We start from the raw sequence: 72,089 nt of genomic DNA on the forward strand, positions 1-72,089 counted from the left end.
GAGCTGACTCCCACAATGCTTACTGCGAAAGCTTTTTTCCGCTTTTGAATTTTTTTTTTTTTTTTGAGTTTTTTTTTTTTTTTTGCCTACTGGATCACTCGTTTCTATACATAAATTTTATCTTCCGTCTTCATATAGAACGATTACCCTAGATATGCTATAATACATGCTCTACATTTCACGATTAGGATCTCGTTCCATTTGTTGCATATTTTTTCACCGGCGGGATCCACGCTGGCTGCATGAGACGGTTATTTAAAGCTAGACAACGTTTCATGCCCAACTGAGGTCGCATGTTCGAATCCAGCCCTCACCACTTCGATCGAATGGAGCTTTAAGTCAGATGATTTATCACGTACACTTGTATAGCTGATAGAGGGCGGTAGTTTACTCCTAACACCCATAAACCTGATCGCCTTCATCTAAGCAAAAAAAGTCGTTAAACACCAATCAAATAAAGAAATAAATATTTGTCCCAAACTGTATTTGAGCAATAACTGAACCTTATATGTAGCCTTTAGTGTCATAGCACGAGTTAGGCCCAGGGTTATGCTCATTATTTACTGTGGCAGTAAACAAAAAAACAAAAATAGGCCTTTTAAAATATGAGTAGTTACCTATATATTTATTTATTTCATTTGTGTTTTTTCTATTGTGTTTGCCGTGCTCAATAATATTTCACCTACTCGACGACGGCCAGCAAACTGGTGGGGGGAAACCGTCAGTGATCGTGGAAAATTACCTATCCTATATCCAAAGCTACCTTTGTTATTTATTTATTTATTTATTTTTCTTTTTTTGTCCACAGCACTTTTTTGGGCGGTCAGTATACCTTAGAAGATGTCACCTGTCATATTTATTTACCTATTAATTATTTATTTGTTGACTGTATGTCTATATTTATTTACCTTACGGACACCGGTTTCTACAAGTATTTGGCCTGTCTCCTTATTTTGAGAAAAAGCTAGGTATGCCGACCTTAAAGTGAGTCTGCGTTGAACCCTGAGTCTGTTGTTCACTAGGCGAATACTCCATGTCACCAGACCATCACTACCTGGTGCTGACGAGGTCTGGTTGTGAGAGCCTTACTAGGGTTGGAACTCTCCTGTGTTTGGAGATAATAAGTAGCGCTAACACGTGCGTGTCAAACGAAAACGAAACGTATGCTGGCTCAGTCTTTTCATGTATGTGACCTTAAAGAGATTAGTTCATGATGGGAGAGGAGCCGAGAAATCTCATGATAAATCTGTCAACAGAAGGAGAAGGCTACTTGCCTCGCAGGAAGAAAATTACAGGAAACAGGGTACGTTGAAAAGTTTTATCCAAGTTGGCAGAACAACAACAACATGGTGTAAAATATTGCATGGAGTGTGTTTTTTTTAATTGGTACACTCCCAATATCTTTCTGACTATTTTTGTAGTTATGATTTATTTCTGACTTCTTGCAATATTGCTACATGTTTATGTAACAAATTGAGGATATCAATTCTTTCTGTTGGCATCCAGTAAAAATCTTCTGATTTCGCATGGATTAGCATCGTTTATTTTGGTCCATTTAGATGGACTCAGTGTGCTAATTGAAAATTCTGACGTTCATCGTAACACTGCTTTCATCATAGCTTCATGAGTGAAGCTAACACCTTGGCTAGCAATGTTCTAACATACAGACCAGGTCATCCTTATCCACTCCTCCCTGTGTTGGAAGCAGAAAAACCTGCTTCCTGTCACAAAGCTTCAGAAGTGCAATAAAACAAGAACTGAGCTGGTATATTTATATGTCGACGACAGGATTAAACCTATTTGAGCATTTTGTAAGTTCCGAATAATATATACAGTAAATCCATGTGATTTCATTGCTGGGTTCCCCATCCCCAGGGAAGAAAGCCTCGTTTCTATTTGTCATAACCATGCAGTCTCCTGTAATGTCATGTGACGTGCTTGGAGGTGTAATTTTGCCCATTGAAGTCATCGGAGAATGAAGATGATTGCATATGACCAAGTTTGTAAAGTTGTACTGCTAACAGCTCTAATTGAGTTGTTTCGTCTGGTATCGACAAGTTCAATCATATTTGCTGTATTCTTCAAAATAGTAGTACTTGCCATGATATAGCTGAGATATTGTTAATGTGGTGTTAATCCATAATCATTCATTCATTCTTCAAAATAGTCTAAGTTATCAACAATAGCTCTACCTGAATATCTATGAGCTACTGCATAAGCCACCTATCCCGACAGCTGATGATGTCTCACGGGAATTGCCAAGACACATGACTGCAAGGAAGGGCTACTTTATAGTCTTGTCTGATTTCTTCTAGGTTTGAGTGTGGCTCTGTACTGCGTGGTGTGCCAATACAACATCAGATCAGCTGTGACATACACGTGCAGCTAAGTCCATCACTGCATCACAAACAACAGGGCCTAGATTTTAAACTCCCAACTCCTTCCTACACATTGCAACCCAACTCACTTTCTGTGTTCATTTCCATGTTATTTGCGATGGAGTCTTGACTACTATCCTTTTAATTTACTATCCTCACGGATGAAGCTAATAAACTCACTGTCTTGTAGTCACATTGACTGCTAGAGCTTTGACAACCATTTTGAAGTGTCATGTGACCTACTTCTGGGTTTGAAATGTAACTGTGTTTTGGCATTGAAATCCTCCAAAAAAACTATTATAATTTCTTTGTCCTCAACCCAGAAAGGCAAAGAAAAGTATTTTTAGTGCAGGTAAGTTGGGTGTCATAATCTCGGAACTTATTGAGATCTGTTCCCTCGAGCTGGAGTTTAGAAATCTGTAGAGATTTTTTTTGAGAGGTGGTATGATGAATGTTAGAATTTTAAAATAGCAAACGGAGTCCATCTAGATGGACTGGGTTTATTCTATATCTGTTTTACTGACCATACTGCAAACCGGTATCTCCAGCTTTTGTGTTTATTTAACGAATATCCCACTTTTGTTTGTAGCTTATGTGACAGCCATAGTAATTAAGTAATGTAATTTTGTAAGAAAAAGAGAAGTAAAATGTAACTACTCACTATACATGTAGGTATATGGAGGAAATGTTAAAATTAATGAAAGGAGAAACTGTTTGTAGTTCATATCTGCCACATTTTGTCAAAAGCAGGGCAGCCGGACGTTGACGCCATTTTGTTTACGTCAGATGTTCCATTCCAAGCTCGTCATGGTGTCATGTTTAACACAGGAGGACGTTACAATAGAAGCTGATACATTGTAACATTATAGATGTTGTGTTACAGTCCATTTTTGGCGAACTAATGACTCCAGCTCCTGCTTCACGAGATTAAAAAATATGCCGCCTTCCCATTGTAGTTAAATTGAGACCCACCATGCTGCTGTAGCCACTATTCTGAGTCAAACATGTCAAAGACAAACTTCTGTTTTAATTGGCCAGCATGTCCTGAGTCAAACTAATGGTTAAACTCCCTTTGTGTTTTTGATAGTTGTTGACAGCCATCCTATAGCTTTGACTCGCCTTTCATAGAAAACTTCTTTTGTGTATGTCACATACATGTGCTTCTTTTTCGGATAGGGTCAAAGGATAAAAGCTAGGAAAGCAGCCAAGATCAATGACAAGCTCCAGAAACAAACAGAGGACAGATCCTTCAGCGAACACAGATCAGTAACGGAACCGAAACCAACATCAGAACATGCAGAGTTCAAAGGTCAATCGTCACGTGACCTCCTAGATGTAGTCCAAAAACCAAGAGGCCCAGTTATTTCTTCATTGTTCAACAGAAACCCGGAAATTCCTCGAGTTCCACAGTATGTATTGCTAGTGAAGTGATATTCTTTTGTAGACATTTAGTCATACATTTATTAACTTATACGGGTCAACGCTGCTTTGAAGGCTTTCATTCTCGGACATGTAGGAGGGCTTGCATCCTGCATAAACCTTGTATAGCAATATGATGTCACAAGCTGCTTGTGTCTTTGTTTAGGAATAATTTTTTTAATCATTTTTTTTAAGTATCAAACTATAGTCTGTGATATAAGTACATGTGTTCTGTAAAATGTATAAAATGTGTAAAATGTATGTGTTAAATGTCACAACAGAGGAGCCTGGCCAAATGGTACATTGAGAATTTGATATTTATCAGCAGTATTACAAATTATACCATCCGTATTATTTTTTCTCATCCAGATCCACTGTCAATCCTGTGAAGGAAGAAGTCTTCTCATCAGACTCTTTTCATAGCGTTGATCTGCATCCTTATATGGTAAGTCTCACTTCTGAAATTGCATTTTCATGGTAGAAATAGAAGTCTCTGAGGGGGTTAGCATGCCAGGGCAGCACAATGATCCAGGAGCCAATCTTACCAGTGCTGTGAGTTCAAGTCCAGCTTATGCTGGCCTCCTCTCTGGCCCTATGTGGGAAGGTCTGTAGCAACCTGTGGATTGTCATGGGTTCCCCCGGGGCTCTGCCCGGTTTCCTCACACCATGATGCTGGCTGCCGTTGAAATAAATGAAATATTCTTGAGCACGGTGTAAAACTCCAATCAAATATTAAATAAAATGAATCATAATAGAAATACCTGGATGTTAACCAGTTCAATATTTGGGTGTTCAGTTTCTCAGAATTACTGGTTTAATTCCACTTCTCAAATAATAGGGCTTTCAGTTTCTCAGAAATAATACTTTAATTCTATTTCTCAAATAATAGGGCTTTCAGTTTCTGAGAACTACTACTTTAATTCCACTTCTTAAATAATAGGGCGTTCAGTTTCTCTCAGAATTACTGCTTTAATTCCACTTCTCAAATAATAGAGCCTTCAGTTTCTCAGAATTACTACTTTAATTCCACTTCTCAAATAATAGGGCTTTCAGTTTCTCAGAATGACTACTTTAATTCCACTTCTCAAATAATAGGGCCTTCAGTTTCTGAGAATTACTGCTTTAATTCCACTTCTTAAATAACAGGGCGTTCAGTTTCTCTCAGAATTACAGCTTTAATTCCACTTCTCAAATAATAGGGCCTTCAGTTTCTCAGAATTACTACTTTAATTCCACTTCTCAAATAATAGGGCTTTCAGTTTCTCAGAATTACTACTTTAATTCCACTTCTCAAATAATAGGGCTTTCAGTTTCTCAGAATTACTACTTTAATTCCACTTCTCAAATAATAGGGCCTTCAGTTTCTGAGAATTACTGCTTTAATTCCACTTCTCAAATAATAGGGCCTTCAGTTTCTCAGAATTACTACTTTAATTCCACTTCTCAAATAATAGGGCCTTCAGTTTCTCAGAATTACTACTTTAATTCCACTTCTCAAATAATAGGGCTTTCAGTTTCTGAGAATTACTACTTTAATTCCACTTCTTAAATAATAGGGCGTTCAGTTTCTCTCAGAATTACTGCTTTAATTCCACTTCTCAAATAATAGGGCCTTCAGTTTCTGAGAATTACTACTTTAATTCCACTTCTCAAATAATAGGGCTTTCAGTTTCTCAGAATTACTACCTTAATTCCACTTCTCAAATAATAGGGCCTTCAGTTTCTCAGAATTACTACTTTAATTCCACTTCTTAAATAATAGGGCCTTCAGTTTCTCTCAGAATTACTACTTTAATTCCACTTCTCAAATAATAGGGCCTTCAGTTTCTCAGAATTACTACTTTAATTCCACTTCTCAAATAATAGGGCTTTCAGTTTCTCAGAATTACTACTTTAATTCCACTTCTTAAATAATAGGGCTTTCAGTTTCAAAGAATTACTACTTTAATTCCACTTCTCAAATAATAGGGCCTTCAGTTTCTCAGAATTACTGCTTTAATTCCACTTCTCAAATAATAGGGCCTTCAGTTTCTCAGAATTACTAATTTAATTCCACTTCTCAAATAATAGGGCTTTCAGTTTCTCAGAATTACTACTTTAATTCCACTTCTCAAATAATAGGGCTTTCAGTTTCTCAGAATTACTACTTTAATTCCACTTCTCAAATAATAGGGCCTTCAGTTTCTCAGAATTACTACTTTAATTCCACTTCTCAAATAATAGGGCTTTCAGTTTCTCAGAATTACTACCTTAATTCCACTTCTCAAATAATAGGGCCTTCAGTTTCTCAGAATTACTACTTTAATTCCACTTCTTAAATAATAGGGCGTTCAGTTTCTCTCAGAATTACTGCTTTAATTCCACTTCTCAAATAATAGGGCCTTCAGTTTCTCAGAATTACTACTTTAATTCCACTTCTCAAATAATAGGGCTCTCAGTTTCTCAGAATTACTACTTTAATTCCACTTCTCAAATAATAGGGCCTTCAGTTTCTCAGAATTACTGCTTTAATTCCACTTCTCAAATAATAGGGCCTTCAGTTTCTGAGAATTACTACTTTAATTCCACTTCTCAAATAATAGGGCTTTCAGTTTCTCAGAATTACTACTTTAATTCCACTTCTCAAATAATAGGGCTTTCAGTTTCTCAGAATTACTACTTTAATTCCACTTCTCAAATAATAGGGCTTTCAGTTTCTCAGAATTACTGCTTTAATTCCACTTCTCAAATAATAGGGCCTTCAGTTTCTGAGAATTACTACTTTAATTCCACTTCTCAAATAATAGGGCGTTCAGTTTCTCAGAATTACTACTTTAATTCCACTTCTCAAATAATAGGGCTTTCAGTTTCTCAGAATTACTACTTTAATTCCACTTCTTAAATAATAGGGCGTTCAGTTTCTCTCAGAATTACTGCTTTAATTCCACTTCTCAAATAATAGGGCCTTCAGTTTCTGAGAATTACTACTTTAATTCCACTTCTCAAATAATAGGGCTTTCAGTTTCTCAGAATTACTACCTTAATTCCACTTCTCAAATAATAGGGCCTTCAGTTTCTCAGAATTACTACTTTAATTCCACTTCTTAAATAATAGGGCCTTCAGTTTCTCTCAGAATTACTACTTTAATTCCACTTCTCAAATAATAGGGCCTTCAGTTTCTCAGAATTACTACTTTAATTCCACTTCTCAAATAATAGGGCTTTCAGTTTCTCAGAATTACTACTTTAATTCCACTTCTTAAATAATAGGGCTTTCAGTTTCAAAGAATTACTACTTTAATTCCACTTCTCAAATAATAGGGCCTTCAGTTTCTCAGAATTACTGCTTTAATTCCACTTCTCAAATAATAGGGCCTTCAGTTTCTCAGAATTACTAATTTAATTCCACTTCTCAAATAATAGGGCTTTCAGTTTCTCAGAATTACTACTTTAATTCCACTTCTCAAATAATAGGGCTTTCAGTTTCTCAGAATTACTACTTTAATTCCACTTCTCAAATAATAGGGCCTTCAGTTTCTCAGAATTACTACTTTAATTCCACTTCTCAAATAATAGGGCTTTCAGTTTCTCAGAATTACTACCTTAATTCCACTTCTCAAATAATAGGGCCTTCAGTTTCTCAGAATTACTACTTTAATTCCACTTCTTAAATAATAGGGCGTTCAGTTTCTCTCAGAATTACTGCTTTAATTCCACTTCTCAAATAATAGGGCCTTCAGTTTCTCAGAATTACTACTTTAATTCCACTTCTCAAATAATAGGGCTCTCAGTTTCTCAGAATTACTACTTTAATTCCACTTCTCAAATAATAGGGCCTTCAGTTTCTCAGAATTACTGCTTTAATTCCACTTCTCAAATAATAGGGCCTTCAGTTTCTGAGAATTACTACTTTAATTCCACTTCTCAAATAATAGGGCTTTCAGTTTCTCAGAATTACTACTTTAATTCCACTTCTCAAATAATAGGGCTTTCAGTTTCTCAGAATTACTACTTTAATTCCACTTCTCAAATAATAGGGCTTTCAGTTTCTCAGAATTACTGCTTTAATTCCACTTCTCAAATAATAGGGCCTTCAGTTTCTGAGAATTACTGCTTTAATTCCACTTCTCAAATAATAGGGCCTTCAGTTTCTGAGAATTACTACTTTAATTCCACTTCTCAAATAATAGGGCGTTCAGTTTCTCAGAATTACTACTTTAATTCCACTTCTCAAATAATAGGGCTTTCAGTTTCTCAGAATTACTACTTTAATTCCACTTCTTAAATAATAGGGCGTTCAGTTTCTCTCAGAATTACTGCTTTAATTCCACTTCTCAAATAATAGGGCCTTCAGTTTCTCAGAATTACTACTTTAATTCCACTTCTCAAATAATAGGGCTTTCAGTTTCTCAGAATTACTACCTTAATTCCACTTCTCAAATAATAGGGCCTTCAGTTTCTCAGAATTACTACTTTAATTCCACTTCTTAAATAATAGGGCGTTCAGTTTCTCTCAGAATTACTGCTTTAATTCCACTTCTCAAATAATAGGGCCTTCAGTTTCTCAGAATTACTACTTTAATTCCACTTCTCAAATAATAGGGCTCTCAGTTTCTCAGAATTACTACTTTAATTCCACTTCTCAAATAATAGGGCCTTCAGTTTCTCAGAATTACTGCTTTAATTCCACTTCTCAAATAATAGGGCCTTCAGTTTCTGAGAATTACTACTTTAATTCCACTTCTCAAATAATAGGGCTTTCAGTTTCTCAGAATTACTACTTTAATTCCACTTCTCAAATAATAGGGCTTTCAGTTTCTCAGAATTACTACTTTAATTCCACTTCTCAAATAATAGGGCTTTCAGTTTCTCAGAATTACTGCTTTAATTCCACTTCTCAAATAATAGGGCCTTCAGTTTCTGAGAATTACTGCTTTAATTCCACTTCTCAAATAATAGGGCCTTCAGTTTCTGAGAATTACTACTTTAATTCCACTTCTCAAATAATAGGGCGTTCAGTTTCTCAGAATTACTACTTTAATTCCACTTCTCAAATAATAGGGCTTTCAGTTTCTCAGAATTACTACTTTAATTCCACTTCTTAAATAATAGGGCGTTCAGTTTCTCTCAGAATTACTGCTTTAATTCCACTTCTCAAATAATAGGGCCTTCAGTTTCTCAGAATTACTACTTTAATTCCACTTCTCAAATAATAGGGCTTTCAGTTTCTCAGAATTACTACCTTAATTCCACTTCTCAAATAATAGGGCCTTCAGTTTCTCAGAATTACTACTTTAATTCCACTTCTTAAATAATAGGGCGTTCAGTTTCTCTCAGAATTACTGCTTTAATTCCACTTCTCAAATAATAGGGCCTTCAGTTTCTCAGAATTACTACTTTAATTCCACTTCTCAAATAATAGGGCTTTCAGTTTCTCAGAATTACTACTTTAATTCCACTTCTCAAATAATAGGGCCTTCAGTTTCTCAGAATTACTGCTTTAATTCCACTTCTCAAATAATAGGGCCTTCAGTTTCTGAGAATTACTACTTTAATTCCACTTCTCAAATAATTGGGCTTTCAATTTCTCAGAATTACTACTTTAATTCCACTTCTCAAATAATAGGGCTTTCAGTTTCTCAGAATTACTACTTTAATTCTACTTCTCAAATAATAGGGCTTTCAGTTTCTCAGAATTACTGCTTTAATTCCACTTCTCAAATAATAGGGCCTTCAGTTTCTCAGAATTACTGCTTTAATTCCACTTCTCAAATAATATAGCCTTCAGTTTCTGAGAATTACTACTTTAATTCCACTTCTCAAATAATAGGGCCTTCAGTTTCTCAGAATTACTACTTTAATTCCACTTCTCAAATAATAGGGCTTTCAGTTTCTCAGAATTACTACTTTAATTCCACTTCTTAAATAATAGGGCGTTCAGTTTCTCTCAGAATTACTACTTTAATTCCACTTCTCAAATAATAGGGACTTCAGTTTCTCAGAATTACTACTTTAATTCCACTTCTCAAATAATAGGGCTTTCAGTTTCTCAGAATTACTACTTTAATTCCACTTCTCAAATAATAGGGCTTTCAGTTTCTCAGAATTACTGCTTTAATTCCACTTCTCAAATAATAGGGACTTCAGTTTCTCAGAATTACTACTTTAATTCCACTTCTCAAATAATAGGGCGTTCAGTTTCTCTCAGAATTACTGCTTTAATTCCACTTCTCAAATAATAGGGCCTTCAGTTTCTCAGAATTACTACTTTAATTCCACTTCTCAAATAATAGGGCTTTCAGTTTCTCAGAATTACTACTTTAATTCCACTTCTCAAATAATAGGGCCTTCAGTTTCTCAGAATTACTGCTTTAATTCCACTTCTCAAATAATAGGGCTTTCAGTTTCTCTCAGAATTACTACTTTAATTCCACTTCTCAAATAATAGGGCCTTCAGTTTCTCAGAATTACTACTTTAATTCCACTTCTCAAATAATAGGGCTTTCAGTTTCTCAGAATTACTACTTTAATTCCACTTCTCAAATAATAGGGCTTTCAGTTTCTGAGAATTACTACTTTAATTCCACTTCTCAAATAATAGGGCCTTCAGTTTCTCAGAATTACTACTTTAATTCCACTTCTCAAATAATAGGGCTTTCAGTTTCTCAGAATTACTACCTTAATTCCACTTCTCAAATAATAGGGCCTTCAGTTTCTCAGAATTACTACTTTAATTCCACTTCTTAAATAATAGGGCGTTCAGTTTCTCTCAGAATTACTGCTTTAATTCCACTTCTCAAATAATAGGGCCTTCAGTTTCTCAGAATTACTACTTTAATTCCACTTCTCAAATAATAGGGCTTTCAGTTTCTCAGAATTACTACTTTAATTCCACTTCTCAAATAATAGGGCCTTCAGTTTCTCAGAATTACTGCTTTAATTCCACTTCTCAAATAATAGGGCCTTCAGTTTCTCAGAATTACTACTTTAATTCCACTTCTCAAATAATAGGGCTTTCAGTTTCTCAGAATTACTACTTTAATTCCACTTCTTAAATAATAGGGCGTTCAGTTTCTCCCAGAATTACTACTTTAATTCCACTTCTCAAATAATAGGGACTTCAGTTTCTCAGAATTACTACTTTAATTCCACTTCTCAAATAATAGGGCTTTCAGTTTCTCAGAATTACTACTTTAATTCCACTTCTTAAATAATAGGGCTTTCAGTTTCAAAGAATTACTACTTTAATTCCACTTCTTAAATAATAGGGCGTTCAGTTTCTCTCAGAATTACTGCTTTAATTCCACTTCTCAAATAATAGGGCCTTCAGTTTCTCAGAATTACTACTTTAATTCCACTTCTCAAATAATAGGGCTTTCAGTTTCTCAGAATTACTACTTTAATTCCACTTCTCAAATAATAGGGCCTTCAGTTTCTCAGAATTACTGCTTTAATTCCACTTCTCAAATAATAGGGCCTTCAGTTTCTCAGAATTACTACTTTAATTCCACTTCTCAAATAATAGGGCTTTCAGTTTCTCAGAATTACTACTTTAATTCTACTTCTCAAATAATAGGGCTTTCAGTTTCTCAGAATTACTGCTTTAATTCCACTTCTCAAATAATAGGGCGTTCAGTTTCTCTCAGAATTACTGCTTTAATTCCACTTCTCAAATAATAGGGCCTTCAGTTTCTCAGAATTACTGCTTTAATTCCACTTCTCAAATAATAGGGCTTTCAGTTTCTCAGAATTACTACTTTAATTCCACTTCTCAAATAATAGGGCCTTCAGTTTCTCAGAATTACTGCTTTAATTCCACTTCTCAAATAATAGGGCTTTCAGTTTCTCTCAGAATTACTACTTTAATTCCACTTCTCAAATAATAGGGCCTTCAGTTTCTCAGAATTACTACTTTAATTCCACTTCTCAAATAATAGGGCTTTCAGTTTCTCAGAATTACTACTTTAATTCCACTTCTCAAATAATAGGGCTTTCAGTTTCTCAGAATTACTACTTTAATTCCACTTCTCAAATAATAGGGCCTTCAGTTTCTCAGAATTACTACTTTAATTCCACTTCTCAAATAATAGGGCTTTCAGTTTCTCAGAATTACTACCTTAATTCCACTTCTCAAATAATAGGGCCTTCAGTTTCTCAGAATTACTACTTTAATTCCACTTCTTAAATAATAGGGCGTTCAGTTTCTCTTAGAATTACTGCTTTAATTCCACTTCTCAAATAATAGGGCCTTCAGTTTCTCAGAATTACTACTTTAATTCCACTTCTCAAATAATAGGGCTTTCAGTTTCTCAGAATTACTACTTTAATTCCACTTCTCAAATAATAGGGCCTTCAGTTTCTCAGAATTACTGCTTTAATTCCACTTCTTAAATAATAGGGCCTTCAGTTTCTCAGAATTACTACTTTAATTCCACTTCTCAAATAATAGGGCTTTCAGTTTCTCAGAATTACTACTTTAATTCCACTTCTCAAATAATAGGGCCTTCAGTTTCTCAGAATTACTACTTTAATTCCACTTCTCAAATAATAGGGCTTTCAGTTTCTCAGAATTACTACTTTAATTCCACTTCTTAAATAATAGGGCGTTCAGTTTCTCTCAGAATTACTACTTTAATTCCACTTCTCAAATAATAGGGACTTCAGTTTCTCAGAATTACTACTTTAATTCCACTTCTCAAATAATAGGGCTTTCAGTTTCTCAGAATTACTACTTTAATTCCACTTCTTAAATAATAGGGCTTTCAGTTTCAAAGAATTACTACTTTAATTCCACTTCTCAAATAATAGGGCCTTCAGTTTCTCAGAATTACTACTTTAATTCCACTTCTCAAATAATAGGGCTTTCAGTTTCTCAGAATTACTACTTTAATTCCACTTCTCAAATAATAGGGCCTTCAGTTTCTCAGAATTACTACTTTAATTCCACTTCTTAAATAATAGGGCATTCAGTTTCTCTCAATTACTACTTTAATTCCACTTCTCAAATAATAGGGCCTTCAGTTTCTCAGAATTACTACTTTAATTCCACTTCTTAAATAATAGGGCGTTCAGTTTCTCTCAGAATTACTGCTTTAATTCCACTTCTCAAATAATAGGGCCTTCAGTTTCTCAGAATTACTACTTTAATTCCACTTCTCAAATAATAGGGCTTTCAGTTTCAAAGAATTACTACTTTAATTCCACTTCTCAAATAATAGGGCCTTCAGTTTCTCAGAATTACTACTTTAATTCCACTTCTCAAATAATAGGGCTTTCAGTTTCTCAGAATTACTACTTTAATTCCACTTCTCAAATAATAGGGCGTTCAGTTTCTCTCAGAATTACTGCTTTAATTCCACTTCTCAAATAATAGGGCCTTCAGTTTCTCAGAATTACTACTTTAATTCCACTTCTCAAATAATAGGGCTTTCAGTTTCTCAGAATTACTACTTTAATTCCACTTCTCAAATAATAGGGCCTTCAGTTTCTCAGAATTACTACTTTAATTCCACTTCTCAAATAATAGGGCTTTCAGTTTCTCAGAATTACTGCTTTAATTCCACTTCTCAAATAATAGGGCTTTCAGTTTCTCAGAATTACTACTTTAATTCCACTTCTCAAATAATAGGGCCTTCAGTTTCTCAGAATTACTACTTTAATTCCACTTCTCAAATAATAGGGCCTTCAGTTTCTCAGAATTACTACTTTAATTCCACTTCTCAAATAATAGGGCCTTCAGTTTCTCAGAATTACTACTTTAATTCCACTTCTCAAATAATAGGGCTTTCAGTTTCTCAGAATTACTACTTTAATTCCACTTCTTAAATAATAGGGCGTTCAGTTTCTCTCAGAATTACTACTTTAATTCCACTTCTTAAATAATAGGGCCTTCAGTTTCTCTCAGAATTACTACTTTAATTCCACTTCTCAAATAATAGGGCCTTCAGTTTCTCAGAATTACTACTTTAATTCCACTTCTCAAATAATAGGGCTTTCAATTTCTCAGAATTACTACTTTAATTCCACTTCTTAAATAATAGGGCTTTCAGTTTCTCAGAATTACTACTTTAATTCCACTTCTCAAATAATAGGGACTTCAGTTTCTCAGAATTACTGCTTTAATTCCACTTCTCAAATAAAAGAGCATTCAGTTTCTCAGAATTACTGCTTTAATTCCACTTCTCAAATAATAGGGCGTTCAGTTTCTCTCAGAATGACTGCTTTAATTCCACTTCTCAAATAATAGGGAAGCCTGTTAAATTTCGAGCCGGTGTGTGATTATCACACCCCTTCGCATAAACGAGGAATGTGATAACATTTTGTGCTCATTTGATGTGACATCAGCTCCTTGAAACTGGGCTGGATGCGTTTCGTTTGAGTGTTTGAATGTGTTTCGTCACTGGTTTGCATGCAATAACTGCTCGATAATATTGTCCAGTTTTCATAAAATTTGTGTACAGGTTCAGTTGATAGGCCCTCAGGTAATGACTCAAAAGCCCAGCAGGATCAACACATAAGTTTCTTTGATTCTGATTGGTCACTGGTCTACATGCAGTAACTTTATATTGTCCGATCTTGATGAAATTGGGGTGCAGGTTTGTTTGGTAGACCCTGAGGTGTAGTTTGAAAACCAGCTTCTTCCATACATATTTGCATATTTGACATGGAATATGAAATTTCAGAGAGGGGGCCTCTGGGGCAGATGTGGTTAGCGCGACAGGGCGGCGCATTGACCCAGGAGCCTCTCACCAGTGGGGTCTCTGTAAGTCCAGACTTCCTTTCCGGCTCTGTATGGGAAGGTTTGTCAGCAGTGTGTGGATGATTGTGGGTTTACCATGGGCAATGCCCTGTTTCCTCACACTATAATGCTGGTCGCCATACATTATTGAGTGTGTTGTAAAGCATCAATCAAATAACCAGTCAGTGAAATGAAATCTTAGAAATTATCTTATTAAAGGAAGGACCATTCTCATAGCCATTGTAGATCAGGTTTTGTTGTAATTTGCTCATTTCTTGAAAATTAATTAGATGAGAGTCACAGTGACATACATGCTGTATTATTGTCAAAATCCAGTTTGGGGACATTGGTGCTGTCAGTTTGTCAATATGTCTCATCTTGTTTTTTTTGTTTTTTTTAGAATTTTTCCTGTGACATAGAAAGCATTAAGAATTCAGTACTTAATTCATCAGAATTTCTCTTTAGTAGTTAATTTCTGCGAAAAAATAACTCAATTCATTTCTGGACAATGTTCTCTATTGCCTTTCAGTTGAGACATGCGTTACTTTGTAATTTGTGTATATTTTAGGGCATCAATCTCCTTTTAAGCTAAGAGATAGGAGTACTTTCTGAGTCAAGTCAAATTAAAGACGTCTGTGACATTGGATTTTAGCAACAGTGTGGCTACAAATCATTTTGTTATAACGTGAAATAAAGAACAGATATAAAAAAAATTCAAGTTGAACATGTCAAAACACAGGTGTGAAAATCAAACTCTACAAGATCAGTAGCACAGTTACATGTTCTTGTAAAATTCCTGCTGAAGTGCAAAAAATCATTGTCTTTGAGAATGTTGATCTGTTTGCATGAAACACAGGTGTCTAACTTAGAAGATAGGATGGGACTGAAGAAGATGACAAGTGTACAGTGTAGGTCTATACCTGTATTACTGAAGGGACGGGATGCTTTGATCAAGTCACAAACTGGATCAGGTATTTATTTGTTTAATTTTGTTTTGTTTGTTTGTTTTGTTTCTTCCACTTATCATTAAGAGATCCCAGACAGTTTTGCAGGAGAGGAAAGTACCAAGAGTAAACCTTAAACATTTGGCAAGTTACAGGTGGACTTTCTTGTTTTAAACATTGGTACTGGAAGCAAGCAGTGTCCATTAAACTGCAAAGTAGTCATAAAAAAAAATTCATCCGGCTGATTAAATTGAAACACAAGTCTGATGACGTAACGATCAAAAGACAGGCACCTTAACCATGGGGGGTCTTGACTTACTCTCAGCTCTAGTAATCAAAATAACCATAATCGAAGTTTGTTTCTTACCTTCAGTTCTTCAATGGCCGCATGACCAAGAGTGTTAGCATGCCAGTGTCGCACAATGACCCAGGAGCCTCTCACCAATGCAGTTGCTGTAAGTTCAGCACATGCTGGTTTCTTCTGCCATACGTGGGAAGGTCTGGCAGCAACCTGCGGATGGTTGTGGGTTTCCCCCTGGCTCTGCACGGTTACCTCTCACCATATGCTGGCCTCCATCGTATAAGTGAAATATTCTTGAGTATGGTATAAAACGCCAATCAAATAAATAAATAAATAAATAAACGATGGCAGGATACTTTAATGACTTTTTGTGTCATAATTTTGGTAAAATTTGAACAGAAAATTACTACATAGTGATCAATAATCTGTTTGTCTTATTCACTTACAGGTAAAACTCTAGCCTATGCCATTCCAGTGGTACAGAGTTTACAGGCTCTCACACCTGAAGTCCAGCGTAATCATGGACCCTACGCTGTGGTCCTTGTCCCAACAAGGGAGGTAAGTCCGTCCTTTCAGAGCTGTTATCGGTTGAGAAGTATACCGACTAGTTCAAATACATGCATGGTTGAAACATACTTTTCTCCCCTAGAAACAGGTAATCAGAAAAAGAAGCTAAAAGTGGATTGTTGTGAGAAGTTGTGGAAAATGGAAATATAGTTTTAAATAAATTTGTGAAGTTCTTGCCTTTCTGAAAGTAAATTGAACTTATTTTTTTGTAATTTGTTTCCAACAAGATGATGTTCTTCTGCTGATTGTAGGCTTTTCACATTCCCCTTTTACACATCCAACGATAGGGCAAGCACATGTCCAATGATAGGGCATACACATTTCCAATTATAGGGCATGCACATGTCCAAGGATAGGGCATGCACATGTCCAATAATAGGACATGCACATGTCCAAGGATAGGGCATGCACATGTCCAAGGATAGGGCAAGCACATGTCCAATGATAGGGCATGCACATTTCCAATTATAGGGCATGCACATGTCCAAGGATAGGGCATGCACATGTCCAAGGATAGGGCAAGCACATGTCCAATGATAGGGCATGCACATTTCCAATTATAGGGCATGCACATGTCCAAGGATAGGGCATGCACATGTCCAAGGATAGGGCCTGCACATGTCCATTGATAGGGCATGCACATGTCCAAGGATAGGGCATGCACATGTCCAAGGATAGGGCATGCACATGTCCATTGATAGGGCATGCACATGTCAAAGGACAGGGCATGCACATGTCCAAGGATAGGGCATGCACATGTCCAAGGATAGGACATGCACATGTCCAAGGATAGGGCATGCACACGTCCAAGGATAGGGCATGCACACGTCCAAGGATAGGGCATGCACATGTCCAAGGATAGGGCATGCACATGTCCATTGATAGGGCATGCACATGTCCAAGGATAGGGCATGCACATGTCCAAGGATAGGGCATGCACATGACCAAGGATAGGGCATGCACAGGTCCAATTATAGGGCATGCACATGTCCAATGATAGGGCATGCACACGTCCAATGATAGGGCATGCACACGTCCAACGATAGGGCATGCACACGTCCAAGGATAGGGCATGCACACGTCCAAGGATAGGGCATGCACAAGTCCAATAATAGGGCATGCACATGTCCATTGATAGGGCATGGACACGTCCAACGATAAGGCATGCACATGTAAAACGATAGGTCATGCACATGTCCATTGATAGGGCATGCTCATGTCCAACATCCAACGATAGGGCATGCACAGGTCCAACGATGGGGCATGCACATGTCCAACGATAGTGCATGCACATGTCCAACAATAAGGCATGCACACGTCCAACGATAGGGCATGCACAGGTCCAACGATAAGGTATGCACAGGTCCAAGGATAGGGCATGCACATGTCCAACAATAAGGCATGCACATGTCCAACAATAGGGCATGCACACGTCGAACGATAAGGCATGCACATGTAAAACGATAGGGCATGCACATGTCCATTGATAGGGCATGCTCATGTCCAACATCCAACGATAGGGCATGCACACGTCGAACAATAGGACATGCACACATCTAACAATAGGGCATGCACACATCCAATGATAGGGCAAGCTTATGTCCAATGATAGGGCAAGCACATGTCCTGTTATAATATTTACAGTGTATTTATTTATTCGGTTGGCGTTTTACACCATACTTAAGAATATTTTACTTATACGACAGTGGCCAGCATTATGGTGGAAGTTAACTGAGCAGAGTCCTACTACAGGATGTCCACCTGCCATTCACAGAATATGACATTTACAGCTGTATGTGTGTTGTATTTCTCATTTAGGTGAGACTGCTTCAGCGGCCTAATGGTTAGAGCGTCAAGATCAAATTTGGGAGATCTCGAGATCAAACCTGGGTCAGGTCATACCAAAGACTTTCAAAATGGTACTTGCTGCCTCACTTGGTGCTCAGCACTGAGTGGTTAGAGCAAGGAAACAGGACTGGGTGTACCCGGGATCAGTATAATGTGGCTGGGTGAGGTGTCGGGTCTGGTGTCTTCAGCATGATGCTCTTTGGCAGCATTGACGTGCCTTGCCTCAAGAATACATAAAACATGTACACACACCTAATGACTCCTTGTCGTCATATGACCGACAAGTGAAAGTATGTCATTAAACCCCAATCATTCATTCATTCATTCATTCTCATAGAGGTCAACACCAAGCTGTTCATACTGCAACAGTATTCTGATTTTTAGTTTAAAACACTGGGTTTTTGAAAGAAAATGTTTTTTTTTCTTTCAGTTGGCAATACAGAGTGAGGAAACTTTTCACAAGTTGGTACAGGTAAAGCATCTGAGTCTGTCATCAGTACAAGTTTTGTATGTAAATTTCAACAAAATCTTAAAATTTAAAAAGCAGTATTTTCTACAAGTACATGTAACTCTATTTGCAGTGGATATAAAACGCATTTGCGTTGATCATTTATCTCTTTTCAATTCCTATTCCTCGGCTTTGATGCTTTAGAAATGAGTGTTAGGAAGAGAATTATTGATAATAATAATGTTTGTTTATTTATTTATTTATTTATTTATTTGTTTGGTGTTTTACGCTGCACTCAAGAATATTTCACTTATTCGACACCCAGCATTGTGGTGGGGGAAAACCCATGACCATCCAGCATGTTGCTGGTAGACCTTCCCACATACGGCCGGAGAGGAAGCAAGCATGAGCTGGACTTGAACTCACAGTGACCGCATTGAGGAGAGGCTCATGGGTCATTTTTTTTGTTTAAGATGTGGTTTTGTCTTTCAGCCTTTCATCAGGATTGTACCAGGCTGTATTATAGGAGGAGAGAAAAGAAAAGCAGAAAAAGCTAGGTAAGTCTTGTTCTTTTGTTTCACGTAGCTGCTGTTTTTTAACTTTGTTTGTGAAGCTGTGAAGCATCAAACAAATGAGGAACTGAAATAATGTGGCCAGTCAGTGTTTAATTGCTTTTATCTTCTCATAACCCCGACAAACTGGTATGTTGTCTGCCACTCTCACACAGGGTATGTCTTCTCTTTACTCACCTGATGATGTTCCCCATGAGCATGTAAAGTTGGATCATTTTTTTATAGAATGTTCGGATATTGGCATATGCTATCAATTAAATGAAGTCTTATGGTGGGAAATGTTGTAGACACAAACACCAAAGTGATTTTATTTTCATTTTATTTCATTTTCAGGTTGAGAAAAGGTCTAAACATTTTAATAGCTACACCAGGTCGCCTGCTGGATCATATAGAACACACCAACTGTCTCAACTTGTCACGTGTCCGCTGGCTTATACTGGATGAGGCTGATAGGTAAGGTGTTGTCGTGAACAGTCACAATACATATGGAGCACACCAACTGTCTCAACTTGTCACGTGTCCGCTGGCTTATACTGGATGAGGCTGATAAGTAAGGTGTTGTGATGAACAGTCACAATACATATGAAGCACACCAACTGTCTCAACTTGTCACATGTCCGCTGGCTTGTACTGGATGAGGCTGATAGGTAAGGTGTTGTCGTGAACAGTCACAATACATATAGAACACACCAACTGTCTCAACTTGTCACGTGTCCGCTGGCTTATACTGGATGAGGCTGATAAGTAAGGTGTTGTGATGAACAGTCACAATACATATGGAGCACACCAACTGTCTCAACTTGTCACATGTCCGCTGGCTTATACTGGATGAGGCTGATAGGTAAGGTGTTGTCGTGAACAGTCACAATACATATGGAGCACACCAACTGTCTCAACTTGTCACGTGTCCGCTGGCTTATACTGGATGAGGCTGATAAGTAAGGTGTTGTGATGAACAGTCACAATACATATGGAGCACACCAACTGTCTCAACTTGTCACATGTCCGCTGGCTTATACTGGATGAGGCTGATAGGTAAGGTGTTGTCGTGAACAGTCACAATACATATGGAGCACACCAACTGTCTCAACTTGTCACGTGTCCGCTGGCTTATACTGGATGAGGCTGATAAGTAAGGTGTTGTGATGAACAGTCACAATACATATGGAGCACACCAACTGTCTCAACTTGTCACATGTCCGCTGGCTTGTACTGGATGAGGCTGATAGGTAAGGTGTTGTCGTGAACAGTCACAATACATATAGAACACACCAACTGTCTCAACTTGTCACGTGTCCGCTGGCTTATACTGGATGAGGCTTGTAGGTAAAGTTTTGTCATGAACAGTCACAATACATATGGAGCACACCAACTGTCTCAATTTGTCACATGTCCGCTGGCTTATACTGGATGAGGCTGATAGGTAAAGTTTTGTCATGAACAGTCACAGTACATATAGAACGCACCAACTGTCTCAACTTGTCACATGTCCACTGGCTTATACTGCATGAGGCTGATAGGTAAGGTATTGTCATGAACAGTCACAATACATATAGAACACACCAACTATGTGAAGTTGTCACGTGTCCACTGACTTGTAGTGCATGAGGCTGATATGTAAGGTGTTGTCATGAACAGTCGCAATACATATAGAACACACCTACTGTCTCAACTTGTCACGTGTCCACTGACTTGTAGTGCATGAGGCTGATATGTAAGGTGTTGTCATACCATGACATCATCTGCCTCGGTTTGTCATGTGTCTCACATTTTGTTGGCTGTTGTTCAGGTTTCTGGATGTGTGTTTTGAGAAGGACATTGCACAAGTTATTAAACTTGGTTTTGTTTTCTGTTGTTCAGGTTTCTGCACATGTGTTTTGAGAAGGACATTGCAAAAGCTTTTGTTTTCTGTTGTCCAGGTTGCTGGACATGGGTTATGAGAAGGCTGTTGCACGGGTTATCACAGCCATCAACCAGCACTCACAACAACCCCGACAAACTGTTATGTTGTCTGCCACTCTCACACAGGGTATGTCTTCTCATTTCTCACCCGATGATGTTCCCCATATGATCATAAATCATGAAAAAAATTGGCCTGTGCCAGATATTTTCCTAATGTTACAAGAAAGCTGTTCTATACAAATCATTAATCACCCGATGATGTTCCCCATATGGTCATAAATCATGAAAAAAATTGGCCTGTGCCAGATATTTTCCTAATGTTACAAGAAAGCTGTTCTATACAAATCATTGATCACCCGATGATGTTCCCCATATGGTCATAAATCATGAAAAAAATTGGTATGTGCCAGATATTTTCCTAATGTTACAAGAAAGCTGTTCTATACAAATCATTAATCACCCGATGATGTTCCCCATGTGATCATAAATCATGAAAAAAATTGGCCTGTGCCAGATATTTTCCTAATGTTACAAGAAAGCTGTTCTATACAAAATACAAGAATAGCTTATATCACATCACGAGTGTCCAATAACATCCATGAAATGGAGACCAATGTTCAAACAATAAAATGTTAACAGTTTCATCTGTAAACGTTCTGCATGTATTAAGCTTAGGTTTTACTAACATGTAGAGTGTAAATTAGCATAAATTAAAAAAAATAAGATGTTCCAGGTCATGCTGGCTTCCGCTCCGGCTGTACCTGGGAAGATCTTCCAGCAGTCGGAGGATGGTTGCGAGTTTCCCCCCAGCCTGTAACCAATTTCCACCCACCATAATGCTGGTCGCTGTCCCAGAAGTGAAATATTCTTGAGTGTGGCATGAAATACCAATGAAATAAATAAATAAATAAATAAAATAAAGTGTTAAGGTAAACATTAGGGTTGATATCTCGAAGTGTACTCCGTGTATTGATATAGTTCAGTCTGTACATTTAAAGCAGGTTGATTGTTGTCCATAATGTGCTCTGTTTGAGTATTGATACCCGTAAATTACAACATTTACAACTTCAGTGTCAGTATCTAATGTATTGAGCTGAACTTTGGTAACCTTGCGTCTCCAACAGGCAGGCCCTTTGTTAGCTGTGTTTTATGAAATCTTAAGTGTTTTCTGTCTCATTCACTGTACTAATGTACATCAGGTAAACACTGCAATGGTGAAGAATAAAACATCCACTGGCACATGGCTGCATACACCATGACTACTTTGTCCACTGTCGTAATATTCGACAGAAAACAAATAAATACATGAGTACATGCAAATTAATGCATATTTGTTAACTGTTATGTGCTGACAATGATGGATATCTTGATGTGCCCAGCTCATGTTTGCTTCCTCTCTGGCCGTAAGTGTGAAGGTCTCCCAACAGCCTAAGGTGGGTTTTCCCCGGGATCTGCTCGGTTTCCTCCCACCATATGGCTGGTCGCTTTTGTATAAGTGAAATATTCTTGTATATGGCGTAAAACACCAATCAAATAGATAAAAAAAATCTTTATGTGCCATGTGAAGGCTCAGTGTTTGACAAGCACTAAATAAATTCCTTGGTTTGCTAAAAGTACTTGTTCTACGATAGTTACTTTTTTTTCTTTTTTTTTTTTGGTAAACATGATTTAATAACTGTCAATTATTATAAAAATTATTTAACTTTCTGTTTTTTTGCCAGGTGTAGAGAGATTGGCTGGTATCACCCTACATTCTCCAGAGATGATATCTGTCACAGAAAATGAGACGGAGACAGCTCAACGATCAGATAGCAAACCTGAGAGGACAGCAAAGAACAGAGAAAATTTGACAGCTGACGTGAAAGAAAGATTTAGTATACCTGACAAACTGAAGCAGCTGTATGTCATAGTACCATGCAAACTGAGACTTGTGACTTTGGCTGCTTTCATCATGTGGAAGTGTAAGGTGAGAAAAAGTGTAGTGCCATGTAAACTGAGACTTGTGACTCTGGCTGCCTTCATCATGTGGAAGTGTAAGGTGAGAAAAAGTGTAGTGTCATGTAAACTGAGACTTTCGACTCCGGCTTCCTTCATCATGTGGAAGTGTGAGGTGAGAAAAAGGTATAGTACCATGCAAACTGAGACTTGTGACTCTGGCTGCTTTCATCATGTGGAAGTGTAAGGTGAGAAAAAGGTATAGTACCATGCAAACTGAGACTTGTGACTCTGGCTGCCTTCATCATGTGGAAGTGTAAGGTGAGAAAAAGTGTAGTGTCATGTAAACTGAGACTTGTGACTCTGGCTGCCTTCATCATGTGGAAGTGTAAGGTGAGAAAAAGTGTAGTGCCATGCAAACTGAGACTTGTGACTCTGGCTGCCTTCATCATGTGGAAGTGTAAGGTGAGAAAAAGTGTAGTGCCATGCAAACTGAGACTTGTGACTCTGGCTGCCTTCATCATGTGGAAGTGTAAGGTGAGAAAAAGTGTAGTGTCATGTAAACTGAGACTTGTGACTCCGGCTTCCTTCATCATGTGGAAGTGTGAGAAAAAGTGGTGTACTGTGTGGACTGAGACTTTTAACCCTGGCTGCCTTCATCATGTGGAAGGCAGGTGTGAGGTGAGAAAAAGGTATAGTACCGTGTAAACTGAGACTTGTGACTGTGGCTGCCTTTATTATGTGGAAGTGTAAGGTGAGAAAAAGGTGTAGTACCATGTAATCGGAGCTCTTTGACTGTGGCTGCCTTCATCATGTGGAAGTGTAAGGTGAGAAAAAGGTTTAGTACCATGTAAACGGAGCCCTTTGACTGTGGCTGCCTTCATCATGTGGAAGTGTAAGGTGAGAAAAAGGTTTAGTACCATGTAAACGAAGCACTTTGACTGTGGCTGCCTTCATCATGTGGAAGTGTAAGGTGAGAAAAAGTGTCACATACATGTATATGTACGTGTACTTGGTAAATTGCCGGTTTGTGATTGGTTGCCCTCATCATATGGAAGTGTGTAAAGGTGGGGAAAACTCACTCAAATTTCTTTAAAAGTGTAAATTGAGAAAATAAATGTGAGAAAATGAATGTAAGAAAATGAGATTCCGGTTTCTTTTAGAAGGGTTAGAAAGAGAATAAAGTTTCATTGAAAGTATGTTAAGGAAAGAAAATCTCACAAGAAGAAAATAATGAGAAAGAGTTGAGAAAAGAATTCCTCCTAAAGGTGAGAAACTTCTGTGGAAGTGTATAATTGAGAAAATCGTTTCCTGGAAGTTAAGGTAAAAGAAGGTTCTACATTGTGTCATGTGAGAATGACTTCGCATGAAGTTGTGAAAGATGATTAATGTCTCTTCTGGTCATGTCCAGTTGGAAAATGTTACTCTTGAAATGTAGTTGGAGGAAAAAACTTGTCTCAGTGTGTAAAATAATAGAGGTGGTGCATATGTAAAGCACAAATCAACAAGTAAATAAATTAAATAAATAAATCAGTCAGTGGAACTGAGATCTGACTGTTGATGAGGATTTGGAGGCGATGAGCTGTTGACAAGTATTGTCAAGACTTCTGTGACCATTTGGAAAATTCACTTGATCTTGAGTAAAAACAACAATCAAATAAATAAATACACTAGTAAGGAAGTTTTTTGTTTTCAGTTTTCATCTCCAAAGAATAAGATGATCGCATTCCTGGCCACCCAGGACTCTGTAGAGTTCCATCACAGAATATTTGACCACTGTATTAACGGGAGAACTATGCCAGCTGTAGACAGTGGGATGGATAGTGATGACAGTGATGTACCTGTTCACGGCTTGAAAAGTAGTTCCTCAGAGAAAGTAGTGGCGTTCTTTAAACTTCATGGCGATATGCAACAGAAGGTGAGGAAATTCAACCTTCAACTGTACATTTAAAACCATGCAAACTTAATATCCTTGTTCACTGTGTTGTAAAACAGTGATGTGTTGGGTTGTGGTAAAATGGTCTTGCTTTGTGGTATGATGTTGATATTTTTTAACACATGAGATTTCTTTACAGTTTTATGTGGCAGCTGTTTTTGTAAATATAGGTACCCCCATTAACACCACACAATGTTAAAAAAAAAAAAGACGCCAAAAAAAGATGCATTTAAAAAAACGATGAAAATATTCTGTTCAGCATTGTATGTGACTGTTGTAGTTAATTATGAAGTGTTTTACACCGTACTGAGGAATATTTCACTTATACGACGACGGCCAGCATTATGGTGGGAGGAAACCAGGCACAAACCGGGGGAAACCCACAACCATCTGCAGGCTGCGGGCAGACCTTCCCACGTATGGAGGGAGAGGAAGCCAGAATGAGGAATGTTGTAAAAATTTGTATTATTTAAGAAGGCTTTGTACATGGAACTTTAATAAGTAATGAATTATTTTCACTAACAAAAACTTCACCATCTTATACATTCTTATACATTTGGTTGGAATTCGGTTGCTGTGAGTTCAAGTCCAGCTGATGCTGGCTTCCTCTCCGGCCGTAAGTGGAAAGGTCTGTCATCAATCTGCGGATGGCCGTAGGTTTCCCCCAGGCTCTGCCCGATTTCCTCCCACCATAATGCTGGCCGCCGTCATATAAGTGAAATATCCTTGGGTATGGAATACAACACCAGTCAAATAAATAAATAAATTTATTTGGTTGATGTTATTGCGCCTGCTCAAGAATCTTTCACATATACGACGGCAGCCAGGATTATAGTGAGAAACCGACGACCATCCACAGGCTGGTAGTAAACTTTCCCACATACAGCTGGAGAGGAAGCCAGCATGAGCTGGACTTGAACTCACATTAAAATTGCATTTGTGAGAGGCTCCTGTGTCATTGCTAACCACCTCAGCCACAGAGGTCCCTGTGGAGTCTGTTAGTATGTTCACTGAGGATCACTTGTCTTCCAATATGCTTTGCATATCTGTAAATCACATATGAGAAAGTTTGTCAGTAACTTGACAAAAGTCAGTGGTTTTTCCCCAGGCATACCAGACTTTTTGGTTTTCTCCACCATGAAAATAACGAACATCCTTGAGTATGGCTTTAAACATGTGTATAAATCAGCAGTCAAATAAATAAATGAAAGTCTTTTACAATAACTGGAGAAGACTGCTGACATCATTTTTTTTTTTTTTTTTGTAAAAATTGAAATCATTACTTCTGACTTATATGTAGCAGAGTTGAGGGGAATTGTGAAGACTAGGGTGCTTGTTATGTGTTGATTTCCATGTGCCTTTGGATGTCGTTCGTTTTCTCACAGCCATGCGCTTTTACTGATTTCTCATTGGTTAAAAATGAAATGTTCAAATTTACAGTGTTCAAAGAAAAACAGCGTCATTCTAGTCTCTCTCATGTGACACTGTCATCCATGAGTTTTCTGCACCCAACTGTTCATGATTCATACATTTCGGGAAGTCATGTCTTGGTTTGATTTGAAAACCTCTGCATTGGAACTTCCATCAGACAGCATGTTTGATCCACAGTCATATGTTTATACCACTGGACTACTCGACTTGTGATAGAATCAATTTTTTTAGACATGATGAAGACAGATGGACAGGGTTAGAGTTGAATGCGCATGTGGGTGTGTCACAAGCTTTTGTCATGTGGAATTCATCTGAAAAGAATCTCCTCTGTCTTTTGCACCCATGTCTGGCCAGCCTCATTCATGGAAGCATGAATGAATTGACGTAAGTAGTGACGTATGAAGTGACATGTAAACACAACGTCCTAGTCTTTACTCTATCCGTATGTTTAATAGTAAACATGTTTTGTGTGTGTTTCAGGAAAGAACGAGGGTGTATCAGGAATTTAGTCAGGCTAGTTCTGGGGTCCTGCTATGCACGGTGAGTAGGGCTGTGCACGGTGAGTAGGGCTGTGCACGGTGAGTAGGGCTGTGCATGGTGAGTAGGGCTGTGCATGGTGAGTAGGGCTGTGCATGGTGAGTAGGGCTATGCATGGTGAGTAGTGCTATGCATGGTGAGTAGTGCTATGCATGGTGAGTACGGCTGTGCATGGTGAGTAGTGTTATGCACAGTGAGTAGTATAATGAATGTACATGTAGGGTACTGCGTGTCAGTTCTTCACATGACACTAGTGGCACAAGGACCCAGGAACTTCTCACCAACGCAGTGGCTGTGAGTTCAAGTCCAGCTCATACTGGCTTTCTCTCCAGTCGTATATGAGGAAGGTCTGTCAGCAACCCTCAAAGGGTCATGGCGTTTCCCTGGAGCTCTGCAAGGTTTCCTTGCACTTTAATGCTGGCTGGCGTCATATAAATTAAGGTGTGAGTGAATAAGACCATTTTACCACTCTTTTCAGTGCACAAAACATTGCAATAATATTAATGGGTTATCCGATCTTTTTCTATTACCGCTGCCATGCACATCTTTCTGTAAACCAGTGCATTGTCAGAAACCTTCAAAGTGAATTTTTTTTGTGAATTGCAAATTGCAGGTTCAATCCCAGCCTGGGGCAGGGGGTTATATAGAATTCCTGGCTCTCACTGACCACTTAATGACAATTAGCAATAGATGGAGTGCGTAAACCTGTTTTCAGTAACTTGCCCAAGGTTTGCTGTTTATTTCCAGAGCACTCTGTTCCCCACCACCTGTAAACGTGGATGCCATGATTTTAAATAAAGAATTCTTGTGTAAGGTATTTAATATCGATCACTCGCTCAAGCATTGTGGGTTGATTATCTGATTGACAGGACGTAGCTGCTCGAGGGCTGGACCTGCCCAGGGTTGGCTGGATCGTTCAGTTCTCTTCCCCTGGGGGTTGTGCGGAGTACATCCACCGTGTAGGGAGGACAGCCCGAGCAGGATCACAGGGTCACTCCCTGCTCTTCCTCATGCCAGACGAAGTGAACTACATCAAGACGCTTCATGCTGAAAATATCAGGTAACAAATGTGACACAGGATCACCTAAATGCCGGAGCATGCCATCTTGATTTTCCAAATAAGTACTTTATTTCTCCCAAAAAGTGCATGTTTAAATGCAAATATAACTTTTAAAATATTACTTTTAGAGCTGAAAGTTACAGTTTGTTTCCAATCCTACCTTCCAGACGAACCTTAAGATCAGTGAAACTGAGAATCAAACAAAATGAGTGCATGTACCTTTCATAGTCCTGGGCAAAAGTAAAGTCCAACTCGGACTTTAATGCAGATTTAATGCTCCAAAATGTGATCTAGACCTAAAGTTGGTACATCCATTGATCAGAAATTCTGAATTCAGCTAGTCGAATCAAATATGCTATGTTGCCCTTGCAGCGCAATGACCCAGAAGCCTCTCACCAATGCGGTCGCTGTGAGTTCGAATCCAGCTTCTGCTGCTTCCTCTCCGGCCGTACTTGGGAAGGTCCTTCAGCAACCTGCGGATGGTTGTGGACTCGGTTTTCTCCCACCATAATGCTGACCACTGATGTACATGTATATATGTGATATAAATTCCTGAGAACGGAATAAAACATCAATCAGATAAGTAAATAAATAAATCATAACCTACAAACTGCATAGGGGCCTCCGTGGCTCAGTTGGTTAGCATGCTAGCACAGCGTAATGACCCAGAAGCCTCTCACCAATGCAGTTGCTGTGAGTTTAAGTCCGGCTTATGCTGGCTTCCTCTCCAGCCATACATGGCAAGGTCTTCCAGCAACCTGCAGATGGTCGTGGGTTTGCGCCGGGCTTTGCCCAGTTTCCTCCCACCATAATGCTGGCCGCCATCGTATAAGTCAAGTGTCCTTGAGTATGGCGTAAAACACCAAATAAATACAAACTGCATAGGCGTATTTCAATGGGAGTATTCCTACCTCTCGGCATTTCATGCCTCATAAACTAATCTCCAGTTAAATCATAACAGCTGGTGTGACAAGGGAGGTAATTTATGGACCTTTTGAACTGATGTGAAATATTTGGCTATAGAAGTGTTTGATGTGAAAACTTTGCTTCAGTTTAAGAGAGCTACCTATGGAAGACATACTGAAGAGCCTAATTCTACATGTTAGAGATGTACCACAAAACTTTGAGCAAAGAGTAAGTGGATTTCTGAATAAATATCAGAGCTGCTTTTTTTTTTGTTTCATTGTCTTTCGTCAGTAGTCAACCTGAGGCTAGCTACTATCACATTTAAATGAATTATTCTTGAGCACAGCTTAAAACACTAAGCCAAAAAAAAAAAAAAATAACTTCTCTCTGTGGTATATATTCTCAAACAGTCACATGTTTTCTCTTTCTGACATGTTTTCTCACGGTGAAATATTTTCTCATACATGGTGTCTTGTGCTGACATGTTTTGTAAGCTTGACATATTTTCTCATTCTGACAGGCATGATTTCTCAAACTGAGATGTTGTCACATGCATGGCATGTTCTCTCGTATTGAGATGTTTTCTCCTATTGAGATGTTCTCTCAAACCAAGATTTTGTCACTTGCATGGCATGTTCTTTCAAGCTGACATGTTCTCTCTTTCTGAGATGTCTTCTCTTTGTGAGATCTTTTCTCATTTTCTTTTCTTACTGTACAGAGGGAGACACCCAGAACTTACCAGGAAGCTGCCACCTTCTTCCAGCTGAAGATGGAAGAAGATGTGCATCACAACAAAGAGCTTTTTCAGCTCTCACAGAAAGGTACGTGTACAGAATGTGAGGGGCCTCATGTTTGTCACATTAAATAGATTATCACTTTGGATATATGAATAGTTGCAATCAAACCCAAATTGTGATAAAAACTTTGGATGAAGAAAAACTTATAAATTAGCTTGGCTCACGTACTCAATTTGGACACTGAGTTCATTCAGTCACCTGGAACATTCCTTGCCATCACCATTCCAGCATTGTTCCAAACTGTTGACTGCTTTCTCTTCTGCATGAATCCACCTAATGTTTGTACTTTATACACTTTTTTTGTGGTGTGTGATGAACCTTGTTTTGGGAATTGGCCTTATGATTAATATGGACCATAGCCAGGTACGCGTTTTGTCTGCTTTAACAACTAAATTAATTTCATTTTTTTCCCCTTTTGCAATTGCTAAGATATAGTTGAAATATTACCAATGTGGTGTCAACAGACTTCATTCATTCAACTATTTTTCACTGCAGAAGTTTTTCTAACTCTTCATTTCTTTGGGTCTTGGTGGCACTAGGCGTTCGTAGGGAATTTTGCTATTCACGTAATCTTACATGAAGTTTAATGGCGATCACCTGCTCTTCCACCTGCCTTCCACCGTCATCACTGATGGCGTTCATATTGTGCTTGCTATGACAATGAAAATCTGTATGTCACATTTGAGAACATGGGTGGCCAATTTGGTTTACTCCGGTTTCTATTCTATTTTTAACCCATGAAAATTACGTTTTTGTTGAACACCAATCTATCAATCAACCGCTGTTTGCAGCCTACCAGTCCTTCGTCAAGGCGTACGCCACGTACCCAGCACATCTCAAGTCCATCTTCCATGTGAAAAATCTACACCTAGGCCACCTGGCTAAAAGCTTCGCACTCCGAGACACACCCAAAGACATCGGCATTGGATTCTCTAAAATAATGGCATCCCCGAAGCACAAGAGAAAGAGGGATATAAACAAAATGTGAGTTTTCACAGTTTCAAAAACTTTTCTTCATCAGAGTAAAGTGCATTCATGTAATTGGAATCTAATGTTAGGCGCTGATGATATCGGAATCTTTCCATGTTTTTTTCATTGAATCTTGTATTTATTGTCAGAATAACACTTAGTTAATTAATGTATCTGCCAATACTTTCGTACATGATGCACTTTCAAGATTTTTATTGTGTGGTTCATGAAGCATACCTTAGACAAAAAATGTTTAAAGTCAGTTGATTCTGTTCAAGAAAGATTTAAAAAAATAAATGTGTATACTGAGGTAGATATATTAAATAAGATTTACACGTAACTATATGAAAGAAAGCTTTTATAACACCCCAGCCATTCAAGTAAATGGTATGTTCCCACAGCTTACTGCATACATCTAGCATTGAGCTAGTATTATATATCATAAAATAACAAAGAAATATGAACTTGAATTAAAATGAAATAAAAACACTAACGAATTAATTTAAAAGAGTCATAAACATGAAAATTTTGTTCCAGAACATTCAGAGAAGGAGAGGCTGCCAAAAAGCAGAGAACAAGCCTGATGTCCGAGTTCTCTAGTGGAAGTAAAGGCAGGAGAAAGGCTTTCTCAGGTCCTGGCGTCCGCAAGCGGAAGAAAGCGCGAAAGTGATTCAAACACATGGTGTTAAATGACGGGTATACAAATGTATTTCAAATTGAATAAATATGTTTTCCAATGAAATGTCGATATGAATGTCTATTCATTTAAAAATACACATTTCACACCATTTGACCAATAAGTTCGTGTCTTGGAATTCATCTCTTGTTTTCCAGCTGTAGTCCGGAACTCTGTAGTCAGGAACCCATAGTCAGAAACCTGTGGCCGCCAACCCGTAGCCACAAGCCAGTAGACTAGTCGCGAACCTGTAATCAGGAACCCATTGTCCAGGACCCCTTAGTCACTAGTCTGTATAGTAGTCACGAACCTGTAGTCTGAAACCCCTAGTCACAAACCTGTAGACTAGTCGCAAACCTGTAGTCAGGAACCCATAGTCTGGAACTTGCTGTTAGGAACCCATCGTCAGGAATTCGTAGCCACGAACCTGTTGTCACGAATCCATTGTTAGAAACCTTTAGTCACGAACCTGTAGTCTGGTTAAGATTTATGGCAGGCTTCAAAAACCACAAGCGACCGTGGTTGTCGATAAGAAGAGAGAAAGAACATGGGGAAACTGTATGTAATGGGCGAAGATACGGTCCCGGACATATTTCACTTATTGAACGGCAGCCAAAATTACAATGGGAGGAAAATGGGCAACCCCCGACCATCCGCAGGATGCTGGCTGACCTTGGAACTCACAGCGATCGCATTGTGCTGCCCAAGCACGCTAATAGACCAAGCATATGGACAAAAAAGCTTAGGGCTGAATTACTTTTAAAGAAAAGATCTCTAGAAATCAATAACTCTTTACCCATGAGAAAAAGATTACTGAAATAATGTTCCCAAACATTCCTTCCTTCTGGTGAACATAAGGAGTTTCTAGATACCGTGGGTATGGCTCATAAAGCCCAGCATAGTGTTCAAATATTTGAGTGCCTTTTAAGATGTTCAGTACTCTTTAACAAGTCTGAAAAAATACATGAAAGTATTTTTACGCACAGTTTCAGTTTTCTGCATGGCTGACCTTACCTCATATTTTAGCTTTCCTTTAGTTTAAGTGGAAAGGTTCACCATTGCAATGCTAATCCTACTCGCTGAGGAAATACATGTACAGGGTGTCCCAGAAGTCGCGCACCATCCAAAGCGGTGTGTTGCCCCATCTCTTCCAAACATAAAAACCAATTCAGCTCTTTCTTGTACTGTTAGGTTATTAGCTATAATTGGGGCCTCCGTGGCTCAGTTGGTTAGCACGCTAGCGCAGCGTAATGACCCAGGAGTCTGTCACCAATGCGGTCGCTGTGAGTTCAAGTCCAGCTCGTGCTGGCTTCCTCTCCGGCCGTACGTGGGAAGGTCTGCAGCAACCTACGGATGATCGTGTGTTTCCCCCGGTCTCTGCCCGATTTCCTCCCACCGTAATACTGGCCGCTATCGTACAAGTGAAATATTTTTGAGTACAGCGTAAAACATCAATCAAATAAATAAATAAAGATAAGCTATAATTAACTCTGAAAGAGGGAAAAAGATTTAAAATCAGTATTAAATTTGAAAAACAGGGGAAAAAATGAAAATCAGGATGGTGTGCGGCTTCTGGGACACCCTGTACATTAGTGCAGAGTGATTCTGTAGGATTTGAGATAGCCAGAAAGGTATAAACATGTCCTATAGTGTGCAGTGAAACAGACCTAGTGACTCACGTGGCTAAGTAGCCTAAATAAAAGTTTGATCTGCATGATGAATGATCGAGAACGAAGAGAGGCCTGTCAACTGTGGCGAGGCCGAAAAAGACGGTCTACCGCAAAGAGAAGTCCAGAGCAGTGACGAGAGTGTGATGGCTGGTAAATGGTTCCATGTAACCGGTGAAATCCGGCCTCATCTCAACATGCCTCAATTAGGGTTTTATTAAAACTGTTCATATAAAGGTTTAAATAGTAGCAAATCACAGGCCCCCTAACACCACGGCTTAAGCAGTATTAAGTGAAAGTATACAGTGACGTTAATAGCAATTTATTAGACGTCACTAATCTAGAATTACTCAAAATGCTGTCTTGACATCAAATTTAGTATACAAAAATAAAACAATGCAAAGGGGCGGCTTTAGACATGTTACATGTAGATCCTAGAACACTAAACAAAATCGCCTTACCATTTTTATCACTAACCCCTTATTTCTGCTGGAATATACTTGAAAACTATACTCTCTATAACTGGTATAGTATGGAATATGCCGGAAACCAGGTAGAACCCGGTGGAAACCCACGACCTTCCGCAGATTGCTGGGAGACCTTCCCACGTACGCGATCCCCTGTGAACGGAACCCAAGAAGTAAATCATTCTTTACACTCAAAAAAATTAATCTGTTAATTATTACAGAAAGTCTGTTGTCTGAGTCCTGCTAGAATGTATTCTGTTATTGTAACACATTATTATATTAATCTGTTTATAATGTCTTCAGACAGGGGTTCAGATAGACGTCTTTCTAAATAGTTTATCTTCATTATAATAACAGAATACATACATACATACATAACAACATATCAGTTGTTGTCCAGTTTAAGCCACACAAGAATTATACCTCAGTGTATTTCTATAAATGTCTATTTCTATAAATGTCTATTTCTAGAAATGTGTACTTTTTTTACATCTTAGTTTGCTCTTTTTCGAATACGCCTACAGGTTTAAGGGTGCTGCTAGGAAGTAGGCCCCGCGCATTTTACCTCGCACCTGCAGGGCGTTGCTAGGCCAGGCATTGACATAAGACCACGAGGTTCTGACCAGTAGGATTAAATCACGAGACTGTGATAGCCACAAAGGTAGGTCACTTCAAAAATTTCACACTGGTCACACCATATGGCTTTGTAGTACTGCCATGTGTCACATCGGGCGTTCGGACATAGTATATATGTTGATGAAAGTGATGAGATGTGACAAGTGTGTGGGTGAGTCTTACAGGTAAATTCATTACTTCATGTATGTCAGTCTTCCAGGTGTAGCCCCAAAGGTTTGTTTTAGCTGGACAGGTCGGATATTTCCTTGTACTGATTAAATGTGGCAAGCTTGGTGGTTAATCTCTTGTACAGCAGAGTGTAATTCATGTAGTTGATACGGAATACGGCGGCCATATTTTTGTGCTACAAGCATCAGATTTCTGGTCTTGGTATAATTCTTTTTTTCTTTTTTTTTTGTAGAAACATTACCAGAAGTATTTGCTTCCATCCCTCAAATAAAGCAGCTAGAAGGAATGACATATTGTTTTTTTTCTATTTCGTGACATTGCAATCATGCGGGTCGAACCACTAGATCAAAGAGAATTACCATATTGTTACACTGTTACACTCGCTTGGAATTTAACGTCATTTCCAACGTTGTTTTGATTGTATCAACTTTTGTCTTGTATTTTGACAGGTGTACGGTCTATCCACTTAAGGTTAAGCGTCCAGTTTAGAAATACCAAGATTGTCAACCTTAAGTCCGGTATGACCCTACAGTGGATTGGGGTCACCGGTTCTCGGTTCATACGCAGGAGTGGTAATAGCGATACGATGTCACGATGTACCCGAGTTAGTTACGATGTACTTGAGCTTTATTTAATTATTTATTTATTTGATTCGTGTTTTTCGCTGTATTCAAGAATATTTCACTTATACGACGGTGGCCAGCACTATGGTGCCCAAGAAAAACCCACGACCGACTGCAGGTTGCCGGTAAATCCTCCCGCTCATGGCCGTAGAGGAAGCCAGCATGAGCTTCACAGCGACCACATTGGGAGGCTAATTACCACTTCAGCGCGAACTTGAGTGATAGGTCTGAGGCACAGTAGTTACGATGTACCTGAGGTGGTTCCGATATATCTGAGATGGTTATGGTGTGAATGCCCCAGAACCGGCACCAATGGCTCAGTTGGTAGAGCATCTGCTCCGATGGCAGTTGTTTTATTGGTAAATCCTGGGTCGAGTCACACCTAGGACCTTAAAAGAGGAAGTTGTAACTTCCTCGCTTGTCGTTCAACATTAAGGAAATAGTGCTATGACTGGTTGACCAGTATCACTTTAATGGCTTGAGTGAGGCGGCATAATTGCCTTCGACAAGCCGTCTCGATAATGTAGTACAAGATAAAAGAGCGGTGGAAAGCCGTCTTGCAAGAAGGAGGCACATTAAACCCACATGCACTCTTAGGATTGATTCGTCGTCATATGAATTAAAAATTGTTAAGTCCGACGTTAAACCCTTAGCACTCACTCACTCACACACTCGAATGCCCCTGACGTAGTTACGATGTACCCGAGCTACATGTAGTTACCATGCACCTGAGGTGATTACGATGTACCTGACATAATTACGATGCACCTGAGCTAGTTACGATGTACCTGCAATAAATACGATGTACATTAGGTAGTTACAATTGACCTCATGTGGTTTCTATGCACCTGAGCTAGGTACGATGTCCCCTAGGTAGCTACGTTGCACATGGACTAGTTATAGTTGGCGCATTTTACACAAAGCAATTTAGGGTTCAGTCAATGCTTAACTTTGTTACTGAAAGTTGAAATTTTCACATATTTGTCTGAATATAACATTTCTAGGGCTCCAAGATATTCTCTAAAATTCTTTTTTTATTTGGACTGAAGAAATAACTTTGTGGAGTCGGCCTCTTACCTAATGATGAGTGAGTGAGTGAAAGTTTTAACGTCGCTTTCAACAGTATTTCAGTTTTATCACCACAATAAAACGTCAAGTAGTCGATCAACTACGGATAATTCATTTACTATTCAGTCAAAAAGGACACCAGAAGTCACATAACAAACACAGACGGTAGTTTAAAATCACAGCTTTCCTGCCATACCAATGGTAGAGCGGTAGTTCCAGGATCAATCCTTGATCGAGTCACACCTAAGACTTTAAAAGAGGAAGTTGTAACTTCCTCGCTTGGCGTTCATCATGAAGGGAATAGTGACCCGTATCAGTATAATGGCTCGGGCGGGGCGGCTTACTTGCCTTCGGTAAGTCGTCTCAGTGAAGCAGCACTAAATAAAAGAGCGGTGGAAATCCGTCCTGCAACAAGGAGGCACATTACACGTACATGCACCCTAATGATTCCTTCGTCGTCATATGACTGAAAAATTGTTGAGTACGACGTTAAACCTCAAGCACTTACTCACTCACCAATGGTAGAGAGAAAGTCAAAAATAGTATCACTTTCTACAGAATTAAAAAGTTCTGAAAGAGAGCTCACGTGATAAAAGGAATCGCGTACAGGAGCAAAGTCGCCACAGTCAAGCAATATGTGTTTGACTGTGAACCGTTGATCACAAGCGAAGCAATGAGGAGCATTTTCTCCTTTCAACAAATACCTATGCGTAGCACGTGTGTGACAGATACGACACCTCCTCAAAATGCAAGAGCGGAGACGATGCCGTGAAAGGGAAGGTGCTGAACCAACAAGCTGACGGATATTATGAAGTTTGTTGGTTGTCTGGTCGTCCCATTGAGCCTGAAACACTATAGGAGCAAATAAGTGAACGCAAGTCCGAATATGGAACGTCAGTTTGGGTAGTAACGGAATGCAGAGCCGCCTTCGTGGCTTCATCTGCAGCAGTATTCCCAGGGATACCCATATGCCCGGGCACCCAACAAAAGACAATGATAAAATCTTCATTAAGTCGTTTAAACATCTCCCTGATAGACAGAAAGTCTGGATTTACAGGCGAACTAGCCCGAATTGCCTGGAGGCAGGCAAGGGAGTCAGAGGAGATGAGAAATCTGATACCTCCTAGCTCTGGAATGCACCGAAGTGCGCACAAAATTGCCTTGGCTTCCGCAGTAAATACAGAACAGGAATTTGGAAACCGAGTTGAAATGGTTCTGGGCCCAAGGACAGCGGCAGAAGCCACGCCATCATCATTCTTGGAACCGTCAGTGAATGTACGGTGATAAAATGGATACTTTGAGCACTTATTACTAAACTCCTGTTGGTATACTAAAGGGTTGGTGGAAGATTTTTTTCAGGGAGGAGAGCGAAGTATCAACCTGAGGCTCAGGACATAACCACGGTGGATCTTCCTGGATGCGTATGGGGGTGATAGTATCCAGCCCAAGTCCAGCTGCTTGCACATGTTCCTGGATGCGGACACTCAGTGGAGGAACAATGGATGGCTTCTGAGCATATAAGTCTTCAAATTCCGGATGGAAGCCACAATCAAAGGCTGGGTTGGATGGGTTGGCTCTAAGCTTGGTGATATACTGTAAGGATAGTTTAGTTCTTCGAGGCTCCAGGGGAGGCTCGTTTGCCTCAACATACAGACTCTCCTCAGGAGAGGTACGGAAAGCACCTAAGCACAACCGCAGGGCCTGGTGATGTACAGTATTGAGTTTCTTCAACTGGTAGCGTGACGCACCTCCATAAACACTGCAGGCATAGTCTAGCTTAGAGCGAATCAGTGCTCGATAGAGCTGAAGTAGGGTTTCATGATCCCCTCCCCATCGAGCACTAGGGACAACCTTCAAAATATCAAGCGCCTTTAGGCATCTGGCTCTAAGATAATTAATGTGAGATTTAAATGTAAGGTGCTTATCGAAGATCACCCCGAGGAATTTTGCCTCCGGCACAACCTTGATGGGGGACCCATCTAAAAATACCTTGGGGTCTTCATGGGGGAAGTACTTCCGACAAAAGTGTACACAGTTAGTCTTCGACTTGGAGAACTTAAATCCGTTCTCCAGTGCCCAGGCATGGATTTTGTTAAGGCAAATCTGCAGCTGTCTCTCAATAGTGCGCATACCTTTGCCTCGACAAGAGATACCAAGATCGTCCACAAAAAGGGACGCATTCATACTAGGAGATAAATCTCTGGCAAGGCTATTAAGCTTAATGCTAAAGAGAGTAACTGGTAAAATGCTGCCTTGAGGAACCCCCTGATCTTGTTCAAAGTAGTCAGATAGGGTAGCCCCTACCCGCACTTGGAAGTGACGATAGTCTAAGAATTTACGAATGAAGTCAGGAAGCCGACCTCTAAGTCCCAATCCATGCATATCTTTCATAATGCCATATTTCCAAGTGGTGTCATATGCCTTTTCCAGATCAAAAAAGACAGATACGACATGGTCACGATTAACGATAGCGTTCTTAATAAAGGATTCTAGACGAACAAGGTGATCAACAGTACTGCGATTCTTTCGAAATCCACATTGAATATCACTTATCATTAGCCTCCAAAATACCTAATGATGATGCACCTGAGCTAGTTGTTGTGGATTTGAGCCAGTTGTTGTGCCCTTAGCTACCTGTTGTGCACCTGAGCTAGCCGTTGTGCACCTGAGCTAGTTGTTGTGCACCTGGGCTAGTTGTTGTGCGCCTGAGCTAGTTGTTGTGGACGTGACCTAGTTGTTGTTCACCTGAGCAGGTTGTTATTCACCTGAGCTAGTTGTTTTGCATCTTAGTCAGTTGCTGTGCATCTGAGCTAGTTATTGTGGACCTGAGCTAGTTGTTGTGCACCTGAGATAGTTGTTGGTCACCTGAGATAGTTGTTGTGCGTCTGAACTAATAGTTGGTTGTACACCTGAGCTAGTTGCTGGTCACCTTAGTTAGTTGTTGTGCGCCTTAACTAATCATTGGTCACCTGAGCTAGTTGTTTTGCACCTTAGGCAGTTACTGTGCATCTGAGCTAGTTATTGTGGACCTGAGCCAGTTGTTGTGCACCTGAGATAGTTGTTGGTCACCTGAGCTAGTTGTTGTGCGCCTTAACTAGTCATTGGTCACCTGAACTAGTTGTTGGCCACCTGGCCTAGTTGTTGGTTACCTGAGCTAGTTGTTGTGCGCCTTAACTAGTCATTGGTCACCTGAGCTACTTGTTGGTCACCTGAGCAAGTTGTTGGTTACCTGAGCTAGTTGTTGGTCACCTGGCCTAGTCATTGGTCACCTGAGCTAGTTGTTGGTCACCTGAGCAAGTTGTTGGTTACCTGAGCTAGTTGTTGGTCACCTGGCCTAGTTGTTGGATACCTGAGCTAGTTGTTGTGCGCCTGAATTAGTTGTTGTGCACCTGAGTTAGTTATTGGTCACCTGGGCTATTTGTTGGTCACCTGAGCTAGTTGTTACTTACCTGACCTAGTTGTTGGTCACCTGAGCTAGTTAAGCATTGGTGTACATGTATATCAGCTGTATTATTAGAAAATAACAATCGATATAAACTTACGTAACTTCTTATGTCAAAGAAATAATTACAACTTATATACATTAATACTGAAAACTGTTGATAACAAAATTGCCAGCAGTTTTCACTGTAAAATTTCACCACACGTTTTCACAGGGTAGTCACGGTGCATGTTAAGGTGCTTACAGTGAACTGTTTAATTTCTCGATTTATTACCTAGTCAGGGCAATATATGTTTATTGCTTGTAAAACAAATATTAGATATGAAATCAACATTATTTATATATCTCACTGTTATAAAAGTAGATTTCACATAAGCCAGCCCAGTGTCTGAAGTGCCAATTATATATGTTATGAGATATTATATATATATATATATATATATATATATATATATATATATATATATATATATATATATATATATATATATATATATATATATATATATATATATATATATATGCTTGCATGGAAGGCGTGAACTGCCAGTTCTAAATTTTATTTATTTTAATTGTGATTCGCACTAAGAATAACAGTTCAGCTATTTATCTGGTTCCATTCCTATTTTACGCTATATTGAAATTTATTGACTTATATGAAAGCAGTTATGGACGGTATATAATCGGGAAATGCGCGCTGAATTATCTTAAATGTGCCACATTTATCATTATCAGCTATGTCTTATCGCTTTTCTTTCACATAGGCTAACATGACAGACTAACTCCTTCTTGACAGGAAGTCAAACAAGAACCCAACACAAACGAACCAATCATATTGGACTATCAGACATCAACACCATGGACTTCTTCCGTCAGTTTATTTTGCTCTTCTGGAAAAACTGGCTGCTGCAATCACGGGAAATATGTGTGACTGTTTTCGAGATTTTGGTGCCGGCGATTTTCGCTGCCATTATATTAGCGATTCGCACCAGTGGATCCGTGTCTGGAATGACGAGCACGACCAACAACTGATTGTTGGTGGACGGTATCATTTGCGATTCGGTCAATGATAGCTTCTCTGATGGTACAATAAGTCTACCAGACAGGAAGACAATCCTGTACACACCGGACATACCTAGCATCCGGGTACTCATGAATAAAACCATGGAAAAAGTGAATCTCGACAGCAATCAATCTGTAGGTAAGTGATTTTTATAGCCAGCTATCGTTTGCTCCAATCCGTATGAAAAATAAATACTTTGGGCCTCCGTAAACGAGTGGTTAGCGCACTAGTGCAGCAAAACGACTCAAGGGCCTCTTACCAATGCGATCGCTATGAGTTGGCCCAGCTTATGCTGGCTTCTCCAGTCGTACATGGGAAGGTCTGCCAACAACCTGCGGATGGTTGAGGACTTCCTCCGGGTCTCTACCCGGTTTCCTCCCACCATATTGCTGGCCGCCGTCGTATAATTGGAATATTCTTAAGCACGGCGTAAAAACATCAATCAAATAAGTCAATAAAATAAAAATATGTAGTAATATGTAAATAAGTAGTGACTTGGCATACAGGCCTATACCTTGATCTCAGTTGCCAATATTCACGATACGCCATCAATGTAAAATCGAACTCGACGATGAAAGACAAGTGTACAGGGATCGATGTTTAGTTAAATTTACCAAAGTGGATCCCTTTTGATGTTTAGTACGGGAGTTTCGAGTTGGAACTCTTTTGCCGTCAAAGGTAAAAACAGTCCTGCTGTGTCATATAGCTCGTGAAAAGTGCCTGACTCCGGCACCACCATCCTTTAGGAATTTCTCAAGCTCACAAACGTTCAGCACCTTACTTTTCTCCACCATTGGTCCAAATTACTTTTTATGAACGAAATGTTTTCGAACGCTCGAACGCATATGTTATGGTATATTTGGTCAAAAATGGTTGTTAAATATTTTTGAAAGGTCACATGATATTGTCTACCTTTATGGATAAAAAGGGGGCCTCCGTGGCTCAGTCGGTTAGCGCGCTAGCGCAGCGTAATGACCCAGGAGTCTCCCACCAATGCGGTCGCTGTGGGTTCAAGTCCAGCTCATGCTGACTTCCACATCGGCCGTACGTGGGAAGGTCTGTCAACAACCTGCGGATGATCGTGGGTTTCCCCCGGGCGCTGCCCAGTTTTCTCCCACCATAATGCTGGCTGCCGTCGTATTGTGTCTTCTATTTCACCATTGTTCTGCCCATAGAGTGCGGAATTATCCGGAAATGTTTCGACTTGTTTCAGATATCATATGGGAAACCTTCACATCCAAAAGACCAAATAGACGGTCTGATCTTGCGTAACCTCAGCAAGTTTTACGGCAACCAGTTGGCGGTGAAGAAATTATGCTTGGGTGTACCACAGAACGAGTGTTTTGGCCCCCTCGGGGTTAACGGAGGAGGGAAGACGAGCACGTTCATAATGTTGACCGGGGAAGAAAACGTGTGCAAAAGGTGATTTGAGTTTAGTGTATACAGTAAAACGGTTTCCTTAAGTTCGCCAACATATCTAACTTAGCTCAGTTAGTTTTCTCAAAGTGATTCGCATATGTGGTTTAAAGGTGAAAGTGGTATCCTCGGTTTCTCATGAGGCTAATACACGAATAAAAGACTTACAGCATAGAAAGGAAAACCACAGCAGCGACGAGAATGTGATGACTGCCAAATACTTGTTATCACAGATAGCAAATTAGTAGCAAATTACACGCTATTTATGTCGTTCTTGTAGGTGCAGCAACATGTGGGTTACTGCCCTCAGTTTGATGCATTGATTGATCAGATGACGGGCCTAGAGACGCTGACAATATACGGCCGTCTCAGCGGGAGTCCGGAAAAGATACCGGACATTGTCATTCAGCTGATGAAGACACTGAAACACAATTCAACAGGTTTGTACTGTAACCTGTTTTGACTTTTTTTTATATCGGAAACACCTTTCCAGCGTTTAAAGATACATGAAACGTATGATTTGTAATTCTTAATATAAAGTTTAGAATACAGGTGTTCTGTAAGGAACCTACGGATGGTCGTGGGTTTCCCTGCGACTGTGTCCGATATCCTCCCACCATAATGGTGGCATCCATCGAATAAGTAAAACAGCCTTGAGTACGGCGTAAAACACCAATCAAATAAATAAATAAATAAATCGATAAAAAAGAAAGTTGGTATATTGTACCGTTAAAGAAATTTCTGAAAATTTCCATACACTGACTGAAAATATAAATAAAATATGGGGATAACCTTGATTTACTGATTTCTTTTATTCGTGTTTAAAGCCGTGTTCGAGAATATTTTGCTTATACAACGGTGACTAATAATATGGTGGGAGGAAAAACTGGCAGTTGATTTTGAGACTTGAGCTATTCCCCCAAACTATAATTTAAAAAGTTTTAGCCGTAATTTTCTTTACTTTCCACATAACCATAATGTTCTCTTTTGAATAATCCATTTCATGAATCCTTCAGCACGACTATTCCAAGATTAAATCCAAGATGAATGTACCATTCGTCAAGAAACAAAGGACGTGACAAATGCCAGACATCCGGAGATATCCGCAGACAACCGATTATATCTGCATATCCGATATAAACAATGACCTTCATCTTTACTATTGACTTTCGAACACACACGTTTCACAATTTCCTCCCAAAATTTCTGTTAACTTCTAAGTTCTAAGTTCTGATTAAGTTCTAAATTTTTAACAACCTTTCAGAACAGTCCCATTTTTGTCTTGGTTTCATGTATATTTTCACTACCAGTACCAAACATTGTTACTATCCGAAGTGTCTGTATCTCATTAATTTTTACCCTGAAATATTACCCAAGTTGTCCAATTCTGTTAGACGTCGGTCAAAACTTTTCTGTGACCCAGTTAGAAAAATTGTAGTATTGGTTAAAGAGATATTTTACTGGTACTGATTTTCATTATTTTCGGACTCCATACATTGAAGACAGTTTCTTTTTTACCTTTGCCACACTTGTCTCTCAAGTTACCTAATCTCGTAAAATCTTGTCTGTCTTGTGTTACCTGGTGTTCAGGCGTTCTGAAGTCTCGCAAGGTTTCTGAGAGAGAAGACTTGGGCTTTCGCAAACTTTTACGTTAGCTGCATGCTGTGGAGCGTACGTGCTGTTATTGTATGCGGAAATTTTCCACTGTTCCGTTACAGGACTTTGCGGTGAATCCCAGATAACGCGAGATAGTGGTAAGTTATGCGAGACTAAGTTGCCAGAGGAGATTGTTGAAAAGGAAACAACGTGATCACCTCAAATTCTAGATCGTTATTTTTCCAGCGGTGGGACAAAGCGTAAACTGAGCACGGCAGTAGCTCTGATAGGGGATTCGCCCGTGATATTCCCGGACGAGCCGACCACAGGGGTGGATCCGGGCGCACTCTCATTCTGACGTAACACAGATCAGGGCAGTCATTTCAGACATATCTTAGTTCAGCTATATTCATTGTGCTTTGACATGAGAGAAATCTTGGGAGTACTGATATTTCATTTTTTCTACAACTGAACTGACACGGCATGGAAGCATGATTATCGATATCCCACAGAGGATCTTCAGTAACGATATTAACAATTGGCCCAGGAGTTTTAATGTCGATATAAACATTTGGCCTACGATCTTGAATATCGATCGTAACATTTGACCAAGAATCTTGAGTATCGATATCAACACTTGAACAAGGAAATTAAGTATAGATATTAACATTTGACCTAGGATCTTGAGTATCCATATTAGCATTTGACCCAGGATCTTGAGAAGCTACATCAACACTTGACCTGGGACCTTAAGTATCGATATTAACGTTTGACCGAGGATCTTTCGTATCGATATTAACGTTTGACCCATTAACTTGAGTATTGATATCAACACTTGACGTATGAGCATGTCTGTCGATATCAAAAATTGAAAACTCGTGGTGCTCAAAATTAGAGCGTTTGACATTTTAACGTTAAAGAATGTGTCCTCTAAACATGAACAAATGTATTAGGGCCGGATATTGTCACCCCCAGGAATCGAAGAATGGCAGTTCAAGGCGTTCGGAATATTCCCTGTTTGAGACCTGTGAAGGAACGATCACCTCCTGTAAACTATAGAGAATGGAACTGTCGCGAGTATTGTCAATGACGTAAAGTCACAAGGATTTGATGTTTTTTTAATAAAGCAAAGGTTACTCACGAATAGTATCCAGTTGTTAACATAAAAATCATACTGATTTGATATTAAGGCGTGTGATTTTATTTATCGAAGGGAGATAACTCATATAACGCAACATTCGTGTCAACCGATGTTTTATTACAGTCTTACCTATTTGTGTTTCGGTTCAGCATGGAATAATGTGACGCCCTTTGTACGCTACTGGTCATCATGGTCAACGGTCAGTTCCTCTGTTTAGGCAGCCCTCAGCACTTGAAGAACAAATTCGGACAGGGATACACCTTTATTGCACGAGTGAAATCGTCCCACAGCGAAGAACTAGAACATGTCATAGAACACAAATTCCTGAGCCATTACAAAATGGACTCGTGCACGGGGTACGTCAGCTACCAGTTGACTGACTCTAGCCTGCCGCTTTCGTATCTTTTCGGAACTGTCGAAAAATCCAGAGAACATCTCAATCTGGAGGTCTATTCTGTCGGTCAGACAACTGTCCACCAAGTGTTTCTCTATTTCACCAAACACCAAATCGAGAAACAGGCAAAAAAGAACTGCTGTTGCACTTGCTGTTGTTACCGTTCAAATTAAATTGTCTGGAATTAAAATTCGATATCTTTAGGGAAATCAGATCATTCTTAATTGTTGCTGCTGTTCTGATAATATACTACTCATGTCTCTAAAAAGACGAGCTTTGTGTCAATTTTAATCACTAAAAGCTAATAGTGCAAAAATAATTGTTGCTCTGTTGTTGCGGAGTAGAGGGACTCTCTTCGAACAACACAGTTGTGCGAGTAAGGGAAGGAAACATCCCCAAATATGTCAGGTTGACGGAACATTTACTGTTGTTCACTCGCGCATTTAATCTTCTCTCGGAAAAATCGATGTCACCCTCATGTTCCCACAAATTTATTTATAGTACATTTGTCGTAGGATATTTTGTACGTCACTATTAACGTACCGTTGTCTTATATATGCGATATCGTACAAGGAGGTCATTTTTGTGAAAGTGGCCACTGTTCATCTGTTGGCCTAACAAAATAGTTCATGGTAATAACACGAATTGACACAAAAGGACATACTCAGGTTCTGAACTGTACCTTACTGCGTTTGCCATCTTGATAACTCACCAACTGCTATTACACATGCTCGGAAACTGTGATTATATTTCGTGAACAGTCGTCATTGCCATGGACCCTTTTTGGTTCAGTGAGTTAATTGCGGTGATCACATTGCTGAAAGTCGGTTTATGCTAGAGAAGATTAAATGCTCGTGTGAACAGCTGTAAATGCTCCTTACCTTCAATTCGACACATCTGGGGCTGTTTCCTTGGGTAACGTCCGCAACTGTGCCCCTCGATAAGAGTTATCCCACACCGCATCTAGTTGCCCTGTTTTGGTTTGTGAAGGTGTTCTTGTTGTGATCGTCGTTTTGCCCTTGCAGTCGTTCTAGTTTTGATCCGAATGTTTTTGCTGGCGTTGTTCTTGGTGTTACCACTTTTTTGTTAATCCCACTGTTCATGGTGTGGCAATTGTTCATGGTGTGACCATTGCTATGTTGTTACCGTTAATGGCATGTTTTAACTGTGGGCCTTTTGCTGTTGTTGTCGTCCATGCTGTGATCAGTGTTTTTCATGTTACGGTGTTTCTTCTGAACCGTGTTTTTAATAGTGTCGTTGTTATTGTTGTTGCTAGAAATATTTATTGAGTACACACTTGAAAAACAGAACTGATTTTGAACTAATTGACGTGATAAGTATTCTCTCGCCAAACAAACGTTGTTCTGTAGTGAATATAAACCGACTGCCAAACGAAACTTTACGTCTCCGTGAGTTAAATTTAACCAGCTTTTTCAGCAAATTAATACCAAAATATTGTACAAAAACATTGTACGAAGCATATTCCTATGTGCGACAAGCGCCATATAACCCCACACGAATTTGTTTTGAGAAAACCAAGAAAGTTGAAAAATCACGTGACCCATGGATGGCCGCTTCTGAACATGTAAAAAAAAAACGTTACACACAGTGTGCTGGACTTACACACTGACTAAAAACCACCAAAGTAATGGAATGGGTATTTTTCTCCTCCTGCTCTGTTTGTTCACTTGTAAAATGATTTGTGGGCTGCTTTCTCCGTTCTTACTCAAGACTTTCAGTATCTAAAGTCATTGGTCTTTTAAATATATTAAACTTCAGTCATCCTGCTGTTTGCTTAGGTAAAATAACTCGATTTCAACTCTTTCTATAGTTTCTTTTGGCCGTCAGTTTATATGTTACATGTATATGTATTCGCTCATACTTAACACCTACTTATTAACCATATAAATCATTTATATCATTCAAGAGGCAGGACAAGGTCACTGTGTTTTGATCACTCCACAACTATATAAAATACAGTTCCTGCTTTACTAGGCTACAGACTCGTAGTCTGGCGTTTTGTTCTATTCGCGGCCAACCCGTGCGTGCTAGTTCAAATATGTCCTTGTTTGTGTAACTGCGAGTGGAAATTTAAACTCCTGTATAGTTGCAAACCGTATGATGACTGTGATGATGACCGCTCAGACCGAAGTAAGTAATTATGAATCGCTACTCTGCAAACAAAAATAAATGATAAGGAGCTACTAAATTAACAGAATTGCTGTAGTCTGAGTGATGCTAGAATGCATTATGTATTGCAGCAGATTATGTGAGAAGCTATGCATTTGCTGGGGTTTTTTTTTTTTTTTTTTTTTTTTTTTTTTTGCTGGTTCTCCTGTGATGGAGGTAATTACTGTTCAGTTGGCGATCATGTAACCAGTGAAACTAAAACTTGTCTCTTCGCCTTCCAGGATTTGTAATTTTCCCGTCACGTGGTGTCAACAATTACTCTGTTCAAAAATAGCTCCGATATTCTGTTAATTCAACATAAAGTTTATACTAGACTAACTGAATATTATGTTATAATATTCATTTATTTATTTGATTGGTGTTTTTCGTCGTACTCAAGAATATTTCATTTGTACGACGGCGGCCAGTATTATGGTGGGAGGAAAAAGGGTAGCGCTCAAGGGATACCGACGACCAACGGAAGGTTGCTGTCAGACCTTCCCATCTGCAACTGGAGAGAAATATATGGTAATAAAACAATTCATTATATATCATTGGGTTATTCTCGTGTGTGTAATTGTAAAATTGAATGAAATATGTGAGTCAGCCTCGTTATAGCATTGCTGTGCACTCAGTGGCCTTACTTGTGTTATGAACAACTGGAAGTTTGGATTGAAGTGAGTATACGTACAACACGTGGTGTATAAATAATTTTGAATCGGGTATTACAGGTATTGCATGACGATTCCTTTTTCATTGATGATTGGTTTTTGGATCAGAATGCCTTTTATCTATTTACATAATTTAACACCGTAACAATATATACTTCGATGACTGGAACAGGTTCTAGAACTTAAATATTGTGTGACTACCCAGCATGGTCAATTTTTATGTAGCCATTGTATAGGCTTACCTACATTTACCTGTTTATATTTTTACTGTTATCTAAGGCACGTTTGCCATCCCAACGTAAACTTCATTGCCGAGTGTTTATTGCCATTAACTGAAGCACGTTATTCCTCCAAACAAAATCCATTAGTAACGTTCACAGTCTATCCATGTGACTATACAGGGTGACAGGTAAGGACATTAAAACCACAGTACGGTGTTGACGTCCAATCGAATATAACATCCACTCAATCATTCAACCCACCAATCAAGTAATCAATGAATCGATCGATCAATAAGTCAGTCAGTCAATCAGTCAATGAATTAATTAAACTAAATATATCAGTTAAACTGAATCGTGACATCTCGAGGTATTTTCATCCCTTGGTTTTGTGGGCTAATATTAGGCTATACAGAGCTGTTCACTTTGTTGTATACATTAGGAAGAATATGTGACAGGAGATTTAATCTGTCAACTACCACTCTTCCTGTCTGTTCAGAGGAATGACGTAACACTTTTTGTATAGAGCCTCGTGACTCTGAGAGATGTGAATGTTAGATGAGCCTCTCGGCACGCTGCACGAGGACGCAACAAATCGCGCCCCAACGGTAACTGTCCACGTCCTCTCTCCCCGCGCTCCGGCGCGAGGACAGTACTATTAGGGCACGATTTGCTCCGTCGTCATGCCGCGGGCTGTGCGCGGGGCGAGATGTCCTCATTCGACTTCTAGTGAGCTCGGTCACAAGTAGGTCTACACCCTGTGAAGCCGTGGGAAATCTGTCTGTTAGCGATTGTGTCAACAATAGGTACGGAAACCGACACTCAGACTTGCATTATGTGCGTATATTAACTCCTCGTCGTCATATTACTGAAAAAAAAAAATGATAAGTACGACATTAAACCTAAAGCCTTCATTCATTTAGGATGTGGGAATGTATCATGACTGATTCCGCAGAAACACATAGAAGTATATTAGACAGCTATACACAGGACTTGGCGTATAACTAGGCTACAGGAACAATGGCAGAGTAAAGAGCTGTGACACCTGGCTATGGTGCATACACGTATTGTGTAACCCCATTCGATGAAGCCTCCTAGAGGGACGAGGCGTTAAGGTGAGTCTTCTCAGATCCCCTCCGTCACCAGTTTAATCACTACACCAGTCATCCCCTGGAATGTATTGTCACCTAGTTGTATATTTCCATACGGCGAGAAAAAAACCGTTGTCTGTTTAAATCAGACAGAAAAGTTTTGCATGGAGAAAGGCCTCACACGTTTGTATGAAGGTCAAAACTGTCCTCTTGCAAGAACCACATTTACCTAAACACCCTCTACCTAAATACCCTCTATCAGTCTTGTATAAACCGTAAAATCTTCACCATCGTGCCACTACAACATTGACTAACCCTCTGTAGTTGTTTTCTCGGGTGGTAGAGGAAACAACACCAAGTTTTACATTAAATAATGGTACTCTCATATTTATGACCAAGTATGCCCTTTCATGGGGCTCTAAAAAGCTGGAGATTTTGGGTTAATCCTGTAAACTCACTTATCCAAGACACCGCACCTCTGGTGTCCAACGTGTGTAAACGCTGATGTGCAGTAGACGTTGTACAACAACTGGTCAGCCTGTGAACGCATAGCCGTGTACACGTGCCTGTAAGCGCAATCCGTTAATTATTTGTGGTCTAGAGTTTGTTTGATAGTTTAAAATTTACGTAGTTCGCATTTGCACCGTCTGACTGTTTCAAATATTTTTAGTTTGGAACTTCACTCAAAAACATAATCTGTTAATTTTAAAAGAAGCTATGTTGTCTGAGAGATGCTAGACTGCATTTAGTTATCATAAAATAGTATATACTCTGCCATATTCAACATAATACCCTGTTAGTCTAATAGAATCTTTCTGTTGAATTAATAGAATATTTGTGTTATATTTAACAGAATAATCTGCTGATATAACAGAATATATTCTAACATCACTCAGGCAACAGAATTTCTGTTCAATTTAAGCTTTTTGTTTGTTGTTTTTCTGTCTGTTTCAATCCCTCAAGTTGGCCAATAACGGAGAATGAGCTTACATCTAACTGCATTGTAGAACGGGTGCTGTAAGCCACTGATATTATGAGTGAAACATCACTTGAGTTCCGGAAGAAAAAATCGCTGTAGGGGCCACATACCTGTAGGGGCATAGTCGTAGGATAGTCTTTATGTGTATGTGTTTGACTAACCTACAACCCATAAGCGCTCAAGGGAGACTGACCTGGTAGATGAAAGGTGTACGATCCGTGTGACAGGTTGTATATACACTGAAGGGTAAGTATAAGGTCAGCTCCGTGCTGTTTGTGTAGCTTTTTAAGGTGTGTACTACCTTATTTAGTTGTTATATAACTGCAGCACAGTTGTCTCAGGGCCGTCTTAACTGTGGCGTATATATATTGCTGGCTTACTGGATAAGTATGTTCTTGTAGCGGTACGGGTCAAATTGGTACCGCTGTATGGCTCATTGGATTAAAATCTGTTTGTAGCAGGTCGGTAATTTGTAGCGCTGTACAACTTACTGAATTAGTATCCCTTTGCAGCAGGGCGGTCTAATTTGTATTGCCGTATGACTTATTTAATTAGTATCTGTTTGTTTCAGGTCGGTCTAATTTGCAGCGCTGTACGGCTTACTGAATTAGTATCTCTTTGTAGCAGGGCGGTCTAATTCGTATCGCCGTATGACTTATTGAATTGGTATCTGTTTGTTTCAGGTCGGTCTAATTTGTAGCGCTGTGCGACTTACTGAATCACTATCTGTTTGCAACAGGTCTGTAGCAGGCTAGTCTTATTTTTAGCGCCTCTGTGGCTCAGTCGGTTAGCGCGCCTGCGCAGCATAGTGACCTAGAAGTCTCTCACCAATGTGGTCACTGTGAGTTCAAGTCCAGCTCTTACTGTCTTCCTCTCCGACCGTACGTGGGAAGGTCTCTCAGCAGCCTGCGGATGGTCGTGGGTTTCTCCTTGTGCCCGGCTGTGCCCGGTTTCCACCCAAGATAATACTGGCCGCCGTCGTATAAGTGAAATATTCCTGAGTACGGCGTAAACCATCAATCAAATAAATCAATCAATCTTATTTTTAAGTCCGCATGCCTTACTGGATCAGTATCTGTTTGTGGCGTGGCGGTCCCATTTGTAGCGCTAAATGCCTAACTGAATTACTCTCTGTTTGTGGCGTGGCGGTCTAATATAGTCCGCTGTATGGTTTATTGGATTTCAGCACCGATGTAGCGATCCATGATAGGTTGGTTTCTTTGATCATTATCTGCAGTTAGAAGGATGGTTTCAGCACGATCAGGAACCATGCTTAAATCATTCATTTAAAACGTTCATATCGCTGCATCGAAAATTCAGGTTTGGCGGAATTGAGTGTTGGGGCTTTATGTCTGGATATTTGTCCGGTACCCAGCGAAGGGCGACGAATAACTGTCAGTACTCCACTTTCCTCCACGGATTAACCTGATACAAGTCATACAAGTGAACAGTTCTTGGGGCCATCGTTAGGGGCTAATCAAATGTATATGGAAATATTTCCGCCTAATGTATGCGTACAACACAGAAGAACAATAATGTCTAATTTATCCATAAAATATCCAAGAACTGGAAGTCTGTTGTCAACTGTTTGCTGTAACTTGAACAGAAGAAAGCGCTAATCGTTCGTCATTTCACGCTGTATTGTATGTTTTCGTTTTCAGAGCCCTTCGTCGCCACGTTGATATAGAAAACGTAATAATGATCATGATTTACGCGCGCAGACAGAGTGTGACGTCACTTATGGTTTTTGTCACCTGCTTTGTCGTCTGCTTTAGAGAATGCCGTACGGTTTCAATGACTACAACATCAGAAATAGATTCCCATGTCGACACAGGTATCGTGGATGCTAACCATGGTAGCATTGGCAAGACGAGAACCAACAGATTGGTTAATCGACAGCCTGGGCTGACACTTGCAGATTCTGGGGACCAGGAATTCCTCTCTAGTCTGCATATCACAAGGATGAAACAGGGCGTCAGTGATGATCACTTACAAAGTGGCTTCGACCAGAAACCTGCAGATAGTTCAACAACAACGAATCTTGACGACAGTTGTCCTCTGTCAGCATTCTGTAAATGCACTAAGTCGAAGAGAGAAATGAAGTGCACTGGTAACATACCTTACATCCCAGTGCCTCCTGCTTACGTGACTTCTGTCACGGTTTTACGCGCGTCGTTCGGAACGTTGACAAAACAGACTTTGACTAACGTAACTAACGTTTCCCTGTCATGTCTAAAATTGTCTCACTCGGAGATAACCCACATCGAGAAAGATGTTTTTCTCGGTTTGAAATTCTGCCAAGGAGCAAAATTAGACCTGAGCGGGAATAACCGTATATACTTGAGTGAGCTAAAAATGGCATTCTGTGATCTCGCTCCTTCCAATGTGTCTGTATTACAGTTGGATAACATGGATTTCAAGACTTTCCCTTCTGGTCTTTTGGACTGTTTATTAGGTTCAAAGATAAGAAGTTTGAGTTTACGTAACAACAACTTTTTGACGTTTTCGGGTCAGGCTCTGTCACCGTTGGAAGAACTGACCACGTTGAATCTGACATACAACAACATTACCTATTTACAGGACGTTGAAGGCTTCAGGAATTTAACTTTTCTTGAGCTGCGTTGGAACAATTTCACGAAAATCCCACGACTTTTCAAAGAGACCTCTCCTGATGACAGCGTGTACCCAAAACTTTGGACGCTAAGACTTGGATCTAATCGAATTCTGGAGATAGCGAAAGAGGACTTTTCCGGTCTACGAAACCTTAAATACTTAGATTTGAAGTTTAACTACATTAGAAGTCTCGCAAATAATTTGTTTAGGAAACGCCCAAATTAGAACGACTTTATCTTAAGCATAATAATATCCGCCAGATTTCCAGCTTCGCTTTTAATAGCTCCTCGTTACGTTATTTGGACCTCTCAGTAAACGCTTTTCATTTCAGCACTGCCGACACTAAAAACTTCTTCTGTGTCCAAACCTGGATGTGCTTTATTTGACGGATAATATTATGGACATCAACAACACTGCTTTAGAGGAACTTTTTTCTCCCCTCTCTAAGCTCACGCGACTGATAATAGAAAACGTGCGTATCTATAAACGGCTACCAGAACCTCTGTTTAGGGTTCTTCCTTCATTGAGAGAATTGATTGCCTCCAGTAATAGTATCAATGATTGGACGCCTGGTGTATTCAGAGAGGCCAAGAAACTTGAAAAACTTTACATGGACTCTAATAAAATTTCTACGATTTCCGAATATTCATTTCCTAAATCTCTCTTGGTCAACCTCAAGAAATTGAATCTGGCCGGCAACCCTTTCGCTTGCACCTGCGATTTAATGTGGTTCAGGAATTGGATTCGAACCACCAACGTAACCATCGTGGCTCTGAACCACACAGATTACAAATGTTACTCGCCGAAAGAATGGGAAACATTAAGAACCTGCTGTCCTTCAATCCTACAGTAGAATCTTGTACTGTGAAGAAGTTTAAACTTGCCCTTAATACTTGGCGCCGTCCCTGGGTACGGCTGCCGTCGTAATTGCGATTACTGTGACTGTGTTTGTTCGTTACAGGATGCACATTAGCTACTGCTGTTTCCTTACACGTTCCAAACTCAAAGGATACACGGAAATCGAGAACACGGAAGGGTACGGATTATGACGCCTTCGTCGTTTATAGTGCCACAGACCGGAACTGGGTGATCCAGGAACTCTTAGCCAAGGTGGAAGATAGGGAAGGATTTAAGCTGTGTTTTGTACGACAGGGACTTTATACCTGGAACCGACATTGTAGACAATATCATGGTTAACATGGAGGCCAGCAGGAAAGTCATTCTCGTCCTTTCTGATAGCTTCGCTGGCCAGCGAATGGTGTGAAGGGAGTTAAAAATGGCCCAGCACAAGCTTCTCGATGAAAGGAGAGAAATTCTTATCCTGGTGAAACTAGGAGACATTCAGTACCGTAACATGACGAACCGACTAATGCTTCTGATGCGAGACAAGATATACATAGACTGGTCTGACTGTGAACTGAGCAGAGACATGTTCTGGCAGAAGCTGATCCGGGCACTTAGCAGACCGTCGGAACCCACCGCAGCCTGACGTCGGTCGGAACCCACCGCAGCCTTACGTCTGCCGGAACCCATCGCAGCCTCACGTCCGTCGGAACCCACCGCAGCATGACGTCATGCATTTACGCTAAAGAGGGTGGTTTATTCTCAGAAAGTATGTGTTTTTTGTACAAATGTGTATGTGTAGCTCGCGATGTAAACTTGATGTGTATTAGAGGTAGAGAGTTTGGTACTCATTTAAAGTGTACGTACATGAACACATGTTGTACAAAATGCACATAATTGTGTTGCTGTTAACGTGTACCTGAGATAAACAACGTGTGTATGTTTTCCACACGATTACTTTTAATATTATATTAAATATATTATATATATATTATATTTTAATATCGTAATTTATGTGTTTTTTACATTGTATCGTATTGCAGGACGTAAAACCCGAAGCAGACTTACACAGATTGTATGTTTTATGCAACACGAATTTATTCTCTGTCTTCACCGGTGTACAGTCAGTACATTAAAACGAATCTCTTTATCTGATCTGCTAAAAATACGCGTTGAACAATGATTTAATTTCTTTTCATTTTTAAAGATAAGATGGTGATGAAGTACAAGTTTGAAATGTTAATTTATTTGTTTAGAATACGGTTGACATGGTTTCACTCTTACATGACATCAGCTTTCATTCTTTGCACATTTTTTGAAGATAAGATATATGTGTGTATGTTTGTATGAATGTGTGCGTGTGTGTGTGTGTGTGTGTGTGTGTGTTTGTGTGTGTGTGTGTGTGTGTGTGTAATTATTTATTTATTTCCACCCATTTAGTGTCTGGTTTTTGGTAAACACTAATGAGACAGCATCCTTTAAAGGACGACACTAAGTTTTAAGGGGTGACACAAGCCATGAGTGTGTTACAGGTTATTGATGATTTTTTCCACGTGTGAGGAGGTATAAATATGCACAGAATATTTGTGAAAGACAAGTAGTCTTCAAGAAAGTCCACGAAGAAGAGCACCCATGCACGAACAATTAGAGTGGGCGAATCTTCAAATTCCCTGTTCTTGCCAGGATTTGAACCAGCACCTGGCGTGTCTTAGGCATGCGCTTGAACCACTCGGCTACGAACCATTCCTGGCCCGCTAAATCCATCCATAAAAGCTGAAAACGGCTTTAAGTTTGCCGTTACTAAGGTGTACATATATAAATAACTTGTGAGTAAATTGAACTCAGTTGAACAAAATTGGTATAATCAAACGATATTATCAGATATTAGCTGGCTCTTCGACAAAATGAAAGTTTGCAGAAAATATTATTAACCTCTTTCGTTTACTGTCAATAACTTTTCTAGTAAGGAACATTTCTGAGCAAATATTACCGTTGCGGTCTTTTGTACAGATCATGCTTACATCCGTTCCACACTGGTCACTCAACACACATACACTCACCCACGTGCCAACCCAAACCAATCGACACCCTCCAAAGACCATCCATCACATACCATAAAATTATTGTTATTGTGTACACAGTTATAGTCGAGCTTACAGTGACGCATTTTACGCACAAGTAGGTCACTCATTAGAACGTAAAAATAGTTGTGTGTATACATGCAAGTCACTTTTATTTTCACTTTGAGATGCAAAGAATCAATCATATCCAAAGTGGAACTGAAGGTATATGTGTCAGACACTAATTTAAACTGTCTAAGCTTTTGTGAGACTTTCCTCTCCGGTCGTACATGGGAAGGTCTGCCAGAAATTTGCGGGATGACTGAGGGTTTTCGCTAGTATACATATGTCTGTTTCGACGCTTAGATCCAACGGACTCTGCTTGCTTTCCTAACACCATAAATCTGGCCGCCGTCATATAAGTGAAACCTTCTTGAGTACGGCGTAAAACACCAATGGAAATAAGAAGTGAATACATTTTCGTGGGACTTGTTAACACGTAAACAGAAACACACAGGAACAATTTACTCTTATTCAGAATATGGGCCCGTGATCCCAGAAAGCGATATTTGGTTTGATTCGGACTTGTATGTATGTTTGGGGTTTAACGTCGTACTTAACAATGTTTCAGTCATATGACGACGAGGAGTCATTAGGTGTGCGTACATATATTGTTTTCCTGTGGCAGGGCGAGTCCATGCCGTCAAAGTGGTGCCACTACTGAAGTATCATACTGCAGACACCAGACACGACATCCAACCCAGTCAAATTATGGGGGCACAGGGCTAACCAGCCCTGTTTCCTTACTCTAACCTCTCAATGCTGAGGTAACCTCTCAGTGCTACCCCAAACGAGGTAGCAGTAAGTATCATTTTTAGTCTTTGGTATGACCCATACCAGAGTTTGATCCCGGGACTCCCGACTTCGAGGCGGACGCTCTAACCATTAGGCCACCGAAGCGGTTTAATTCGGACTTAAAGGTTTCCTAAAAATCTCTGTCCTATAATGAGGAAAACTGATATTGTGACGGAATTGTCCTAGAAAAAATCGTGTAGATGTTTTCCGTACTTGTGGGAGTCCAAAAGTCGTTTAATATTTATCTTAAAGTCAAAAATAGTTTTATGGTACCTGCCCAACAGATCTTATTTTTTAATTGTAGCAAACTGTAGTTATATAACGTTATTATCGTCGGTAATTCGCCTTGTTACGTAGCTGGTTTTGTGGCCTATACATTAAAATTGATCATGGATCATGAATGAAAAACAAAAACCAAAAAAAGTTCTAAAAATGTTTTAATCGCATATGCTGCTTAAGGTCACATATCACCAATGCTCGGCGTTCAGTATGTTCAATGTTTCACAAGCAACTCAGCAGTGTGAAATTAATGGATTGCCCACTTCAAGTATCTTCAGGTACAACCCAAGTCTGTTATTTATATATCTGATCGGTGTTTACGCTGATTCCACGTATATGACATCGGCCAGCATCATGGTGGAAGGAAACTGGGACGACTTCAGGGGAACTCACAACGATCCGCAGGTTGCTGAAGACCTTCCCGCATATGGCCAGAGAGGTAGCCAACATGAGGTAGACTTGAACTCACAGCCATCACAGTATTGGTGAGAGGATCCTGGGTCATTGCACCACGCTGACACGCTAACCACCTCGGCCACGGAGCATGATACTTCAGTGATGGCAGCACTTTGGCTGCATGGACACGTCGTGCCACCAGGATACAAACTACATGTACATACACACTTAATGAGTCCTCGACGTCATATGATTGAAAAATTGCTAAGTATGGCATAAAAACGCAACCATACGTACATACATACATACACACATACATACACACATACAAGAATTTATATGCTATGTGATATATCAGTTCTGTTTTTCAAAACACTGATCACAGCATGGACGACAACAACAACAAAAGGCCCACAGCTAAAACATGCCATTATCGGTAACAACATAGCAATAGCCACATCATGAACAATGGCCACACCACGAACAATTGCCACACCATGAACAATGGGATCAACAAAAAAGTGGTTACATCAAGAACAACACCAGCAAAAACGTTCGGATCTAACAATGGTCACAACAAGAACACCTTCACAAACCAAAACAGAGCAACTAGTTGCGGAGTTTGATAACTCTTATCGAGGGGCACAGTTGCGGACGTTACCCAAGGAAACAGCCCCAAATGTGTCGAATTGAAGGTAAGGAGCATTTACCGCTGTTCACACGAGCATTAAATCTTCTCTAGCATAAACCGACGTCAACAGTGTGATCGCTGCAATGAACTCTCCGAACCAAAAAGGGTCCATGGCAATGACGACTGTTCACGAAATATAATTACAGTTTCCGAGCCTGTGTAATAGCAGTTGGTGAGTTATCAAGATAGCGAACGGAGTAAGGTACAGTTCAGAACCTGACCATGTCCTTTTGTGTCAATTCGTGTTATTACCATGAACTATTTTGTTAGGCCAACAGAAGAACAGCGGCCATCTTCACAAAAATGACCTCCTTGTAAGATATCGCATATATAAGACAACGGTACGTTAATAGTGACGTACAAAATATCCTACGACAAATGTACAATAAATACATTTGTGGGAACATGCGGGTGACATCGATGTTTCCGAGAGAAGATTAAATGCGCGAGTGAATAACAGTAAATGTTCCGTCAACTTGACACATTTGGGAGTGTTTCCTTCCCTTAGTCTCACAACTGTCGCTACAGGGCAACAATTATTTTTGCACTGTTAGCTTTTAGTGATTAAAATTGACACAAAGCTTTTTAGAGGCATGAGTAGTATATTATCAGAACAGCAGCAAAAATTAAGACTAATATGATTTCCTTAAAAATATCGACTTTCAATTCCAGACAATTTACTTTGAACGGCAACAACAACAACAACAGCAAGTGCAACAGCAGTTCTTTTTTGCCTGTTTTCCTGCAACGATTTGGTTTATGGTGAAATTGAGAAACACTTGGTAGACAGTTTTCTGACCGACAGAATAGTCCTCCAGATGGTGCTGTTCTCTGGATTTTTCGACAGTTCTGAAAACATACGAAAACGGCAGGCTAGGGTCAGTCAATTGGTAGCTGACGTACCCCGTGCACGAGTCTATTTTGTAATGGCTCAGGAATTTGTGTTCTATGAAATGTTCTAGTTTTTCTGTGTTGGACGATTCCATTCGTGCAATAAAGGTGTATCCCTGTCCGAATTTGTTCAAGTGCTGAGGGCTGCCTAAGCAGGAGAACTGACCGTTGACCATGATGGCCAGTAGCGTACAAAGGGCGTCACATTGTTCCATGCTGAAACGAAACACAAACACGTAAGATTATAATAAAATATCGATCGATATGCATGTTGCTTTAAATGAGTTAACTCCCTTTGATTTAAACATTCAAACGCCTAAATATCAAATCAGTATGATTTTTATGTTTACAACTAGATACTATTCGTGAGTAACCTTTGCTTTGTAAAAAATACATCAAATCCTTGTGACTTACTGACAATACTGACGACAGTTCCATTCTCTATAGTTTACATTTATTTATTTATTTTATGGGTGTTTTACGCCGTACTCAAGAATATTTCACATATACGACGGCGGCCAGCATTATTGTGGGTGAAAACCGGGCAGAGCCCGGGGGAAACCCACGACTATCCGCAGATTGCTGACAGACCTTCTCACGTACGCCCGGAGAGGAGCCAGCAGGAGCTGGACTTGAACACACATCGACTATAGTTTACAGGAGGTACACTTACTCAAGATCCTGGGTAAAATGTTAATATCTATACTCAATTTCCTTGTTCAAGTGTTGATATCGATACTCAAGACCCTTTGTCAAATGTTACGATCGATATTCAAGATCGTAGTCCAAATATCGATATTAAAGCTCCTGGGTCAATTGTTAATATCGTTACTGAAGATCCTCTGTGGGATATCGATAATCATGCTTCCATGCCGTGTCAGTTAAGTTGTACAAAAGATGAAATATCAGTACTCCAAAGATTTCTCTTATGTCAAAGCACAATGAATATAGCTGAACTAAGATATGTCTGAAATGACTGCCCTGACCTGTGTGACGTCAGAATGAGAGTGCGCCCGGATCCACCCCTGTGGTCGGCTCGTCCAGGAATATCACGGGCGAATCCCCTATCAGAGCTACTGCCGTGCTCAGTTTACCCTTTGTCCCACCGCTGGAAAAATAACGATCTAGAATTTGAGGTCATCACGTTGTTTCCTCCTCAACAATCTCCTCTGGCAACTTAGTCTCGCATAACATACCACTATCTCGCGTTACCTGGGATTCACCACAAAGTCCTGTAACGGAAAAGTGAAAAACTTCCGCATACAATAACAGCATGCACGCTCCACAGCATGCAGCTAACGTAAAAGTTTGCGAGAGCCCAAGTCTTCTCTCTCAGAAACCTCGCGAGACTTCAGAACGCCTGAACACCAGGTAACACAAGATAGACAAGATTTTACGAGACTACTAACTATCCCATCATAGGTAAGTTTGAGAGACAAGTGTGGTTTCAACGTATGAAGTCCGAAAATAATGAAAAAAACATTTCGGAGAACATAATTGGATTAATACAAATCAGTACCAGTAAAATATCTGTTTAACCAATACTACAATCTTTCTGATTGGGTCACAGAAAAGGTTTGACCGACGTCTAACAGAATTGGACAACTTGGGTAATATTTCAGGGTAAAAATTAATGAGATACAGACACTTTGGATAGTAACAATGTTTGGTACCGGTAGTGAAAATATGCATGAAACCAAGACAAAAATGGGACTGTTCTGAAAGGCCGTTAAAAATTTAGAACTTAATCAGAACTTAGAACTTAGAAATTAATAGAAATTTTGGGACGAAATGGTGAAACGTGTGTGTTCAAAAGTCAATAGGTCATTGTTTATATCAGATATGCATATATCTTCGGTTGTCTGCGGATATCTCCGGATGTCTGGCAATTATCACGTCATTTGTTTACTTGACAAATGGTACATTCATCTTGGATTTGATCTTGAAATAGTCGTGCTAAAACATTCATGAAATGGATTATTCAAAAGAGAACATCATGGTTATGTGGAAAGTAAAGAAAATTACGGCTAAAACTTTTTAAATTATATTTTCGGGTAATAGCTCAAGTCTCAAAATTATCTGCCAGTTTTCCTCCCACCATAATACTGGTCACCGTTGTATAAGCGAAATATTCTCGAACACGGCGTTAAATACGAATAAAAGAAATCAGTACATCAAGGTTATCCCCATCTTTTAATCATTTTTTCAGTCAGTGTATGGAAATTTTCAGAAATTTCTTAAACGGTACAATATACCAACTTTCTTTTTTATCGATTTATTTATTTGCTGGCTTGATTGGTGTTTTACGCCGTACTCAAGGCTGTTTTACTTACTCGATGGATGCCACCATTATGGTGGGAGGATATCGGACACAGCCGCAGGGAAACCCACGACCATCCGTAGGTTCCTTACAGGACACAGCCTAAACTTTATATTAAGAATTACAAGTCATACGTTTCATGTATCTTTAAACGCGGGAAAGGTGTTTCCGATATAAAAAAGTCAAAACAGGTTACAGTACAAACCTGTAGAATTGTGTTTCAGTGTCTTCATCAGCTGAATGACAATGTCCGGTATCTTTTCCGGACTCCCGAGGAGACGGCCGGACATTGTCAGCGTCTCTCGGCCCGTCCTCTGATCAGTCAATGCATTAAACTGAGGGCAGTAACCCACACTTTGCTGCACCTGTAAGAACGACATAAATGGCGTGTAATTTGCTACGAATTTACTATCTGTGATTACAAGTATTTGGCAGTCATCACATTCTCGTCGCTGCTGTGGTTTTCCTTTCTATGCTGTAAGTCTTTTATTTTTGTATTAACCTCATGAGAAACCGAGGATACCCTTAAACCATATATGCGAATCACTTTTAGCAAACTAACTGAGCTAAATTAGATATGTTGGTGAACTTAAGAAAACCGTTTTACTGTGTACTCTAAACTCAAATCACCTTTTGCATACGTTTTCTTCCCCGGTCAACATTATGAACGTGCTCGTCTTCCCGCCTCCGTTAAAACCGAAGAGGCCAAAACACTCGTTCTGTGGTACACCCAAGCATAATTTCTTCACCGCCAACTGGTCACCGTAAAACTTGCTGAGGTTATGAAAGATCAGACTGTCTGTTTGGTGTTTTGGATGTGAAGGGTTAATCTGTGTCCGCTCCACAGCCACGTCCTCTTCTCCAGGTTCCCATCTAATATCTGGTGGATATTCCGGAAGTGTCCGAAACAAGTCGAAACATTTCCGGATAATTGCGCACTCTATGAGCAGGACAATGATGAAATAGAGGACAACTTGTGATCCCATCTACACGGCATATCTCCCCACTGTAGGTTGAGATATGGAAAAATAATCCTTCCGACCTGTCAAAGAAAAACCGAGGAAACACAGCGCGAAATTTATTTTTTAATCAATTGGCCATATTACAGAGAGGTCTGGGTTAGCCAATCCGAATTGCTACAGAAATAGTTAATGTACAATTACCAGCAATCTTGACGATCCACTCCTAGCAACAATTGACCAAAATCAACAATTTTTGAGTGACTGGTGTCTAAAGTTCGGATCGTGGATCATCTACTACACGTAGATAGCAAGAATTTCATAATACAGCGGCAACTTCTTGCTTGGATCCAAAAGGATTTATTTAACGCCGCATAGCTTTACATAGAAAATGGGCACCTGCAAAGAAAGTTGAACTTACTGGTGGAAGGCAAGGAACCACAAACGAACTTTATGTCAGATTATAAGGAGAGCCCCTCCCCTAGCTCCCCCTTGTCTTAAGGCAAGGGGGACGACAAAAAACTTCATGAAAAACTGTAAAGATTTCGTCAAGAGTATTATCGTTTTTAGGGATTACACTTTCTGGTCATTGCACAGATACTTGTGCTGAAAACTGGCTGTGTGTTTCAAACTAGCGACCTCAGAGTCAGGTATCAAATCGGTGAATATTCAGACAGATACAGATGAGATTTAAAAAGTGAACTGAGTAAGAGTATGATTGTTATTAGTCATCTTTTCCTGTTTGATATATTCAAGCAAGGGAGCTATGTCATTTCTGATCATCAGAAAGATAATTAATGTTTGCCGTAAAGTCTACCGGTCAACGACCTTTAATCTTTGTGGGAGGCCTCTTGGCCTTGTGGTCTAGGCGGTTGACTTGTATGGCTGGCGATTTGGTGCCTGCCCCTAAGGACGCTGATTCAAAACCCGCAGAGGTCTCAGACAATTTTCAGCACTAGAATCTGTGCTATATTCAGAAATTGTAATCCCTAATAACGATAATACGCTTGCTTAATCTACTTTCTAAACGACTTCTATACCTGTTTGAAGGATTTCGCCGCCAATCGTTTATTGCCAATAAAACTAAATGAAATAAATTATTTAGGTTTTAGACAAGCTCGATGGATAACATTCAGTCACATCCAAGACAATTTTGTTCGTGAGGCGTCGATGTGAAAGAAATTTTAGTCAACTTGTCACCTTTGACACAGGATCTTACCTACGAGAAAGTTAACCGTGACGAGTCCAACAATGCACCTGGTGAAGTACGGAAGAGAAACCTAAGGGCTTAGGTATAAGGCAAGACGGCCCAGCCAAAGACTAGGAGGATCGCAAACATGTAGCTGAGCATATTTCCTGAGAACACGTCGCCCTGCATAGCTATAAACACTACTATGATGCCTGCACAAGGCAAGAGGAACATGGTGTAGTCCCAGATCCGGTGCGTTAGCCTTAATGTGATTGATCCAAGCCCGCCTACTATTTGGATCTGTTTGGCATGGCTTACTCCCTTCTAGATGAGGAAAATGACATAGCAGCACCATTCCAAACATCACGAATAAACCCACTTTAAGACCGGCGGCTAAGAATGATCTAGAAGGAACGTGTTTTACGTCTGGGAGAGGATGGTTAACGATGGTCAAGTTGGTTTCGGCATTGACGTAGTATTTCAGGAGAGTATCCGCCATAAGGGTGAATACGATAGCCTGGGTATGATAGCCCTGACCGTTGAGCTAGCCCGTCAGTTACAAGAGCGCCCATTCCTGTCTAATTCCTCCGTCTTTAAACGCCACACCAATCAAGTAGCGCTTGATATACGCCGGTATGCCTAGCTCTAGTCCCTCGTCATAAAAACTCTCCATGTGCTTCACATTCTTCGGTCGTGATGCTGTTCCGGCCAGTTGGGACAAGAACAAGACGTCTATTGTGACAGTGGGGTTTCTCCAGGTGTGCATCATCTTCTTAGTGAGAGCCACACGAAACTGCAGTGCCAAAAGAGATAAACCCGTGTTCTTCCTCTTATCCTGGTTCATGGCTTGTAAGGAAAAGAGCATAACGCATGGTGTATTTATTTGTTATATGTTTATATATTTATTTATTGATTTATTTATTTATTTCTTCATTTATGTATTTATTTGTTTGGTGTTTTACGCCGTAATCAAGACTATTTCACTTACATACATGCACAGGTTCTTTGTTTTATCTTGGTTCATGTTATATCCTGTCAGGAAAATAATGAACAATATGGTATATCTGTTTGATTCTTGTTGATTTATTTATTATTTTTTTTGATTGGTGTTTTACGCCGTACTCAAGAATATTTCCCTTATACGACGGCGGCCACCATTTTGGTGGGAGGAAACCGGGTAGAGTTCGAGGGAAACCCACAACCATCCGCATGTTGCTGGCAGATCTTCCCACGTACGGACGAGAGGAAGCCGATTCTCGCTGAACACGAAACGCCAAGATTACATCACTCCTGCCCCCTTCTCTTTCTTTGTCCGGTTTCTTCCTATCACAATACTGGCTGCCGTCGTATAAGTGAAATATTCATGAGTATATTCATAAGTCAAATAAATGAACAGATCATTGGTCAATGATCCTAAATGATATCACACAATCTCCAACAACCAAGTAGACCATACAACCTAAAACTATGTTTAACACTGGGTTAAAAATGCGATGAGGCGACTTCCTTTCAATGATAAGTAAATCTCCTAATGCTAAGACCTTTCTTTACGACTGAGGTAAGAATTACCTTACCTAGAAACTCCTTCGATTGGTTGGAAATACCATTATGCAATACAGTAGTGGATCGCAGCAAAGACAATCCATTGGCGTGCACCTTTAACCCAGCTGAAGGATCGTCTTCGCCCACCCTAAAATAAAGTCTTCAAAATTCAGTGCATTTTCTGTTTTGCTTCCTTTTTGTGGACGAGGTCATTGCTTTCACTTTGCTTCGACATTTTCCGCTTTGAGCAGCTTTTTTCCAGTCCAATGTTCACATGGGAACATTTCAGGTTCACTTCAGCATAGCTTGTATGTCCAGTCCTCACAAACATGTATGTACACACTGGACCATTCGTGTAACTTGCTCAACAGGTCACCACCATTAACATGAACTAAAACTCATGGATGATTGAAGACCTATTTCTTCTGGCATATGTGTGGAAGTCACTCGCCCGATGTCACCACTCCTTCTCGCGACGATGTTACCTTTTTATTTCTTTCTCTAAAGCCATTTGTGATGTCACGGAGTGAGTTCTAGAATCCTTAAGTTTTCTGTCAAACTTTCATTTCCGGTGACTGAACTGTGCACCCTTGTTGAACCCTTGTTGATGTTTGCTGGGTAATAATTAGGCTCGCAAGCTCCTTCGCACATCTGCAAATTGAATAACCTATAACTACAACTTTTAGCACAAACCAAGTAAAATGTAATAAGCCATTTCACAAAATGTATAAGTCCAGTTACGCCAGTTCATTCTGTATAAACGCTCATGATCGCGGTATAAAGGTATTTATTTAGTACAGGTGTCTTCAGTATATATTTCCGGCCCCGATGGCTCAGTTGGTTGGTTAATAGAGGAAGTTGTAGCTTCCTGACTTGGCGTTCACCATTAATTTAATCGAAGGGAGGATTGCCCACGGCCACTGGCCACTAGGGGTCCTTCTCAAGAAAACAGATTACTAGCTGTAACGCATACCTCTTTATTCTGATACAAACATTGAAGATCCAAGAGGATTTGTGATATCTCACAAATTCACTGGTACAAATACCTGGTAAAAAACACTGGTAAAAATTATATTTATTTATTTAATTGATTGGTGTTTTACGCCGTACTTAAGAATATTTCACTAATACGACGGTGGCCAGCATTATGATGGGTGGAAACCGGGCAGAGCCTGGGGGAAACCCACGACCATCCGCAGGTTGGAGACCTTCCCACGCAAATACCTTAATATATAACGTGTTCTGATGCATTAAGCTTAGTATTCAGCGTAGTGGGAGAGGGCACAAGTCTCACTAATCTTATTCCCCGTATCAAACTACAGTATTTTAGACATAAAATGTCCAACCATCCACTTATTTAACACTCAATACAGTGGTGTTCACTACGGGGTGTACTAATTATTATGTAGTAAAGTGTTTACCGTTTAAGATGCTGTGTGTTATCTGCCAATGCGTGAACGTGAAAATATAAATTTGGCTTTTTCCAAGCCCTGAAAATGGAATGATGCACGCCACCATCTGCAAATGCTTTGAAAGCTTCTCTATTTATACACAACAGGCTAGTGACCATGTGACCAAGGTTAAATAATCACATCTAAGCTTTTCCGATCCGCCAGATTTGGAGAACCAATCGCTCTGAAAAAATGCAAGAAACCATACCAATGGAAATATAGTTAACAGGAACTTTTGTGCTTACTCGAGAGCGTTTCTCTTGAAATTAAAAGAGTACCAGCTATTTCCACCGAAAAAGAAAAACTGACAAAAAGCTCTCCAGGAATCAAACAACCAGGGATATGGATATGTTTTAATATCACAACAGTGTCAAGGGCAGATCGTAATAAAAATTATTTCGATCAGTATGACCAAGCAGTTAAATTCACATTACAAATATTATCTGAATAACATTACTCCTAAAGCAGTAAAATTCCATTAAAACTGCACATAAAATAGTCCGCTAGACTTTCCTTGATAATTAACAATTATCCTTAATAAAGTGAAACGTTATGGTCAGTTATTCAACTGAACATTTGACAACACATCACAACATGCTAAACGTGACAGGAGGGAATATTTATTATATGTATTATATGTACGTGTTTATTTATATGTACGTAGTAGTCTATAAACCAGCCTGCATATCAGAAGGCTTCACGCAGACTTACATCACGGGTCGACTGAAGGGATTCACAAGGCTTCGTGCAGCCTCACACCACGGGGCGATTCAAGGACTGCATGTATTTGTACAGTTGATCCAACGGGGGTAATCTTTCACGTGGTCTCGCAAAGCAGGTTACCTGAACAATGATTGACTAATCTTAGGCTTGACCTTGCCGTGACCCAGCATACTGACACTGGGCAGAGTTAGAGAGGCCACCCAGATAGTGACCATGAGGAGAAGCTGACCATCGGTTTGTTCACCAAAGGTACTTTGAACTTGTGTGCACAGGATACCGCATTGGTCTTTCCGTCAATTACGTGGAGTGTACACTAAAAGCTGTTCACCTTGAGATCGGTGTATGTACCAGGATTCTCCTAATTGACTGTGTAGGCCATCTGACCCATTCAAGAAATTCAAGAAATTACGATATTGTCAACATATACATAATAAATAGAATATTTCATAGGGAAGGATGAATATCATAAGTATTTTCTCATGAAAAGTTATCATTTCCCCATTTCCCCATTATCTGGATTTACTTCCACAATCCCACCTCTGCCACCATATCTGATCCATTATCCAGAGGACTTTCGTGCCCGGAAAGAGGATCTCCAGAGCATCACTTACGGAACTTTCTGAAACTAGGGCTTTAGCTCTTCAGCTAAGCACTCTGTTATTCATAGTGTCTGGGTCACCACGGTATGGTGCAATTGTGGAAATATGTTAGGTGTTGTTTTTGTTGTAGAGTTGTAGAGAGTTATATTTGTTGTAGTATTAAAGTATTTTCATCAATGTAGACAGGCGTCATAGTTATCTGCGATCACTGTTGCTGCTTTCGTAACACTAAAACATCAAGTAATCTTAAAATGAGTTGACTCCGAGCTCTTCCCGGTTTCCTCCCACCATATGCTGGCCGTCGTCGTATAGGTGAAATATTCTTGAGTAGGGCATAAAACACCAATCAAATAAATAAATAAATAAAATGAGTTGAACTGACAACAAATCTTTACTTGTGCTCGTTCACTGTAAACAACTAAAATGGCCGCTACAGGTAAGGAGAGATTGAAGCCTAAACAAGATTTAGGCTACTACACAGAACATGCAAGGTGTCAAGCACTATAAAAGAAGTATTATGTCACATCAGGCCTGGCGATTATTTCAAACATTGCTCTACGTTACCCGGGAGAATAAACTAGGTTATGAACTGAATATTTGGCACAGTTCCACACGTAATCTGTACACGCCCAACGAACCCATACAAAGACTCAAAGTGAATTACGAATGCTATAGCTACAATAATATCACGCAGTTCTTATACATATCATTATTTCTTACACCTTGGCAATATTCCAGCAATATTTTTGCAATAAACCTACCAATGTTCTTACCTGTACCCAGGACAATAATTCTTCCTGTTAGATCGCTCTATAGTTTGTTTTCTTCCTGTTCAAAGTCAGATTCATTTCAATGTAATTTATTCAGCTGTACTGTCACAGACTGATGTGGATAGAGGATGTTTTACGATGAAGGATAAATAGCATAATAATATTTCGAGTGAAATGGGGAAATGATAACCTCTCATGAGAAAATACTTATGATATCCATCCTTCCCTGTGAAATATTCTATTTATTATGTATATGTTGACAATATCGTAATTTCTTGAATTTGAACAAGTTCTAGCAATGTTTTCAGCTGTAGGTCGTCACAGACTTGTGTATATAGCGTGTCGTCGTACATGACGTCTTGTGTGACCTTGTGTGACCTTGTGATTTGTTTTCTGAGAGAAATATCACTTTTATCAGTGGAGGAAGTCCTGGTATTTCACTGTTACATACATAATCAATTTGATTATTTCATATTTCATAATTGTTGTTAATTCAACCGTTTAATAAATTATTTGATGTTAAAGCAAGAACTGGGAACGATTCCACAAAGCTAATATTGACATTTAGCTTAAATCAAAACTTAAAATACGATTTTAGAGTTTATTTTTGGGTCTTGTTGATGAAAACTTTCACCACCTCACCTATGTTATCTTAATACAAATGTGTCAAAAAATCAAGCTCCATTTACCAAATACTAAGCACTGTGGCAAGGTTTTAAATTTTGACATAAGTCAGAATTTTGTCTGAGGAATTAGTCCCTGATACTTAACAGATTCTCAATTCAGTATTGTATATTTTATAGTAGAAAGTACCATTCACTATTTTGTAAAAGTGAATTTACAAAAGATTGCTTATTAAATAATTCTCACTTCAAATAATGCCAGTTCAATAGTAATATATCGTTCACTGCTTGAAATTCAGTACATATACTAAAAACAGTCATTACTTCATATAGCTTTGATTTGGTTATTAACACGTGACAGTTGCCTTATCCATGGGTCAATACTGTATATCAATTTACTTATGAGTTCGAAGTTGGAATACAGTAGATTCTACTTCACATTTTGCGAACTCAATAGTGATTACCTCGCCAATACTAAACACTCTCTTGTTTAGCAAATCTGGATAAAAATTTTCATTTAACAATTATTTCAATCATATGACGACGAGGAGTCATTATGTTTGTGTACATATATTGTATCTTCTCGTGAGTCCGTGCCGTTAATGTGCTGCCGCCACTGAATAATCATGCTGAAGACACCAGACATGACACCTTACCTATTCACATGATACCGACACCGGGGCAACCAGTCATATTTTCTTGTTCTAACCTCTGAAGACTGAACGCCAAGCAAGGTAGGAACAAGTACCATTTCAAAGTCTTTGGTATGATCTGTCCCGGGTTTGATGCTGGGGTCCCCTGACTTCGAGTTGGACGCTCTAACCATTTGGATACTGACGTAAAAACAGTGCGACTGTGCCATGTGAATTGGGAAAAGTCTTACACAACCTTTACTGACATTATTTCCCGTTCACTTATCTCATCGTGTTCCAGAGATACACATCTCTTTTCTCAGGAACCTCCCAAGTTTACAAACGCTAAGCTCTTCAATCTTCTCCATCTTTTATCTATTCTAAATAACTTTTTTGTGAAACCTTTGTCAGACGTCCATGTTGCAGTAAATGTGATCAATAACAGTTGCTTAAAGCAAAGGAAAGCTAAACTATGAAGTAAAGACACCTATAAACTATGCGTTAAAATGCTTTCAATTAATTATATAGACTTACTCAAGAATGTTGATAGGTATTCAAATAAAATTATGGTGAGCTTTTGGAGCCATACTGACGGTATCCAGAAACTCTGATGTCACATCATCTTTCTTCCTGATGTTCACCAGAAGGTAGGGGTTTTGGAAACAATCTTTCAGTAATCTTTTACTCACGGGTAAAAAAGTTATTTCCGCATTCAATGATTACCTTAACTCTCATAGTATGGTTCATAAAGCCCACTTGGAATTCAAATGTTTGAACGCCTTGAAGTCTTTTCACAAAAAATCTCAAAAAAGAAGTAAATGAAAGTATATTTGTGCATAGTTTGAAGTGGTCTATTTAGTGATGCCTACTTCTATTCTTACAGGTCTTTTCTTTAGCATTTTTGACAAGTCACATGGTACAGTCGAACTTTTTTAACCTTAGCGATAAAAGAGTTCTAAGGCGAAACACTCCCATTCTTGTTTAACGCCACATTTAAGAATATTTAACGCACAATTTGGTACTCAGTTTTATTAATTAAGGAAAACTAGAATGGCCACAGGATCAATCACAGCGTTGTCTTAGATAATAACTGGACTGTACTAACATGGACACGGGACTGGCGCAGCAAAGTGACCTCCGAGACTTTCACCAATCCGTGTTGATGCGAGCTCAAGTCCAGCTCATGCTGGCTTCCTCTCCGGTGGTACGTGGGAAATTCGTAAAAAATAATGTCTTTATATCTCATCTAAAAAGCATTTTCTCTTTTTGTGGGTATAGGCTCATATTTTAGACCCTGTTCAATCTTGTCTGATATTTATCTCTTGTCAACGATCTGCCCATCAACAGTCACAATTAAAGCGGCTAAACCGGGGATTTGGGAGGAAATATCCCCAAACCCACGATGAAATAAATTTTTTGCTCCATTTATCGACATGGGCATGTAGTCTTTAGTAATATATCAGATCGTTACCCAAAATTCCACAATAGCAATGCCTGAAGTGACGTCACGGGGTGTTGCAACCTGCATCAATTACGGCAGGAGACACACATACAAATAAATGCACGAATTACTATGGTAACCTAACGTATTGGACACGTACTATGTGAACGTAACTACAAAGAAGAGTAAATAATTAATAAAACTTCAGTCAAAAGCTGTGAAGTATATTTGAAAATGTGATTTGCTCAATAGCATATACGTGTGCAAATATTCCAATGTATTCTTTATTATGTAATGGATTACTCTCTTTCGGCGGGAACATTTTGTTGAAGTCCCATGCGCTTGGCCGCACGCATACACAGCACATTTAAATTTAGAGCAGGAAGACATATTCTCGACCTGATTTTGTTGGTAGAATACTATATAGATTTATATACATCTGTACATTTTGACTATAAGCAATGTGGTCTAAAGTATGACGTAAGGTTCATCACATAGACACCTAAAAACAATGCATAAAAATGCTTTTATTTAATTTTTTTTAATTTTCAAAAGTCTAAATGAATGTATATTTATGTATTGTTTGAACAGGACAGGGGAGTGACTTCGGAGACTTTTACCGATGTGGGTGGCTGCGAGTTCAAGATCGGCTCATGCTGGCTTTCTCTCCAATCATACGTGGGAAGTTCTCTCGTGTCTTTCAGCAATCTCCGGATGGACGAGGGTTTTCTTCCCTACCACCACAAAGCTGGCTACCGTTGTATAAGCAAAATGTTCTTGAGTACAGCATAAAAAATCGATCAAGTAAAAAAACATAATGACTTTATATCTCATCTAAATACCACTTTCTCTATATGGTTTTGTGGCTATAGGTTCATATTTTAGACCTAGCTCAATCTTGTCTGGCATTTATATCGACGGTCACAATTAAAAGGGGCTAAACCGAGAATTTTTTAAAAAGAAAAATCCCCAAAATCCATGATCAAATAAAATAACGACAAAAAAAGAGTAAATATTTTATAAAACCTCATCCAAAAGCTCCAAAGTATAATTGAAAATG

At 39.4% G+C, this 72,089-nt stretch overlaps 2 protein-coding genes and 1 pseudogene across 2 annotated transcripts in view; all 3 read left to right on the plus strand.

The window, feature by feature from the left end:
* Nucleotides 1-1,155: 1,155 nt before the first annotated feature.
* LOC135481477 (probable ATP-dependent RNA helicase DDX31) lies at nucleotides 1,156-31,358 on the plus strand. The gene is made up of 17 exons (XM_064761290.1): nucleotides 1,156-1,303; nucleotides 3,555-3,787; nucleotides 4,167-4,242; nucleotides 15,371-15,485; nucleotides 16,208-16,317; nucleotides 18,605-18,646; nucleotides 19,115-19,179; nucleotides 19,528-19,647; nucleotides 21,114-21,223; nucleotides 22,818-23,062; nucleotides 24,728-24,949; nucleotides 26,879-26,938; nucleotides 27,805-27,995; nucleotides 29,048-29,129; nucleotides 29,620-29,722; nucleotides 30,490-30,682; nucleotides 31,205-31,358. The coding sequence occupies exons 1-17, from the start codon at nucleotides 1,211-1,213 to the stop codon at nucleotides 31,335-31,337; spliced, it is 2,193 nt and encodes a 730-aa protein (XP_064617360.1). The 5' UTR covers nucleotides 1,156-1,210; the 3' UTR covers nucleotides 31,338-31,358.
* A 20,588-nt stretch (nucleotides 31,359-51,946) lies between these two features.
* On the plus strand, nucleotides 51,947-54,356 carry LOC135481475 (toll-like receptor 13; annotated as a pseudogene).
* Nucleotides 54,357-67,986: 13,630 nt separating this feature from the next.
* Nucleotides 67,987-72,089, plus strand: part of LOC135481476 (uncharacterized) — a 23,427-nt gene continuing 19,324 nt past the window's right edge. Inside the window, exon 1 of the mRNA XM_064761288.1 lies at nucleotides 67,987-67,999. Coding sequence (XP_064617358.1) covers nucleotides 67,987-67,999 — 13 coding nt within the window. The remainder of the gene's footprint in view (nucleotides 68,000-72,089) is intronic.

The sequence above is a fragment of the Liolophura sinensis genome, unplaced genomic scaffold (genome assembly GCF_032854445.1).
Source record: "Liolophura sinensis isolate JHLJ2023 unplaced genomic scaffold, CUHK_Ljap_v2 scaffold_114, whole genome shotgun sequence".
NCBI classification, from domain to species: Eukaryota; Metazoa; Mollusca; class Polyplacophora; order Chitonida; family Chitonidae; genus Liolophura; species Liolophura sinensis.

Bases quoted from the DNA above. Each gene is read 5' to 3' on its own strand.
- LOC135481477 (XM_064761290.1), top strand. From the start codon at position 1,211: ATGATGGGAGAGGAGCCGAGAAATCTCATGATAAATCTGTCAACAGAA. The intron at 1,304-3,554 runs GTACGTTGAAAA...TTTTTCGGATAG, and splicing joins AGAAAATTACAGGAAACAGG to GGTCAAAGGATAAAAGCTAG. The intron at 26,939-27,804 runs GTGAGTAGGGCT...TCTGATTGACAG, and splicing joins CTGGGGTCCTGCTATGCACG to GACGTAGCTGCTCGAGGGCT.